The following is a 72,089-nucleotide window of genomic DNA, read 5'->3' as shown; positions in this document are numbered from 1 at the left end:
GAGTGAGGCTCGAATGGTTCAGAAGAATGTGCCATATGTTCAGTTGGCAGTTGATTTTCTAGATCTTGTTGATCCTCTAAACTAGTCTCAAGATTAAGTTCAGTTGAATTAACATCTTCCTGAGTGTATCCTTTATGTGTTGAACGCTTAGGAGCCATGGGAAAAACTTCCAAATTAACAAAGTTAAATGGATTTAGTTTAGTGTTGTCCTACTATGGTCGCCAAAAAACTTGTTGAGGCAAATATTGTTCTTTGCCAACAAGTTAAATACTCTATCTTATTCTAGAGTATTAGGGGGCTTACCCTCGAGTTACCGGTTTCAAAGATTGATAACCTTGCTAACGTAACAACACAAACAATAAGGGAGCTTTCCCAAATAAAGTAAAACACGTTAGATTACTTAAGGAAACGAGTAGATAAACATATGACAAAAGATACAAATGCATTCCATTAATTAAAGAATAAAGTCAGGTCTACAATTGTATAAGTTAAAAGAGAGGTTACCTCCATGTTCATACAATTGGAAAAGACGAACGATCTTCAATATAAATGCTAAGGAATAAACTAAACTACCGCTTGGCTACTAAGACAAGGGAAACTACAAAAGCTAAGAAGAAAGCTTAAATGAAATGAGCAACTTAATATTGGAAAAATTGTCAAGAATATAATGGCCTTTGGGCGATCTTCCAAAAATAAAACGATCTTTCGATTATTCCAAATAAAACAACCTTTGATAGACATCTGCTCAAAATAGAATAAAAAATTGGTAACCTTTTCAATAGGTTAAAACCGGACACATGTTGCATTGTGATAGGTTATATTTGTTTTTAATGAAAAAACATTTTTTTTAAAAAAAAAAACCTTTTTCTCTCTCCTCCCCTCCCCCTCCTCCCTCCACCATAACTTCCCCTTCTCTTCCCTTCCTGGCCTCCACCTTCCACACACAAACCACCACTGTTGTATTTGACGGAGGACATAAGTCCTACCCAAAATACCTCTAATAGGTTAAGGTATCAACCCCCATATAAAAAAGGATTTGTTTTCCTCAACTTTCGATGTGGGAGCGCCATAGACACCTTCTCCTCTCCTTTAAGGAGCATGTATCCCAAAGGCACAACAAGACATTGAAATGGGCTCAAGCTTTGATACCATCTGTAACACCCTAGGTCAATATGAGCCCATTAGTAGATAATGTTCTCTTTGGGCCTTAGCTTGTAAGGATCTGTTTTTAGCGCATGATAGAAATCTTACATTCCACCCAAAAAGCCTATACTAGGTTCTACTAGGTTGAGGTATCAATCCTCATATAAAGAAGGATTCGTTCTCCTTAACTTCCTAAACAGGAAAAGAGAAATTATACTATGTAACCTTGTGTTTAATATGATTTTTCTATATAACCCTATATTTTACCCTACTTCTCGAGGTAACCCTAAATTTCCAAAACATCATCAAATATTTAAATTGGATGGATAAGTTAACTCCATTAATCGTTTTCATTTTTTGTCTCTTCAATCTCATTAGTTGAAACACACTCTCTCCGCATTAATGGTTGATACAAGCAATATACTCTCTCACCACCTCCTCCTCCTCCTTCTTCTTTACAATTTTAAAACCCATCTTTAAACTTAACATTTACCCTAAAGAGTGAATTTTCTTGATTTCTTCTTTCCTTTTCATTTTAACCATTTTAATTTGAAAATTATTAACGGTGTTATCTTTTTCATCTAGTTTAATGAGTTTTTGCAAGTTTAGGGTTACCTAATGCAATAGTATAAAAGTTAGGGTTACATATGAAAAACATTTAAAACACAAGGTTATATGGTATAATGTCCCAAAGGAAAATGATACTCCCTCTGTCCCAGTTTATAGTTTCTGTTTATATTTTTTTCACGGTATTTAAGAAAAGGAAGGAGAAAGTGGATGAAGTACATTTTAAAAAGTAAAAAAATATATATATAGACAAATGTTAGAGAGAGAAAGTGGAAAAAGAATAAGATGTGGAAAATTCAAAAGTAATTTAGGAAATTTAATGAATAAAGTTAAAAAAAATGAGAATATAAAGATCATTACATACTATTCAAAAATAAAAATAGAAACAACATTTTAGTCTCTAATATAGGAAAACAAAAATTATAATGTGGGACGGAGAAAATATTACAAAAATATTTTATTTTATTTTTTGAAAAGAACAGGAATAAACAAGGGGTAAAAGATAAAAAAAAAAATGGTAAAGTTACCAAAATCTGGAGGGAATGTAACGTTACTTAAGACATATTTTCTGAGCAACGACGAATACGATAGCTGTCAAAAAAATATCGTGTTCATTCGTGCACTGGGACCCATTCCCCAAGAAGCCAAGAAGGTGAAACCCCGCAAGTAGGTCCCTATTCTGAAAACACGGAGACTCATATAAAATTTTACCTTTAAATATTATTATTCCACCGAAAAAATTATCCTCCTTCATCAACTTCGAAAGTGGGAACACTAATACCAACTTTTAACTTTTCCTTTGTTCATTCATTCATCAGCTCGAGAGTACCCCTAAAACAAAATCCTTTTTCAAACCCATTTTTAAATTATTCCCAAATAAATAAATAAAAATAAAAATGAAAAAGTTATTCTTAAACCCTTTAGTTAAAGTTAATTAATTAAACAATAATCATAATACTGGTCATTAAGCATGGAATCTTTGATAATATAAAAGGACACTCTTTTTGCCCCATTTTTTTCTCTCACTCTTCACACTCACTCCTCTCCTGCCGCTCACTACTCAAAATGGCACTTGCAACAGGTTATGCTGCTGCTGTATCTATTCTTCTTCTCTTGGTTGCTAATTTTGCTTCAGCTATTGAAGATGGTACGCCTTTTTAATCCTCTGTTTTTGCAATTTTGTGTTTTCAATTAGTTCTTGGCATTTTTAATGGTGAAGATCTACTCTTATTAGTCTTATATAAGTTGGATAACAATGTATGTATGCAATGTGTGCTCCGAAATAGTTGTCGCGTATACTATTTTAGAATGTCGGGAATACATGGTCACATTTCTTAATGGCTGTTGTTGGTTTTAATCTCCGAGCATACTGGCTCAATTGCTCAAATGGGGTAGTATGTTAGCTTTGAATTTCCCATTTTCTGTTTAAGTTTTAAGTTTAGCAAATGTGATAACATTTTAATTTAATTGATAAAGTGCTTATTTTTCTCTACTACTGTTTATAATGTAAGCAATTTTGTTGGAGTATCATATCATTTGACAATGGTTGGTGCTTCTTGTGGTCTTATTGCTGATAACCTGTGTTACCCCTGTTCTATTTTACAAATCCTTGGGTGATAATAGTCTGGCCTTTCTCTAAAGAGAAATTATTGCATAGTCCGAAACCAGTACTCCGTATGCTGTGTATATTGTGTCATTTTGGTTAATATCAATTTATCACGTCTAATTTACTCCGAATTACAAAGTTTTGGTACTTTTGGAGCACCACATTGTTTGTACGGAGTAGTTCGACTAATATCATACGTAGTATTAACTCAAGCTAGTACAAAAATGCCACCCTAAAATGTCCATCAGGCTACATAATAAGATTGTTTTGGTACATTTTTTACAAATTTCTATTTATTGATAAATATGAAAAAAATCATTTCGGAGGCCCTCCTCTGTAGGGGAACACCTAATTTATCATTATTTTTATATTTGTCTAGATTATTTAGGCATTGATAGTTTTGATATAGCTTGATAGTAGTGGATAGACCAACTTGTTTGTAGTAGTATGCTTAACTATAGAAAGAATGCCAAAACTTTTCACATCATAGTATAAGTCCAACAAAATATTACGAGCAATACTCTGTTGTGTGTCATGTGTGATGATCTTTCAGCAAATGGAAGTGATTTTGTCGTAAAGTTTCAAACTAAGTGGACCATGTATAAATTATCAATCTTGGATTATTAATGATACAGTTTAAAGTGTTCTGTCAAATTAGCTAATTTACTTGGGAGATCGGTTATTGTTATGAGTAATTGTCACCTCTCATTTTACTTTCCTTGATTAAGGTTACTCACTGAAACTTTGTTTGAAACACAATGAGTCGCGTACACATACTCGTAGAACAGTATAGTCGGACATAACTTGTTGGTAGTTGCCCCCAACTGTTCTTACTCGCTTCTTCAGCTGTCTTTTGAGTCTAATGTATTAATGTGCTCCTGTTAAGATCTGATTACTCGAAATTTGAGGATTGTACAGCGAAGAGAGTCTAGAGACTGATTCAAATGAAGGACATTTAGCAGAGTATGATAAGATTAATTGGGTGTCAAGTGGAAGATTAGTTGAGGCATTAACAAGAGACCGGTAGGCTTAAAAGTTTTTCCTGCATGATCAAGTTTGTTCGGGTAGTCTCCATCGCACCAACATCAATGCGTTTAAATTTAGAAAGTTGAAAACTCAAATTCTTAAAGATTGTAGGACCATAAAGATTCGTAGTATAGCTTGGAATCTCGTTTGGTGATTCTTTACATCCATTAATGGGAAGTTAGTGATGCATTATTGCAAAGTGATCATAAATGTTGATGTCAATTGCATTTCCATTTCAACCTCGTAGTACTCTGAAATGCTTAAGTTTCAATGTAGCTGTCAATTGCATTTCTTTCTATATAATAGTAGGTAAAGAATCTAAGTACTTCGTAATTGACTTTCACAACCTTCTTTGAAGGGAAACAGAGAGTGGTTGCATATCCTTCAATGTTTTTGTGGTCCAAAACTGAAATTTCCCAAGTGTTTGATACTTTGATTTACCTAATCATGAAGTTACATTCGATTCATAAATTTGATGTGTCGATAACCAAAGTTGCCTGTAGAGGACTTCAAAGTATGTACAAAGGCATAAAAGAATATGTAGATATGATATTTGGTTTCAGTCCAATGTACTTGCATTAAACATTTTGATATGATAGTACTAGCCCAACACTTTAATAATCTTCGTGTTGAATCAGCTGTTACATGCCATGTTAAGCACGGCCGTGTTGGTTGTTGGCTTGTTGCTCATATACTAGTAACTACAGAGTACATGCCATCAATAGTAGCTTGAAATTATTGTTACCAATCTAATGATGGTAAAGCTGTTGGTTTTCTTTTTTCTGAGACTCACTCCATATGTTTTTGATGATTGAGTTGGAAAAGTCAGATAATTGTGAGTCTGTATGCAAAAATTCATATGCAGTTTAATTTGTTTCTACTTTTCCTTATCCTTAAATTTTACCCTGGGCCTTGCCTATGTAACTAGACCAAGTTGTTGAAGTTGGTCTTTAAGGGGGTCTATCGTATATGCTCCTTAATACACTTAGGGGGCGTTTGGTTCGGAAAATGAAAACGGAGTGGAAAGGAAACAAATAAGAGGGGGGAAAGGAATCATTTAAATATTAGCTTTTCATTTGTTTAGTTTAATCATGAAAAGGGTATTTGTTAAGAGGAGGGTAAGAGTATTTGTTACCCCAAGTTTTTGAGAGGTAATAAATGAGGGGTAACCATTACCTAAGGGTAATGGTAATTGTTACCATGCCTTCAAACCAAACACACGGTAACGGTAACGGTTTAATTGAATCCGTTTCCAATTCAAAAAATATACTAACCAAACGCCCTCTTAATGAACAAAACATTAAGTGTTATGGATTTACGGATTAGAACTTTGGTACGAACAATATATAGAATAGGCTCCCTTTTTCGAGAAATGAGACCTTTTCGGCCTTAATTTCTTGCTCAATTTTGATTTTTTTCAGTGATATCGACTGGAAGTAGATTTGGGATCTCGACCACTAAGCCGTAGGCCCAAAAGTGCTTAAAAAAAGAAGGCAAACAGAAAATAGTAGAGTTTCCCGCCCAAATTATAGGTGATTATCTTTAACAATGATGAACAAGTGAGCAACACAGTAAAGGGCAAGTCTCTTTCCCTGAAGAGCCGATAAAAACAAAGGTTGTTATGGAGATTCGAGTACCTTTTAAGCGGAAATTAGATGATGAACTAGCTTTAGTTTGTCCAATAAAATCAAATAAAATAAAATGATGAAGTAAGTTAATGGTCAATGACAGGCAGGAAAACGGGGAATGATTTTACGGCTATGAGACAAACGCTGGTCCCATACGCCTTGCCTGTACGGCACTATCATATCACTTTTTTGTCTTGGATTCCATGACTCTAATACATTAGGCATTATACAGAGTGTATCATACAGTATTGGAGTACTCCATAACATATTATGGAGTAAGACACATTTAGCAGTATCCAATGTGAATATGAAGTACAATACATTTTGTGATAGTTGTAAAAATGTTTATTCTAACAGTAAAGAAATTTATAAAAGGTTATTTGACAAATTTTCCTTAATACTTATACAAAGTACTTATGTAAATTTATACTCCATAAAAGGTTATGTAAATATAACTTATGTAAATTAAGTATGATCAACATATACTTTAATTGAATTAACTCCTTAATTTAAATTTGATAGGTCTATTAGTAAATGGAGATTTTGAGACCCCACCAGCAGGAGGATTCCTAAGCACAAACGACGGCATAGTATACGGACCCACAACAATTCCAGGATGGCTATCAAACGGCACAGTAGAAGTAGTTTCATCAGGTCAAAAACAAGGTGCTATGATCCTAATAATCCCAGGAGGAACACACGCCGTCCGATTAGGCAACGAAGCTCAAATCACGCAAGATCTAAAGGTCGAAAAAGGCTCAGTCTACGCTGTTACATTTAGTGCTGCTCGTACTTGCGCACAACTTGAGTCACTTAATGTTTCTGTGGTTCCAACTCGTGCATCCTCAGCCGTTGATCTACAAACTGTGTATACTGATCAAGGGTGGGATTCGTATGCTTGGGCTTTTGAAGCTGATGAAGAGGATGTGAAGTTGGTGTTGATGAATACTGGTATGGAAGAGGACCCCACTTGTGGACCTATTATCGATGATGTTGCTATTAAGAAGATGTTTGTTCCTGATAAGCCCAAAGGTATATTTTTTTTTGCTTTTGCTTTTTTTTAACTTTTTTGCATGCACTTTACTCACTTGATTAGGCCCAAAGGTTTCTTTGTTATGGATATTTACTTGTATTGTTTTTTGGGAAAAACAAATAGTTCTTACTTGATTTTGAACATAAACTAGGAATTCCAATGCGCATATCGCGCGCGGTATAGTTAGCCCTTTGAGAAGAACTATTATCGATGTTTTTTATGTTTTATGCCTGTTTGTGTAATATTATATTAAAAAGTTATTTGCATATAGACGATAAATGTGTTGGATGTTGTGTAGTGGTGCAATGTTCTAAACTTTAGTTGAGCTACTTTGATTTAGTGATTAAATGGTAAAAAGATATTGAGTTCGATGTAGAAATATAAATGTCTAATAAATTCTAAATAGGAACATCAAAACAAAAAGAAATAGAGAGAGTAAAAGAAATAGGTGTTAGTATGGCATGTATAGAGAACTATTCTCTTTCAACTCAATCCTTTGTTCACAAGGGAAAGTTTTTTTATTTTTGGAAACAGAGGAAACATAAAATCATTTCTTATTTTTTTTTTTTTTTTCCTTACAGGTAACGTAGTGCTCAATGGTGACTTCGAAGAAGGGCCATGGCTGTTCAAGAACGAGTCCCTCGGCATCCTCATTCCAACCAATCTCGACGAGGAAACCACTCCATTACCAGGCTGGATTGTCGAATCAAACCGTGCAGTTCGATACGTGGATTCATACCACTTTGATGTTCCAGAGGGAAAGAGAGCTATTGAACTCTTGTCAGGCAAAGAAGGCATCATATCACAAATGGTTGAGACGACACCAAAGAAAGAGTACACCCTAAGCTTCTCAATGGGACAAGGCGGAGATAAGTGCAAAGAGCCCCTAGCTATCATGGCATTTGCCGGGGATCAAGCCCAAAACTTCCATTACACACCCGACTCTAACTCTACCTTCCGTCGAGAGGGCCTCAACTTCACTGCCAAGGCTGACAGGACCCGGATTGCCTTCTATAGTGTGTACTACAACACACAGACTGATCATATGAGCTCTCTTTGCGGTCCAATGTTGGACGATGTAAAGGTGTGGGGAGCTTCTGGTTCTTCCAAAATTGGTGTTGGGGTGTTTGGTCTAGCGTTTTGGATTGTTGTCCTCATTTTAGTCTAGATTTTAGTTAAGAGGTTAGTTATTAAGTGGGGTGTTATTTATAAATATATATGTATGGTTATGAGAAGGTTGTAACTTTTCGATCTATAGCGAAGGCTATTAGATAACAGCTGCTAGTTATAAATATATAAGCTTTGATTATATATATAGTTGTAGTGAGTCTTGTATTAATACATCAAATTGAAGTTAGATTAATGTACTAGTTACCCTTTCCACCACTAATTGAATGGTGCTGAGCTGATTAACACTCGCTACCACTTGTATCTATTTTATCGTCTTGACAGTATATCAGAGGCAACCAGGCAGCAAAGACTACTGGTATACCATAACAGCAAGTGCATGCAGCAAACGCAAACTTCTTCCTCACCTTATTCAGTCATTAGAGGTGAACCATGCATCGCAAACTTCTTCCTCACCTTAGTCAGTCATTAGAGGTGAACCATGCATCGCAAACTTCTTCCTCACCTTAGTCAGTCATTAGAGGTGAACCATGCATCTTCCCATCTCTTCCGTCGTCAAGCATGAATCCTGTCCTTGCAGTTATAATCTGATAATTTGACTATAAGTATTAGATCTATTCCGATAAAAGCATGCTTAGAAGTATTAAATCTATTCCGAACCCAGGTTTATAGTCTCTAATGCCCAGGCCTAAGACAATTTCGTTTTTGGTTGGAGCAACACCAAAAACAACTATAACAAGAAGAAGAATTCTCAAGCAACAAGAGGATAGTACTCGTTTCCCCTGATTTGTGGACTAAAATTATGCATCAATTATAAATTTACTATGGTTGGGGCAATGCTTTGGCATAAATCAACTATAATTTGCGTATTAAGGAGTATCTTATTGTAAAACAACCAAAATACCTGACTTTGTATATGACCAGGGCCGACCCTGAGGGTAGGCCTCGAGTGCAACCGCCTAGGGCCCACATCAGAAAGGGGCCCAAAAAAAAATCACTTTGGATACTTGTACCGTAGAATTTTACTCCGTACATTTTACTCGTTAAAAAAAATATTAATAAATAAATAAATAAAAAAAAATCTACTTTTAAAAAAGATAATTACTGCATTTATTTAGCAATTAACATTAACTGTCAATTAGGTGGAGATTACAATGCAATATAACCTCAACACTTCTTCTAATCTTTCGGTTTCATGAGTATCTACTCCAAAATATTAATCTTTTCAATTACACCTTTTTATATTTATTCAAATACCGAAATTCAAGCCTTTTAATTTTGGCTAATTAATATTATGGCAACGGTTAAGAATTGTCAATTGAGACGGATATGTTAGAAAACATTGATGTTGATTTAATTATAAATGATTTTGCATTAAAAAATACTAGAAGAAATCGCTGTTATGATTTTTTAGGAGGGAGAAATTTATTTTAATATTATGCAAAGTTATTATTGTGTATCGAGACTTACTATTTAAATGATATAAGTTATTTTTATTATCTTTTATTTAAATCTATTGCGTATAAAAAAAAAAATTGTTTACGTAAGGAGCCCTTTTCTTACATTATGCCTAGGGCCCATAAATTTCCAGTAACGGGGCTGACCATGACCCCCCTATGATTCAGTTAAAAATTAATTATGCATACATCAATAGCTTATACATTGCAGCTAAGTTGGTTTACCCTGAGGACATTGAAGGAAATTTTTTCCATGAGACTAGAGTTCGACTCCTAAGTGTGTGGGGGAATATTTTAGAAATGTGTATATATCAAATTAATACTCCAAAAAAAACACATTGTAACTCACTACTTGTAACTCCAAGCAATTGCAAGTTGCATGCAAGCTGTAACCCCAATCAAAACATTTACTTTGACATTGAAAATTTATCTATAAAATCTCCTCCCTCCTCATAATCGTAATTAAAACCAAATAAAAGGAAGACCATCAGTGCAACATTAAATCCATGATTATAGCAAATTAAAAGTTGTTAATTTTGATCCTTCAAAAAAAAAAAAAAAAAAAAGTTGTTCATTTTGAAAATTAAACCAATTATGATTAAGTAACCTTCAAATAAATATTAGCGGTTATAAATCTTATAATAATGATCTTAAAATATGATGAGCAGTGCAAATAAAAACAGTAATTTAAAATAAAAGATTTTATTAATATTTTAATATTAATTATTAGTTAAAATATCCAACATTCTCCTACTTATTTTAACAAAAAATAACTTACTTGGACAACCATCACAAGATACCATGCATAGTAGAGGTGACTCCGCCTTGAAACATCTAATTAGTGTTTTATTTTACCACAACTAGAATGATGCACAACAACTACAAGAATTATTTAAGTAATTTAAATAAAAAAAAATATAGTGGTAAGGAATAAGAATTGTTATGTAATATAAATTGCTATTTAGGATATTATCAAAAAGTGTTATTACTCCGTATTATTTTTTTGTTATCAACAAGAATAACAAGAATTGTACTTTTTAATTGAGAACAAAAATATGAATAATACTTCATATTACAAGTACTAAAATATTATTACTCCTTCCATCCCATATTACTTGTATTTTAAAATTAGACATTGAGATACATCTTATGGTATATCACATGAATATGTTTATTGTACTTTTTTTATGTTTTTTTTTTTTTTACTTACAATGGTTATGTTGCGTACATTTTCTAATAAACAGATAATGAAATACTACTATAAAACTATGCTTAGTACGGGTTCTGAACTAGTTACTTCATACTCACTTCGTCCCAGAATACTTGACATAGTTCCCATTTTCATCCGTCCCAAAATACTTGATACATCACTAAATATGGAATGGAATCACTAATAAATATTTTCATATACTCTCTTTGGGACCACGAACCCCAAAACCTAATTAAATCCTATATTTTGTGTCTCCTCACTAACCCCCATCTCCCCCACTTTTTGTTTTCTTACAATATAAAAATACAAAATAGAATCCTTTATACAATAAACAAATGTTTTAAATGGATCCACTTGTACTTTTCTTAAAATACGTGTCCACCACAACGTCCTAAGTATTATGGGACGAAGGGAGTAATATTCTTTCTCTTTGAAGCTTTTTCACGTTTGTGCTGGCCCCGTCTCTCTCTCCCCCATTAAACGTAGGTCCTGTTCACTTCACCTTATTTTTATTGAACTGAAATTATTTTTACTGAACTAAAATTATTTTTGCTGAACTTAAATTATTTTTACTGAACTGAAATTAATTTTACTGAACTAGAATTATATTTACAGATTCTTTATTATACTTCTTCTTTAAAGTTGTTTAGGGTAAAAATTACCCCATCGCGTAGTCCAATCCTATAGTGACATGTGGTCTAATAAAAGGGCGACACGTGGCAAAACAAAGGAACCCCTAAAAGAGAGAAGGCCTCCTTACATCAGGAGGCCCAAATCCCGAGAAAGGCGTCATGATAGCGCTTCCAAAGGACACGTGTCCTACTCTGATTGCGCCGCCAATCAAATCACTCCTTTTTAGGGCACCAACCCTAGAGTGCACACATTCCAACCCCTATAAATACCCCAATCATTTATGATGGGAGGGGTGGATAGAGACATATCATTTATTGCATAAGCAAATTGCTCTAACTTCTCTCTCTAAATTACTTTCGTTTTTCGATCACTAACTTGATTGTCGGAGGCAAATATTCAGTCAAACAAATTTTTTTTGTTTTGTAGGTGTCTGCGGCTGTCCGGCTATAGTCAAGACCTGTATCCCGAGGGATTTCAAAAAATCACGAAACATTTGCTTCGTCAGTGGGGATACACGTCTGAAATGGCTAAAGATGGTCAAACACTCGATCCTGGTCAGGACGGACATGTAGAGAATATTGAGGTTACTATCAACAACAACGATCCTCTGACCGCCTCATTCCATGAGGCCAAGGATCCTCCTGTGATGGCCGGCTCTTTGCAAGCTGCTTTGGCCAAGCTCCGTAAGGAGTTTAAGGGCAGGATACCCTTTTCCTCAAGGCAACCGCCCAGGAAAGAAGGAGAGGGTACCAAAAAGAAGCCCCACGCCAAGGCGGCCAATATTGAAGATGCAAGAGTTACTCCGTTCAGGAGGCAGCCGAGGTCCCCTAGGGTACCTCAGACGAATTGGTCGAGGCTTCTTGAGAAATCGAAGTCGACTGGGGGCAGATGAGGCTGCTTCTATGACAGCCAAACGAGCCATCCCAGCGCTTCAAGGATGCTAGAGACTACCTTCGGAACAAACGCCAGGAGTGGGCATAGTCCTACTACACAGACACTGCTTCCACTCCTACCATGCCGGATGAAATGTCAAACCATACCCTCTCCAAGCATACTAGCTCAGTCAGAACCAGCAGAAGTTAAGCTCATTGTACTTTAACTCCAGTTCCTTTATCTCAACTAGCTCAGTTTCAAATGCCCCATAATTATGGTGCAATTCTGCCACCTACTCCCCTAGTGTACGAGCAGTACGAGCAATATGTCCAACCGTACGACCAGGCAGCTTACCGGCCGCTCAACCTCAGCCTATTGATTAGCAAATGCGCTTGATGACTCTAGGTGACAAGTCGATTCCATTTTCTCAAGAAATTCTCAACTCTCCCCATCCAGCTAAAGTGAAGAGTGTACTTGTGGGTTCTTATGATGGTACGGGCAACCTAGAAGAACATATTTCCTCGTACAAGAATTTGATGTACTTGCAAAGTATGGATGATGTCACTTGGTGAAAATGCTTCTCGACCACCCTTAAGGGTGTGGCTCAAGACTGGTTCAACAGTCCGCCGGCCGGATGCATCAATTGTTTTACAACTCTCAGCTTGTTGTTCGTTAGAAACTTCTCCTACAATATACCACCCCTAAAGACTAGTCTTAACTTTGCGACCATCGTCCAAGGGAAGAAAGAGGGGTTGTGTTCGTACGTTCAAAGGTTTAGCATGGAGAAAGCACAAATTCAGAACCTGCTGGATGAAATGGACTACTCATAGTTTCTTCGAGGATTAAGGCATAATGGTTTCAAGTTTGACTTGATCAGAAAGAAGATTCGAACATACGCAGGTGTTCTGCGGGATGCCGAATCATATATAGAGGCAGTTGATTTCTATTCGCTTACAAAAGCAGAAGAGCCGACCAAGGGCGCCGAGAAGAAACCCTCTTCTCATCGAGACTCGGCCGGCAAAAAGAGGGAAGGAGGTAACAAAAGAAAAGAAGTCTGGGTCGCTGATTGCCAACAGACCAAGTTAAAGAAAGCCAAGACGTACGAACCACAGTATGAATACAATAAATATTGTTACTCAATTTTGATGGAAATCAAGAATAAGTTTGAATTTGATAATCCCCAACCTCTGAGGGGGCCAGCCCAGTATCGGAACAAGAACAAGTACTGCCATTACCTCAATTATGTGGGGCATGATACGAACGAATGCAATAACCTGAAAGGTTTGTTGGATAAGCTGGCCGAAAAGGGCATCCTCAACTCATACGTTCTGAAGTCAAAGTTCACCAACTCTCAGATGGAAACAAGTCCAAGAAGAAGGAAAAGAAAAAAGATAATGAAGATGGGAATAACACAGACTCAAGGTTTGTGGCCGTCATTTCAAGTGGCTTCGCTACTGGCGGCCCGACCATGAAGGGTATCAAGCAGGATGCTAGGCAATTGGGGAAGGTGATGCATACACTACAAGAAAACAGCCCATTTCAAACGGACTGGTTCCGACGGACACCTAATTCCGTCGGAAAATTCAAAATTTCCGACGGATTTTTTTTCCGTCGTATATTTCCGACGAATTCAAGCAATTCGTCGGGAATTTTCGACGGAATATAAATCTGTTGGAATATTTGTATTTCCCAACGGAATATTCAGTCGGAAAAGGTCATTTCCGACGGAAAAATATTCAGTCGGAAATTTCCGACGGATTTTCCGTCAGAATATAACTTAAAAAAAAAAAGAAGAAAAAATGAAATTTCTTTACCAAACCCTAACCCTAACCCTTTTCTCTTCCGCCCCTTTTCTTTTTTCCCTCTCTTCTCTTTCTCTCTCCCGCGCCCCTCCTTTCCTCTCTCCTCCTGGTCGCCTCTTTTCTTCTCCTTCTTCCTCTGTTTTCTTCTCCTTCTTTCCTCTCTTCTCTGTCCGCCTCTTTCTTCTCCTTCTTTCCTCTATTTTCTTCTCCTTTTTTCTTCTCTTCTTTGTCCGCCTCTTTCTTCTCTCCTCTTCTTTCCCCTCTTTCTTCTATCCATGACCAACACCATCGCCATCGCCATCACCAACACCATCACCAACAACCAACAACAACAACAACGGAGACCACAACAACAGTGCAACAACAACGACGACCACAACAACATTGACAAAGCGCAACAACATCAATTGCACAACCACCGTCGCTAGAATCGTCAACCGCACAAGTATTGTAGATCTAGTTTTATTTTTTTTATAAATTTCTGATTATGGTTAATTTTTGAAGTAATTGTAATATTAGGTTATAAATTGTATGAGATAATTGTATATTTATCTAATTCCTTAAATTTTTTGTGGTTGATTTTATTTTATTTTTACTGAAATTCGGAATGTTAGATCTTGTTTCGCTTTTTTTGGGATAATTGTCGTTATTTTCGTGGTTAATTTTCGATCTACATGTTTTTCATTATTAGATCTACCTGTTTTGGTGGTTAATTTTATTTTCAATTTTTTTTTTTTTTTTTTTTTTTTTTTTTTTTTTTTTTTGTGGTGAACGGTGGTCATGGGGTGGGGTTTGGGCTGGTGGTGGTCATTGTTTGGGGTTGGGGCTGGTGGAGTGGTAGCGCTTAAGGGGGAGGTGAGGCCGTGGGGGTGGTGATGGTGTGGGGTGGGGGGCTTTTTTTTTTTCTAGGTTTGATTTTCCGACGAACTTTTTCGGTGCCGGAACTCCTCTTCCGACGGAACAATTTTGACCGAAATTCCGTCGGAAAAGGTCGTTTTTCCTACAAAAGGTTTTCCGACAACCCCTTCTGACGGAAATTCCGTCGGAAACAGGTTTTCCGACGGAATTTTTTCGTCAAAAATGGCCTGTTTTCTAGTAGTGATACGGAGGAGTTCAAGGCTGAGCCATTCCCAGAGGTGACTGTCTGCGAGGCGGATAGAGGCAAAATCAAAGCCCCCTATAATGACCCTATGGTGTTCATCCTCAAGGTTGTCAATCTGAAGGTTGGACGAGTATTGATTGATACTGGCAGCTCGTCCGACATAATCAGCCTAGCTTGTTTGAAAATTTTGAAGTTTCCCGAAGATGCTATGAAGGATATCTCTCACCCGTTAGTTGGGTTTGGTGGGAGCATTATCCAGCCCGTTGGACGAATAGACTTGCCTGTCCGATTTAGACAAAAGGGAGAAGGAAGGAACATGGTCGTCCACTTCATGGTCGTTAAAGAGCTCACTGGCTATAATGTCATCATCGGTCGTCCAACCTTGAACTTAGCAAAGGTTGTAATTTTCCATCACTTAATGTTGATGAAGTTTAAGCGGTCGGAGGGGAAGATAGGTTCAATTCAGGGGAACCAAATAATGGCAAAAGAGTGTAATCAGCGGGCCATGAAGCCAACTTCACTCGAACATGGCAAGGCGTCTGAGCAAAACTCAGAAGGAGGGTCACTCCAAGCAATGCAGGTCAGCGAAAAGCTCAAGTCATTCAAGAAAGAGCAGGCATAGCAATCAATGACCGTCGGCCGGCCAGAAGAGCTAAGGCCGCAGCCAGCCGGCGATCATACGGACATAGTGTTGGACCCTAATCGTATGGTCAAGGTCGGCACTATGGCCATAGACATGCTTAGAGATGACTTAGTAAATCTGTTAAGAGAATTCAAAGATGTATTTGCGTTCGAAGTTCATGAGAAGCCGGTATAAGCCCAGATCTGGCCGTAGACAAGATAACAGTGAATTCGGCTATGAAGCCTATCCGGCAGAAGAAAAGAAACCATGGTGAAGAGAGGAATCAGGCGGCCGAGGCCGAAGTAAAGAATTTGTTAGACACAGGTTTTATTCGGCAATGTTATTATCCTGATTAGGTGACCAACGTAGTTTTGGTCAAAAAGCTGAATGGAACTTGGAGGATGTATGTTGATTACACTGATCTTAACAAGGCATGTCCCAAGTATAGCTTTTTCTTGCCTAAAATCGACCGCCTGGTTGATTCAATGGTTGGACATGCCTTGATGAGTTTTATGAATGCCTATTCTAGATTCACCAAATCCCTTTGTGGGAAGAAGATCAAGAGAAAACACCATTTGTGACCGAGCAAGGGTTGTATTGTTACAAAGTCATGTCGTTCGGCCTGAAGAATGCCCCAACCTCATTTCAGAGACTTATGAATATAGTCTTTAGAGAACAGATCGGCCGGAACATGGAGGCATATAAATCAAAGAAGTCGGTCGATCATCTGAGTGACCTCCGAGAAACAATTGTCGAACTTAGGCGGCATAAGATGATGTTAAATCCGAAGAAGTGTGTCTTTGGTGTTGAGTCCGGCAAATTTCTCGGATTTTTGATTGATCAGCGCGGTATTGAGGCCAACCCTAAGAAGATCCAAGTGGTGTTAGACATGAAATCACTGAGAACCATAAAAAAAAGTTCTGACCGGCTGCTTAGCCGCTCTAAGACGGTTTCTGTCAAGATCAGGGGATAAGTGTCGCAATTTTTTTCAAACCATCAAGAAAAAAACAATGTTCGAGTGGACCGAAGAGGCCGAGGAAGCCTTTATTCAACTGAAGAATCACTTGTATACACTCCCTCGGCTCGTCAGACCGCTTAAAGATGAGAAGCTATACATGTATCTTGCAATTTTTAATCACTCCTTAAGCGTCGTCCTACTTGCTAAACGAGACAGCCATCAGATCCATGTGTATTTCATCAGCCATGTGTTGCACAATGCCAAGATTAGGCATGAAATGAGTGATTTTGGCTTAAAACATTTTAGGAAAGGTTACAAATGGTCAAGGTTAAAGGGAGCTTCACGAGACTCTTCAACTCTTCACCTAACTCGATAATCAAAGACATGAAAGGTACTCATCACTAGGTTTGGTTTTTGGGGAGACACAATCAGGTGTCTACAGTAAGCCACCTCACAGATGGGAAACATCATGGAGAACGCTTCATAAAAACGGCACTTCAGCCTCTCCTAGGCCACATGCACAAGTTGGACCGCTTTCTGAGGGTCGATCGATCGTGGCGCTTTGAGCTGCTCGGTCAAGTCCGCAATAGACTTGAGGGAGTCCACTTGGTCCAGAGTCGCCTGAAGAGCGTGGAAGCTGGATCCAGCTCGGCCTTCAGCTTCTCAAAGGCTTTGAAGCCCTCCTTCCACTAAGAAGCGTTAGCGACCACCTCGTCCCTTTCCTTTTGAAGGGCCTCCTGAGCAAGTCGCTCCTGCCTAAGGGCATTGCCCATTATGACGATGTCCTCATTCTGTTTGCCTGACTTCTCGGATAGTGCGTTGAGGGCGGCTTTGTGCCGAATTTCCTGCATTGCCAGCAGGCCGGTGTTCTCACCCTGGACCTTCTTGATCATGTTCCAAGCAGCCTTGATCTTCTCCAGCTCCTTAGAGCGTTAATCCAGGAAGGCGATGATTCTAAGGAAGAGCTGCATTCGGACAGAAACAAGTTAGTAAAAGCGAAAACGTGAAAATAAACTAAGTGCCAAACCTTAGTAAAAGTATAGTTACCTCGGCACTGCAGTTAAGCATGGGACTAAGGAAGCCCTCGTCAATTCCGCGAAACTTTTCCCGCTACTCCTGAGGGACGGCCCGTAACATGGCCTCCCTAATTGCTTTTCGGTCAGCACTAGTAAGCGACTGGCCGGGTAGCCGCATGTTCATCTATTCAACAAAATCTGTACCAACCATGAAGAAAGTTAGATTACTGAAATCGAAGTACATGTACTAAACATGCAAATGCCATGTATACGTTCCGAAAAGGATGGAGAAGATGGTACACGAAACTCGGCCGAATGAGTATGCTGCGGTTGATCCCTAATTTCTTGGGGTTGACTTTGCTGCTCATCGGCCGCCTGAGAGGGTTGTTGTCCCAGCCACTCAGGCCTTGTGATGACCTCGACATGCAGAGTCGAGGCAATGTTGTCGGTCGTTTTGTGAGGGGACGACTTTCCTCCTTTGCCTATGCGGACGGTCTCATCATGGGCCACTTCAGCTTGCGGATCCATGGACTTGGAGCCCCCACTCGGTGTCAGTTGGGGTTGTTCTCCTTTAGACTGCTTAGAAGCAGTCTGCGGCTTCGTCTTGGCCGCCTGGGGGGGGAGACTTAGCCTTGGCGGCTACAGTCTTCCGAGACTTGGACGTCTGGCCATCCTTGGAAGCAGAGGCTGGCTGTTTCCACTTTGTCCTAGGAGTGGAAGCCTAAAAAATAGAGAAATTGGCCAAGTAAGAAATTATGTCCGAGTAAAATTAGGAAGGATACCTCTCCTAACAAGTTACAAAAATCTTTGAACGTGCAAGTCACAAGGTTCCACCTTGGGGATAGTTCCGGTACTAGCCGTAGGCCGACATGAACAGACACGGACTTCCCATCCCTGATCACTTTTTTTTATCTTGAAATAATTAAGTTAGAACTCATTGTTAGGATGGACGGGTGGCTTGGTGGGCTTATGATTCCCCCGTCCGAGCTGAATATGCTCGGCATTGAAGCGATTCCTTCGCAAGTTGAATTCCACATCTTTGGTTTTAATGCGGTAGAATCAGTGCTTCCAGCCACGCCACTTGGATGGCTTGTGCATAACTACCAAGTAATCTTTGTGGGTATTCAAAACTAGTCATTCGTCCGTCTCTGCATCCAGCTGCACCATAGAGTGCATCTCGCAGAAGACCGAGACGTCAGGGGTCATGCCTTGCCTAAGGCACGTCACCAAGTAGCCGAATATGTTTACCCAGCTGTTCGGCACCAGCTGAAAAATGGCAATATTATATTCGTCTAGTAGATTCTGGACAAACGGATGTGACGGGAAACGGAGTCCCACCTCCAAGGCCGCTAGGTAAACACTGAAACATTTCCTCCTTTGTGACTTGCCTTCCCAGGCAGCCACCAAGTATGAACGCCTTGGGGCCACTATGTGGTAACCCCTTTCAAGTTTGAGGAATTCCTTTAACTCCTTGAATTTATTGTTCAGAAAGCCTGGAACCACATTGCCGACAATACAGGCGTATGGGTCTTTGAAATTTATGGCATTGGGCTCCTCGGCCACTTGATCAGCGTCCAGATTCTCAGCTTCTTGCTCAGCCGCTTGAGGTTCCGGGGCCCTAACCGAACCAAACTCTGAAGACAGCACCGTGTCCAGAGTAGCGGCCTCGGCCGAACTCCCCCCTGGAGCCTTGGCCGACCTTAGTAACAACGGTGCCCCTCAGGCACCAAGGGTCTTTTTCCCTTATCTTTCTTCTCTCCTTCAGCGGCAGCCTGATTTCCAGAAGTAGGGGCGTTGCGAGGGGTCAAGTCAAACGGTTCAGAGATATGGATCCCAGTGCGTGGCCTGGCCGATCTAATATTTTGTGTTGAGGGTTGTTGGGGATTTTGGTCGGATGACCCCCCCTCGGCCAGACCTTGCGTCCGCTTGAGATGTGGAAGGATGCCTCTCAGAAGATAGCAGTTCGGACGGCATCAGGACCGAGCTGGTGTATTGTGAAAGGCATTGTAACGGATTTTGTCTGGAAGCCACAATTTCTCCTCCCCTAGTCCGTTTAGAAGAAGACTGGGAAGTTGTACTTTGCTGGACTTGTTGCCCGAATAAGGAGGTAGTTACCTCCACTACTGAACATGCACTACCACTGAATGTAGCGTTCGTATTCTCCCTGTCTGTATTATCGAGATTACAGGGGACTAGAGGGTCGACCATACTGTTGTCCAAGTTTCTTTCGGCATTACGCTCGTACGTTTGTCTCGTACGCGCCATGTTCGACTGTAGGGATATAGAACAATAGGTGGGGGTGAGTTGGTACGCACAAAAAAAGAACCCACTCCAAAGAGAGGAAGAGTCGGCTTCGTCCACTCTAGATTCCTCAAGCGAACGACCGACCTCATAAGGAGAAACAGACGAATTCGAGTGTTGTGTCAATTCGTGTTTAAAAATAAAAGCAAGAATGGAAAAGGAAAAAATAAAAAGAAGCAGATGGTTACCTCTGTACGAGTAGAAAACTTGAGGAACTTTGAAAATCTTGATAAAGTGACCGGCAAATTCAAGAAACTCAAACGGAAAACTTAAGTTCACGGCGGAGCTCTCGAAGATTTGGGAGGAAAAGTCACTTTCTCTCTCTAAAAACTCCAACTTCTCTCTAGAAAACACAAAATCCAAAGTGTTTTTATGAATTCAAACAAGTTCTATTTATAGGTAAAATTTATGGGGGCAAAATGGTAAAATTACCTTTCCGGCCTAGAAGCTCAAACAGCTCGTTTTGAAAAACCTAACCTAGAAGCTCAAACGGTTAATTAAACCGTTCCGTTAATAAATACGGGGAAGATGTATGGTTACTTAAACATCACGTCAAAATAGACGGCTAAATCAGCGAATCCGAACCGTTACTCTGGAAAATGCAAAGGACAGATTTCTCACCTGATTACAAGTGTAACACCCCGACCCCTAACAAATTAGGAGAGGCATATTGTCACGAAATGCGCATCAAGGGCTAACAATTATCCCCACAGACCAACATAAGCCCTTCCGGCGCATTTTGTCCTCACTCATGCGCACCTTGGGAAAACTTCCCAGGAGGTCACCCATCCCAAGACTACTCCCAGCCAAGCACGCTTAACTGAGAACTATCTTAGCATATGAGCTCCCTAAAGTGAAGATGCATCTTGTTAGTATGAATAGTATATTAAACCCCTTTAAAGCAATCATGAGGGGTATTACAACAGGTGGCACCCCTCGTCCGTCTAATTTCAAGACTTAAGATCAAAGGTGAAATCAGGCAGACGGCTCAAGGCAATTAGCCCAAATGATCTTTCCCAAAACCAGGCGGACAGTATAGTCTGCCCCTTTCAACAAACAGCCCAATACTTGAACATGCTTGGACAAGTGAAAATCAGATGAGGAGGCCCATATGGTACGAGCCACCCCCTCTGAGGGGCAAATGTTTAAGGTCGTCCCCAAAGGCGTCATGACGACGCCCCCAAAGGACACGTGTCCTACTCTAATTGAGCCGCCAATCAGATCACTCCTTTTTAGGGCACCAAAACTAGAGTGCACACATTCCAACCCCTATAAATACCCCATCATTTATGATAGAAGGGGTGGATAGAGACACATCATTTATTGCATAAGCAAATTGCTCTAACTTCTCTCTACTTTCTCTCTCTAAAATACTTTCGTTTTCCGATCACTAACTTGATCTTCAAAGGCGAATATTCCGTTAAACGGAATATTTGTTGTTTTACAGGTGTCTGCGGCTGTCCATGTAACACCCTAGAAATTCCTTTCCTTTAAAATACCTGTTTTGCCCTTTTAAAATACGAAATAGGAAAATCTAAGACATTACCGCCACCGTGAAAACTGCTAAGGCAAATATCAAAGACACACACACACAGCGGAAGACTATCTTTAAAACCATTCAAAACAAGTCAACTTAAAAAGTCAAACTACAACTTAGAACCATTGTAGGCCCTTAAAACCAAACAATACTGAAAACCTTTATGTTAGTCTCATGAGCATAATACAATAAATAATATTTAAAGCAGATAAAATACATCATATTCCTATGAGAACTAAGCATGAGTCGCTCTTCACTCAAGCCCATCATGAAAATGCTTCATCACCTGAAAATCTTCTCTTTACTTGTCCCCACTACTCGCCATTAAAAATGGGTCGTCGTAGGGCCAAGGTAAAGACAAGGCCAAACAAACATACAACACACAATCAGCAATGCTGAGTACATAAGCGTAATAAAAACACACTAACATGCTTTCATCTTATCATCACACAACTTATCTTGTTGCACCTGTTTACGGGCATACAACATACCAAACGACCAACCAATAAATAAATAAGTTGCTTATTTAATTTGATTACGCATCGAACGGGTCCGCCAAAAATCCTTGCCTCAAATAAATTGAGGTAAACTACACCGGGAGCTAATCGGGTAGGCAAATGTCACATAAAAGTGACTTGATGTCCTGCGCATAAAATAAATAAAAAGGAAAATACAGCGTCCTGTACTCCCAGTAGAAGACATGGTTAAATATAAAACCTCATAACTCCCCCCATATGTTCATACTCAAGCTATATACTTCCAAGAGTTTTGGTGCGTAATCTCTTTCAGTTTACGTTGTTTAAATATTATTATACTTGGATGACTCTCAAGCCATAACACAATCAAACATTAAACTTCATTCAAGCAATCAAACATACCAATTTTAATTCTTGAATAATTAGTGACCACATAAATTTATCCTATCCCTCAGTGTTAGAAACACCTTAAGTGCATATAGGCACCGCAATATAATTTATTCCTGTGCACTAAGACACTTAATAGCTCAATTCTCATGCTTAAAGTATCAATAAAAAATATATGAACCATAATAAAATTTCATTTTCATATTCCAAACCAAATTAAACATTTAGTTTAATTAAACATGCTATCTATCATGCCAACAATAAAAGTGTGGTTCATAATCAACATGTCAACATAATTAATTCCAATCACCAATTTATCATAAATAATTAATACATCGCAAATCATTACCAACATCAATCCAATCAACAAATTCCAACAAACACCTATCATGATACTACTTGGAATTAATTAAACAAAGCCTAGCATGCTTCTACATATTCAAATAATTACCATGTATGCGAATGTACCTTGAATATGATCTCAAAATCGCCATGACTAAATAAAATCACTCACTTGGAAGTCTCCTACAAACCAAAATTACAAAGAGGCATTAAAACCTATTCCACACAAATTTCAAGCATATATACACTCTTTAAATCACTCATAAACCCTCTAAAACAAGCTGAAATTTAATTTAAAACCCTTACTTTTATTCCCAATTAATGGGTAATTAAAAATCCTTTTGAGAAACATAATAATAACTTATATATAAAAATACTAGCTTTATTAAACCATCTAAAATTGCTGTAATTGTGTTTTAAAACACTTATTTCAATAATTTAAATCACCCATAAACAATTTCCATCAATAGACATAAACTTAGATACCTAAGGTTTATAATTTGGGGCTTTTTAATTCAAAACCAAATCTAAAAATTTATATACATTATACTTAAAATCAAACATCATAAAAATCATCACAAAACCCAAATACAATAATTAGATTAAGGGTGGATTGAATTAAAAATCAAAAGAAGGATTTTTTTTATATATACAAACACACACACGCACAAGGGGAAGAAAGGGGGGGTGGATGGCGCCACCTCCTACGGCTGCTGCTGCTGCCGGCCCTGTGCTGGCGGCGGCGGCCAACTATGGTGGTGGTGGCAGCCGGCCACCGTGAGGTGTGTATGGTGGTGGTGTGTGAAAAACATTAAAATTAAAATAAAAGGGGAAAGGGGAAAAATTAAGAGAAAAAGAGAAAAATAAGAGGAGAGAGAAAGCGGGTTACCTTTGGGTATTCTCCACCTTGGGCAAAGTTTAATTTGCCCATGTGATGGGTATTTATACTCTCTTTTCTAAAACCCTCCTAAACTTATATTCCCTTTTTACCCTTAATGATCGTTTTCCTAGTCAAACTAGTATTTTGGCTTTCTTTAAAACTCTTTAAAATTTACTTTCATAAAATAATATGCCCCAATATTTCCAAATCATGAAATAAAATATTTTCAAGATTATTAAATAATTAAAAATAAACTTTTAATTAAAATAATTCTTTTTAAATTAATGAAACATCATAAGTAATTCATTTCGAATTATTTAAATACTTTAAGAAATAGTTATTTAAATTAAAATGCGTATAAAAATACGGGGTATTACAATCTACCCCCCTTAAAAGAAGTTTCATCCCGAAACATGGGTAACAAAATTCAAACTTTTTTACTCACTTTGTATAATATTGTTGTACTCTTTTGTCATATTTTTCCCTTTGATGTCTCTTTGTAATCAAAATTACTCGAAATAACCTTCAAAAATGTGCAAAAAGCACAAAAATAATTTAAAATATAGGGAAAAAGCTCGAAATTCTACTGCATTCTACCCCCCTTAAAGAAAATGAGGTACGTCCCCGTAACTCACCATACCTTAAATAACTCAGGATATATCATCTCATCCTCGGCTTCCCAAGTTGCTTCTACATACTCTTGGTTAGACCATAGCACTTTAATAATCTTAACTTCCTTATTGCGTGTACTACGCACTTTACTGTCAAGGATCTTGACAGGTCTTTCCTCATAAGTTAAGCTTTGATCGAACTCCATGGTCTCGGGTTGTAGCACATGTGACTTATCAGGGATATACCTTCTTAACTGAGATACATGAAATACTTCATGCACTTTACTTAGCTCCATAGGTAAGGCCAACCTATAAGCCACTTTGCCTATCCTTTGCAATACTTCATATGAACCAATATACTTTGGGATAAGCTTTCCTTTATTTCCAAATCTCATTACACCTTTCATTGGTGACACCTTTAACAATACTTTGCCACCGACCTCAAATTCCTCCTCTCTACGCTTCAAGTCCGCGTAGCTCTTTTGGCGATCTTGCGGCGCTTGAATCTCCCTTACCTTCTTAGCTGTAACCTCGATCATTTGAGGCCCTAAAATCATTGTTTCACTTATGTCATTACAAGAGATCGGACTGCGACACTTCCTTCCATATAATGCCTTAAATGGAGCTATGCCAATACTTTCATGGTAGCTATTATTATAGGAAAATTCAATTAAGTCCAAGCTATCTTCCCATCCTCCTTGGAAATATATAACACAAGCCCTCAACATGTCTTCCAAGGTTTGAATGGTTCTCTCAGTTTGCGCATCTGTGAAAGGGTGAAACGTTGTACTCATCTTAAGTGTTGTACCAAAGTTTTCCTACACACTTCGAGAACCTTAAAAGAAAACTAGAATCTCTGTGCAGACACGATATCTTTTGGAACTCCATGTAATCTCACCACATTTTTTATGGAAGCTTTTGCAAGTTGCTCCATCTTCTAGGTCTCCTTCATTAGTATAAACACTGCAGATTTTGTAAGTCTATCCACCACTACCCAAATGGTGTCATTTCCACTCTTTGACTTTGGGAGGCAAGTCACAAAGTCCATTGAAATATAATCCCATTTCCATCCAGTAATTTCCAAGGATTGCACTGTTCCTTGCGGTCTTTTAAGTTCTATCTTCACTTTCTAACAAGTTAGACACTTTGCCACAAATTCCGCAACCTCATTCTTCATTCTGGGCCACCAATATATCTTTTTCAGGTCTTTATATATCTTGTCCCCTCTTGGGTCTATTGAATACGGTATATTGTGGCCTTCTTCCATGAACTTCCTCTTTACCTCTTCACATTTTTGTGGTACACACCAATGACCCTTGTACCTTAAACTCCCATCTTCGTGAATTTTGAAATCCGTAGCTTTTCCTTGCTTTATTTTCTCACGAATCCAATCCAACTTTACATCTCCTACTTGATTTTCCCTTATCTCATCAAATATTGTTGGTTGAATACTTAGGTTCGCAAGTATGCATGTTGGCACTCCCCATTCTACCACTTATAGATTCATTTTCCTCATTTCTCTACATAACTCATCAGCCACTATCAAAGTATTAAGTCCATGGCTGGTTTTACGACTTAGAGCATCTACGACTACATTTTCTTTCCCCTCATGATATTGTATGTCTAAGTCATAATCCGTCGTATATTCTAACCATCTCCTTTGGCGTGACTTTAAATCCCTTTGAGTGAAAATGTATTTTAAACTCTTATGGTCTGAATAAATCCTATATCTTACTCCATACAAGTACTGCCTCTAAATCTTTAGCGCAAAAATGATTGTAGCTAGTTCTAAGTCATGAGTAAGGTAATTTACTTCATAAGTCTTTAATTGTCTTGATGCATACGCAATCACCTTCCCATTTTGCATAAGTACACATCCTAAACTATTCTTGGATGCGTCACTATATACATTATAAATTCCACTATCGTCTGGTAGTGTAAGCATTAGCGCTGTGATTAGATTTTGTTTCAAGAGTTGGAATGCTTTCTCACACTTGTCATCCCACTCAAAGTTCCTGTCCTTCTTCATTAGAGAGGTCATAGGTTTAGCAACCTTCGAGAAATCTTTCACAAAACTCCTATAATACCCTGCTAAACCTAAGAAACTCCTAACGTCAGACACTGTTTTTTATGTAGGCCAACCTTTCACTGCCTCAATCTTTGCTGGATCTACTTCTACCCCATCTTTGGACACAAAATGACCTAGAAACGCCACTTTCTCTAACCAAAACTCACACTTAGAGAACTTTGCGTAAAGCTTGTTTTCCTTTAGTGTTTGCAGAATTGCCCTTAAATGTTCTACATGTTCTTCTTTACTCTTCGAATACACCAGTATATCATCTATGAACACTACCACAAACTTGTCCATAAATGGTTAAAACACCCTATTCATCAAGTCCATAAAGATTGCTGGAGCATTCGTCAATCCAAAAGGCATTACTGTGAACTCATAATGTCCATACCTTGTTCTAAATGCAATCTTGGGAATATCTTCATCAGCAATCCTAAGTTGATGGTAACCAGACCTTAAATCAATCTTAGAAAACACAGTTGCGCCTCTCAACTAGTCAAATAGGTCATCAATCCTTGGTAATGGGTACTTGTTCTTTATGGTGACCTTATTTAACTCCCTATAGTCAATACATAACCTCATACTTCTATCTTTCTTCTTCACAAACAATATTGTCCCTCCCCAAGGTGATGCACTTGGTCTTATGTATGCCTTTTGTAATAAATCCTGTAATTGCTCCTTTAACTCACTCATCTCTGCGGGTGCCATTTGATATGGTGCCTTAGAAATTGGTGTTGTTACTGGAACTAGCTCTATTGTGAAATCAATTGCTCTTTTGGGTGGCATTCCAGGAATCTCTTCTAGAAACACATCCAGAAACTCATTTACAACTTCTATATCTTCAGGCTTAGTTGTCTCTTCATTTTCCATATTCCTCACACTACAAAAATACACTGGATGCCCCTTCTTGATATACTTTGCCAATTTTAACACACATATGATCCTTGGGCACTTGGTTTCACCATGCATCCAATATGTCACTAACTCATTATTAGTTGTAGTCATTTTTACTTCCTGTGATCGACAACTAATCTCTACGCTGAACTTGCTCAACCAATCCATTCCCAAAATGATATCAAAGTCACTCAACCCAAACTCGATGAGTTCTGATAGGAACACTTTTCCTTTGATTTCTAAAGGTACATCTTTCAAGGTCTTGTTACACTTTACTACCCCACCCGTAGGAATAACTATAGGAAAATCTACTTCATCTACGGTTTTCAAACATTTTAATAGTTTTGAAACAATGGCCTTTGAAATGAAAGAAAAAGTTGCATTAGAATCAAACAAGACTTTAACAGGAATAGAGTTAATTAAAAAGGTACCAGTGATGACATATTTCATGGAATCAGCCTCATGCCTACTCATCACATTCAATTTCCTTGCAGCTTCACTCTTCACCTGATTTCCTTCATTATTATTGTTGTTGCCCTTCGCTCCATTATGTTGTACCCCCTTGTTTCTTGAATAGTTGTTGCTTCCCTGAAAGTTTCTCTAAGCACCTCCTTAATTATTTCCCTGCTTGTTTCAATTGGGATCCTTGGAGAAACATTCATACTACCTGTGTCCTAACTTGTTGCAAGCACGACAGGTAGCCAAATTTCCATCACAATCTTTACCAGGGTGATCATTCTTACACCTCTTGCAGTAGAAATGCCTTGCTCCCCTGTTATTTCCTTAGGTAAAGTTCTTAGCTCCACCATTAAAGTTTCGTCCTCCGTGACGATTGTTGCCTTGGAAATTATTGCTATTGTGGAAGTTGTTGTTATTATGGTGGTACTTTTGCTTTTTGAAGTTGTTTTGGTTACCTAGCGGGTTTCCAGAGTTCTGTCCCACCTCTTTTCTCTTTTCCTTTCCTTCCACATCAGCTATCTCTTTCCTCTTCTTTAATGCTAAGACATATAGGTGTGCAGCTCTCCCATACACTTCATCTAAGGTTTCAAATACTTGCCCACATAGCTTAAACTGCAAATTAGTAGTCAGTCCACTCTCAAACTTCCTAGCCTTAGACTTTTCTGTAGAGACAGACTCTTTAACAAATCATGACAGCTCAATAAACTTGGTGTAGTATTCAGTGACTGACATATTCCCCATTACAAGGTTAGAAAATTCTTCAGCTTTTTTGTTTCTGTAAGAAGCTAGGGTAAAACTTGTCCCTAACTTTCTCTTGAAACATAGTCCAGTTAAATCCAGGTAGTGACTTAATGGTAGCTTCATTTTGCTGCCACCAAAGGTTAGCTTCACCCTTGAGGTAATAGGTAGCACAGCCTACTTTTGAAGTTTCCGGACACCCTACTGCCCCAAACAGTTTCTCAAACTCCCTCAACCAGTTTTCCAGTACAGTTGGATCAGGCTCTCCTTGATAGGTTGGTGGCTTGCTCTACGCCACCTTCTTAAATATCTCTCCCTTAGCATCTACAGTATTGGTTGAGTTTCTTGCTAATTGTTGGGCAACAGCTGCCAACTGCCTCACAACTTCACTCAGCTCTCCTCCACCGTTGTTGTTACCACTCCCTCCTGCCATCTTTCTTCACCTGAATTAAAACAAAGGGGTCTTCATTCTCTCAACTTAGACACCCATCTAACTAGTTAATACCCTTGAAGCATACACATTAAATTTTAAGCTAATAAATTGGGATTACGAAAGTTAAAGTTCCCAAAATTTGCAGCTTTGTCTACCCAATATTGATTGCTAACCAACCACACATTTAATGAAGCATCACATTAATAAATAAAAATAATTCCCATGGATTCCCAGAGTTTAGAAATGCATTATTGGAATATTTGTGAGTAAGAAATGGCTTCTTGGAGTAGTGATACGAAATGAATGATTTGGGAATGAAATGAATGATTTGTCAATAAAATGAATTAATTGATAAGGAAATAAATGAAATTTTATTGCTGAGTAAGAAAATGAATGAAATACTGAGATAAAATGAGTTTAAATAACTTATGCAACTTCATAAGTTTACTAACTCACTGTGGACATGCCATTTATTGCTTCACTAAAACTGGAATAATTAAAATGCGGAAACGAATCTAAGAATCCTAAAAGAAATGATACTACAAAAATCTAGTCCTTTCGAACATCATCTTTCTTGTAGGTAGATTGTTTGTAGCTTCCAGGATCGAATTCAGGATCATCTTCTTCCTCCATTGGTTCAGGTGACTCTGGTTCTTGCTCTACTTAGACAAACTCTTCATTTTCCTCATCGTCAGATGAAACATCAATTATAATTGGAGTTGGAGGTGGATTTGGATTTGGAATCTCCATAATGGAACTATCAATAGTATGGTTACTCTCATCCATCATCTCTCCTTCTTCCTGCCCTCCATCTGACCCTGCTTGATTACCCTGAGTGGGAGAACTTCCTGACTTATGACTAGTGGAAGGGGAATTATTCCCTGACGGATTATCATAGTAGTAGTTGGGATATGGAATGTGTAAGTGCTGACAATGATCTTTCTAAACTCTAACGAGGTAAGAAATCAAGTATCTGTAGTCAGGGTACCACTGTCCATAGAAATTTTTATATTTAAAGTAGTTTGGGACGTCCCCTGGTAAATAGAAATCAGAGACCTTTGATTTAACAGCAAGATATGGGGGTTCTTCTGGAAGACAGTGAATAATCATAGCAGAAACACAATCAGGAAGATCATAGTGCTTGTCTCCTAAGACATCGCTCATGTGGGAATAATAGAATTGGATTTTCTTGACATAGTCAAACAGATGTTCATTGTTTTTCTTAACTAGAGTACCAATTTGGGAAAGTTGGCTAGGAAGAATCGGCATCTTCTAAAGGAAAAGGCTTAGAAAAGAATTTCCTTCCCAAAGAAAATAAAAACAATCCAATTCTTGCATGAGTTAGGTTCAATGTTCAATCAAACAATTTCACTATTTCTAATCATATAATCACATGCTTTCAATTAATCAATCCACATAATCAAACATCACAACCTAAAATATTAATGCATACAAGAACATGATTATTTCTAACTTATATGCCCAAATTCTTTCCTACCTAACTCACCAACATGCTTTTAAAAGCTTTTAACACATAATACTTACCCCAATCCTTTCTTTCCTGCAAAATGAACAAACTAAAAATACTTTTGACTCTTTTAAAATTAATTTTCGAAAATAAGCCCCGAAAAATGCCCAAATTTCGGCCAAATTAAAAAAATTCGGACACCCCAACTAAATAATAAAAAAAATATTCGGATGTCCTAAACTAAAAAGAAAAAAAAATCGGAGTTTTCAAAATAAAAAAAAAAAAAATCGGACCTTTTTTAAAAAAAAAAATTAATGAATAAATTTTCCGATTTCCAAAAATTAAAATAAGTGAAAATAACCCTCTTTTAAAATAACTTAATTAAATAAGCACTTGGCCAAGTTTAAAACACGTTTTTGGCTTTAATGGTAATAAAAATCTCAACCTAAGCTCCTAGATATCACTATGTAACACCCTAGAAATTCCTTTCCGTTAAAATACCTATTTTGCCCTTTTAAAATTCGAAATAGGAAAATCTAAGACATAACCGCCACCGTGAAAACGGCTAAGGCAAATATCAAAGACACACACACAACGGAAGACTAACTTTAAAACCATTCAAAACAAATCAACTTAAAAAGTCAAACCCAACGAAAGTAAAGTCAAACAAAGTCAAACTACAACTTGGAACCATTGTAGACCCTTAAAACCAAACAATAATGAAAACCTTTGCGTTAGTCTCATGAGCATCATAAAATAAATAATATTTAAAGCAGATAAAACACATCATATTCCAATGAGAACTAAGCATGAATCGCTATTCACTCAAGCCCATCATGAAAATGTTTTATCACCTGAAAAGCTTCTCTTACTTGTCCCCACTACTCGCCATTAGAAATAAGTCATCATAGGGCCAAGGTAAAGACAAGGCCAAACAAACATATAACACACAATCAACAATGTTGAGTACATAAGTGTAATAAAAACACACTAACATGCTTTCATCCTATCATCACACAACTTACCTTGTTGCACCTGTTTACGGGCATACAACATACCAAACGACCAACCAATAAATAAATAAATAAATTGCTTATTTAATTTGATTACACATCGAACAGGTTTTGCTTGTCCCAAAGCAAAGAGCTCAACAATGAACAAATAAAACATACTTCACCCCGAAAATCAATTAAAACCAAGCATAACTAATTCAAGGAAAATCCAACAAATATGCATCAAAGTCAACCAATCAAATCCATCCAACTACTCATCCTTCCTAACAATTGTCAGAGCAAACCACAAGCGTATATGGAATTCAAGACTAGTGCTCACGCACTCTTCACTTTTTATGTGACGAGTAAAAGATGTACTCGATCGCTCTCCATCCAACCCCTTTAATTTGAACAATGCCCTCCCAAACTCACAACACTCGTGTGTTTAAGAAAACAAGCACTCAACCTAGTAGTTGACTTGGAATATATCAAATCATTCTTTGCATTGATAAACAACTAATTTCACATCCATACAACTCTACGCACAAAGGTCAAAAGGTCTTCAAAGCTTGTAATGTAAAGATAGGGTAAAGGTAGAATAAATTTGGGAAAATGTGAGAGTAAAGCCATGCTTTAGGGAGCCAATCCTAATAAACCACGGGCAAATATAAATAATGACCAATCATCTCCAACACAACTCAACTCAACCAAATATTCACCAAACAACCAATTATATCAACAATTCCCAAGTCTTACAATCTCGCTCATAAAAATATAATAATTAAGAACTTGAGCGAATCAAACAAACTTTTGAACTCTTTAATCCTCGATTTCTTTTTCTCATTGAAACTCAAAAATTCTTGTTCTTTTGAACAACCTTCTCTTAGAATATTTTAACATTGAACAATTTTTTTCTTTTTTGCTCTTTTTTTTTCTTTTTTTTTTAAGTTTACTTACTTTTCTTTTCATTCTTTTTTTTTCCAACATGATGCTTTATTTTTCAAGAGAATTAATCTTTCAACAATCATCAAAATAAACCACAATCAAGAACAAACAACTTCTCAACACCACCCAACAAATAGTAAGCACACTACAAACACCCTCACCTCACTCACTAATAGCTCCCCCAAGCCAAGCCTGGGACTAGTAACTAATGGGGCAAAATTAGCTTGTAATGTGGCTAATAAACAATAAAAAGTCAAGGCAACATCATGGGTAGCAAGAAGGGAACAAATGTATCTAAAACCATCTGAAGGCCACCTAAGAGAACAAATGTCTTCGTCCTCCTCAATATGCATAATAGGGAGCCATAAAGACATTACTCAAAGTTGCAAGGGAACAAACCATTCATGTATGAGGCACAGGGAAGCATGATTTATCATTCATTGGATCGTATTTTTGTATTTTTTCAATATTCTCAAAGTAATAAACCTAACTAGAAAACAATAAATAATAAACACACCAAAAAAAATAAAAATAAAAGGGAAAGAAAGAGTACCTATATATACAAGGAATCCCCCCCAAGCTAAATCAGACAATGTCCTCATTGACTTAAAGGGAAGGTAGTAATCCAAGTGACTACCCCTCGTCATCAAACTCGTAGCCACCACATCCCAAGCATCACAATTCATCACTTTGGTACAATTCTGGACAAAAAAGAAATAAAGTGTTAGTAGGAAAAGAGGCAAAAACGAGTCAGGTTCACTATTTCGCTCATAACTTGTTTTATATAAATGATAATGCAGTGATTCCAATTGCATTGGAAAGCAGACTTGAAGAGCTTTCCAACGAAAGGTCACACGCAAATTTTCATTAAGAAACGCAAAAGATATGGCGTCTTGAAGTTTCCTAGTTTTGTTGTCCCGCTCCCGCGCCCGATCGGGTGCCATCTTGCCCGGTCGGGCGAAATTGACTCTTTTTTCGATCTTTGTTCTCACGCTCGATCTGGCGAATGTTCGCCCGGTTGGGCGAATTTTGGTCACATACGGACTTCCTCTCGCGCCCAGTCGGGCGGGTGCTCGCCCGGTCGGGCGCGCCTCCAAGTTACGAACATGTGGTTTCTTGCTACTCGTTGTTCGAGATTTCTCTTTGGCCTTGAATTTCTTCGTATTTTTGCTTGATTGAGCAAATGCCACCCGATTGGGTGAGACTTTCACTACGGGCTCGATTTTTGCAACTTGCTCATTTTTCTCCACTTGATCATCTTCAAACCCAAGCCCTGCACAATTTAAAGCTCTTTCTACAGCATCCACTTCATCTTTCCATGTAGTAGATTTTCCCGCGGAAGATGTAACACAAAATACCGCCTCCAAGGGATCTCTAATGAGAACTTGGGGCTTATTAGAAAAATTATTTACATCAACCACACCAATACTAAAGCACTTTTCCTCTAACATGGGGCTTTTAGGGATATTATTTAGATTAAAAGTAATGTTATCATCCCCTACACATAATGTAAGTTTACCACTTTTCACATCTATTATTGCCCCTGCAGTATGAAGGAATGGTCTACCCAAAATAATCGGAATTTGCAAATCTTCCTCCATATCAAGAACAACAAAATCAACAGGTATATAAAATTTACCTACTCTAACAGGAACATCCTCTAAAACACCTAAAGGGTATTTAACAGAACGATCGGCCATTTGCAGAGTAATATTGGTAGCTTTTAATTTACCCATATTTAAGTTAGAGCTCACATATAATGGCATAACACTTACATTAGCACCCAAATCACATAAAGCTTTATCAATTATCAGATTACCAATATGACATGGAATAGAAAAACTACCCGGATCTTTTAGTTTAGGCGGAGATTTATTCTGTAATATAGCACTACATTCTGCAGTAAAAGCAACTGTCTTTACCTCACTAATAGATTTTTTTCTGGTAAAAATTTCAAATTTAGAATATGCAGGAACTTGAGTAATTAATTATGTGAAAGGAACCGTTACCTACAAATTTTTGACAACCTCCAAAAACTTACCAAACTGCTTATCTAACTTACTCTTAAGATGTCTATTTGGGAATGAAAGTTTGATAGCAGGATTCTGCACATCTCTGATCTTCTCTTGAATTTTACCCTGCAATTTATTTTCAGAAGAGTTAGTTTTATTCAGGGGCCCTGCAGGGCTAGTAACAACAATATTTGGTAAAACAGAATCAGGATTAGCAATTTTTGTAATGATAGGTTCATCATCTTTGGGCATAGAAGGCCCATCGTATTTTGAACCACTTCTTAGAGTAATTGCATTCACGTGATCTGTAGGTTGCACTGGCTGGGATGGTAGGGCTCCCTGCTGGCGAGTTTGCAGAGTAGAGGAAAGTTGCGCAATTTGATTATCCATGATTTTATTATGTGCTAGGATCAAGTCAATTTGCGCATCTTTACTCTGCATCTGTTTCTGCATATTAACTAACATCGTTTTGATTTCTGATAAGCCAGAATCAGAAGTAGGAGTAACAATCTGTTGTGGTCTCTGATGTGGAGGTTGGTAGTACCTCTGTTGTGGTTGTTGTACCTGTGGTGGGGGGTTAAGCACATTCGTACCATTGTACGACATATTTTGGTTATTTTTCAACCCTGCATTGTAGGTGTTAGAGTATGGACTAATTTGCTTATAGGTCTGAAAAGCATTAATCTTCTCAAGCGAACTGGTACATTCCTGCGCCCAATGACCTACAAGACCACAATTTTCACAAATTATTGCAGAGTTAGTACCAATAGCAGAAACATTAGCAATGGAAGATGAATTAGAATTATTAATATTGTCTAGTTTTTGGCTAATAGAAGTCAATTGTGCTTGTAAAAAGGATATAGAATCGACTTGGTGTTTTTCCTTATTTGGAAATCCTCTGGGATTCCCATATTGGGAATTATGAATAGCCATCTCTTCAACAACATTGCTCGCTATATTCTCATCCAAATTCATAAATCTTCCGTTAGCTGCAGAGTCCAAAATCATTCTTGAATTATATCCAAGCCCGTTGTAGAAGGCTTGGATTATCTGCCACTGTTCTAGCCCGTGATGGGGGCATTCTCTCTGCAAATCTTTAAATCTTTCCCAAGCTTCATGTAAAGATTCATCCGCTTCTTGAGAAAAATTTTGGATCGAACTCCTTAACAAAGTTGTCCTCTCTGCAGGGTAGTATTTATTATAGAAATTCAACACAAGAGTTTCCCAGTCAGTAATACCAAGTGCAGTTCTATTCAATCCATTGTACCACAATTTATCTTTACCACATAAAGAAAAGGAAAAAAGAATCTCAGCTCCCTGATTTGATCCTGCGTGACCCCTGCTTGTCTAATAGTATTGCAATATTGACAAAAATCTAAAATATGAAGATTTGGATCTTCACCCTTAGCTCCGCTGAATTGCTTCCTTTCGATCATAGTAATAAACTGGGGTTTAATCTCGAATTGTACTCCCTCGAGATTAGGTGTAGGAGCAAGATGTGGAAAATCCGTCAGGGACGGCTGCGAATAATCGTTGAGCTTGCGAGGTGGTTGAGTCGTCATCTCTAATTCTGGTTCTGAAGAAACTTCTGTGTCACTAGAATAAGATGGGGGTTCCAAAGGTGTATTGCCCTCGAGGTAGCACGTACCTGTCTGAAAAGGTTCTTTTGTCTATGAAAAGAACGTTCGATTTTAGGATCGAATGGAATGTAACCTGATAGAGAACTCCTGGGCATAAACACAGAACTAAACAAACAAATATGAGAAATTGTACCAAAGAACTTGCGTTCTCTAAGACGAAAGAAAATAATCTAGACTACAGAAATAATCAGGAATAAAAATAAAATTGTTTTCCCCTGCAACGGCGCCAAAATTTTGACAGGCTAAAGTCGTATCACCTAATCAAAAGAATTACCTAAGTCCTCTAACTAAAGTAGATAAGAATGTAGGGTCGAATCCACAGGGAAACAAGTCTTCTATTCCTAAATAATTAATATAATTTAAACTATTAAGTAGCAAAATTATTTTTGTGAGAATTAAACTAAGGAAAATAAATAAACTAAAGCAATTTGAATAAGGAAGGAAATCAATGAATCAAAGCCTAGGGTATAGGTTCACCAATAAATAATATTACAGGGTAAAACACAACAATAAATTATCAATGCATCAATTAATCAGATCATAAAGCGCTTTTGCTACGTATTACAATCACAGAATTAATCTACCGGCATTAAATCGCATCTCTCAAATCTTGACTTAGCCATTTATAAATTAACCTGCCTATTGAAACTAAGCCTAAACATCAATTTTCATCTCTCGAATCTCGAATCAATATTGCATAACTCATACAACTAAACTAGGCCTAATCTAATTGCATAGCATTAAATCAATCAATAGGAAATCAACCAAAGCATTAACAATCAACAATAGTAAATTACCCCTTCATATTATTTATGGATCCCCACAGCCCTAGAAATAAAACTACTCACACATGTTTAAATCTAAACTAAGCAAAGCAAATAAACGAGACATAATTAATTAAGCAATTAATTACTGAAAATAAAAGGGGAAGAAATTGTTACCAAAATGAACGGAAATAATGAATTGCATAAAATTAAAAGTGTAGAGAGAGAAACAAGAGTATTAACCAAAAGCTTAAAACTAAAATCTGGAAATTAAGTAATGAAAGACGTCATCGTAACTAGCTTAACAAAACGTATTTATACTTAAGCACAAAAATCCTAAATAAAAACAAATAAAAATCGTCAAAATCCTCTTAAAAACATGCGCTCGGTCGGGCTGAGCTTCGCCCGGCCGGGCCCGCCTTTTTGGTGAGATGATCTTCACTCGCGCGCGATCGGGCGCGAGACAAGGAGAAGGGCTGTCTTTTTCTTCCTTCCTCGCCCGGCCGGGCGAGCCTTAGGGAGAGGCACCCACATGGTCGGGCGAGCACTCGGGCAAACATGGACTTTGATTGGGCCACTTTCTTGGCCCAATCCGGATTTTTTCGGGGCCTTGAAGCTCGGTCCATTGCCTCGAACTCTTCTTCTTTGCCGAGCCCTTATTCACCGGTTTGATGACTCTAACCGGTCTTGGGCTACGGAAAATGGTTATATGAATGCGCTCCTGCTCCGATCCTCGTAGTGGCTCAAATAAGTCCGGGAAAATGCTCCAAATCCGCAATTTCCTATAAAACAATACCAAAACTACGAAAACACTAGAAAACGTATATTAGTAATAAAAGTGGCTCTGTAGAGCCAAAAAATACTCCAAAATATGACCAACAGACGGGGGTAAATCACTATATAAAATAGATATATCAGGTTTCCCACCAAAAATCCTTGCCTCAAATAAATTGAGGTAAACTACACCGGGAGCTAACCGGGTAGGCAAATGTCACATAAAAATGACTGGACGTCCCGCACATAAAATAAATAAAAAAGGAAGATACAGCGTCCTGTACTCCCAGTAGAAATCATGGTTAAATATAAAACCCCATAACTCCTCCCAAATGTTCATACTCAAGGTATATACGTTCCAAGAGTTTTGGTGCGTAATCTCTTTCACTTTACATTGTTTACATATTATTATACTTGGTGATGACTCTCAAACCATAACACAATTAAACATTAAACTTCATTCAAGCAATCAAACATACCAATTTAATTCTTGAATAATTAGTGACCACATAAATTTAATTGTTGAACCCTCTTTTATCTACCTCGGTGTCAAAGACACCTTAAACGCATAATGCGCCGCAAATCTTATCCCTCGGTGTTAGAAACACCTTAAGTGCATATAGGCACCGCAATATAATTTATTCTTGTGCACTAAGACACTTAATAGCTCAATTCCCATGCTTAAAGCAACAATAAAAATTATATGAACCATAATAAAATTTCCTTTTCATATTCCAAACCAAATTAAACATTTAGTTTAATTAAACATGCTCTCTATTATGCCAACAATAAAAGTGTGGTTCATAATCAACATGCCAACATAATTAATTTCAATCACCAATTTATCATAAATAATTCATACATCGCAAATCATTTACCAACATTAATCCAATCAACAAATTCCAACCAACACCTATCATGATACAACTTGGAATTAACTAAACAAAGCCTAGCATGCTTCTACATATTCAAATAATTACCAAGTACGCGAACGTACCTTGAATATGATCTCAAAAAGGCCACGACTAAATAAAATCACTCACTTGGAAGTCTCCTACAAACCAAAATTACAAAGAGGCATTAATACCTATTCCACACAAATTTCCAGCAATATATACACTCTTTAAATCACTCATAAACCTTCTAAAACAAGCTGAAATTTAATTTAAAACCCTTACTTTTATTCTCAATTAATGGGTAATTAAAATCCCTTTCGAGAAACATAATTATAGCTTATATATAAAAATCCCATCTTTATTAAACCATCTAAAATTGCTGTAATTGTATTTTAAAACGTTTATTTCAATAATTTAAATCACCCATAAAAAAATTTCATCAATATACATAAACTTAGAAACCTAGGGTTTATAATTTAGGGCTTTTTAATTCAAAACCAAATCTGAAAATTTATATACATCATACTTAAAATCAAACATCATAAAAATCATCACAAAACCCAAAAACAATAATTAGATTAAGAGTGGATTGAATTAAAAATTAAAAGAAGAAACTTTTTTTTCATATACAAACACACGAACAAACAAGGGGAAGAAAGGGGGGTGGCTAGCGCCACCTCCCACGGCTGCTGCTGCTGCCCCTTGTGCTGGCGGCGGCGGCTGGCTGTCGTGGTGGTGGCAGCCGGCCACCGTGAGGTGTGTGTGGTGGTGGTGTGTGAAAAACATTAAAATTAAAATAAAAGGGGAAGGGGAAAAATTAAGAGAAAAAGAAAAAAAAAGGAGAGAGAAATAGAGTTACCTTTGGGTATTCTCCACCTTGGGCAAAGTTTAATTTGCCCATGTGATGGGTATTTATACTCTCTTTTCTAAAACCCTCCTAAACTTAAATTTCCTTTTTACCCTTAATGATCATTTTCCTAGTCAAACTAGTATTTTGACTTTCTTTAAAAACTCATTGACTTTAAAATTTCCTTTTATAAAATAATATGCCCCAATATTTCCAAATCATGAAATAAAATATTTTCAAGATTATTAAATAATTAAAAATAAACTTTTAATTAAAATAATTCTTTTTAAATTAATGAAACACCATAAATTATTCATTTCGAATTATTTAAATACTTTAAGAAATACTTATATAAATTAAAATACGTATTAAAATTCGGGGTCTTACAGTCCGGCTATATTTAAGACTTGTATCCTGAGGGATTCCAAAAAACCCCGAAACAAGAGTTACTGATTTTTAATGAACTGAAATTATTTTTATTAAACTGAAATTAATTTTACTGAGCTAATCTTATTTTTACTGAATTGAACTTATTTTTACTGAATATTATTATTTGTAAGGTGAACTGAACAGGGCAATACTCTGAATTCTAATTGGAAGCGGCTTATGGGATTTCTCTCTGTTAGAGATATGAGATCAAATCATATCAGAAAATATATGTGTGATATATTTTCAATGTTATATTATCATGAGAATATAATATATTTAGGATTATTTTGTTAAGATATTACTAAATAAATATATCTTTAGGATTTATAGTTATGGTATAATATCTTTTAGGAAGATTGTTTTTTATCTTATGAGTGTAGGTTTTGTATAAATACTCAATCTATTGATTAATAATAATCAAGTCATATTATTTACTCTTTACCCTTGTTTTGAGGTTTCATGATATGTCTTGCGAGAGAGTTACAACTCCAACACTGGATTTTCGGGCGCCTGTACATGCAACAAACGGAAGCTCCATTTATTCGGAGTTCCGTCTCCGACGATCAAGTTAGTAGATGTCGAAGTTAAGTGAAATGCAGAAAATAAAAGTTGTTCTTCTCGGATCCCGATATCTAGGAGATTTCACTGTTGTAAGTGAATAGTGTATTGAATGTATTGAATGATTGATGTAATAATCAGGTGTAAAAAGTGTCCTTCCCAAGGTAATAAATGTCCCTACTTATAGGGCATGGGAGTGCGTGCCCTGACCTTAGGTCATTTAACCTAAGTAATTGGGTTGCGCCGTTTTTTACGGCGCCTCAGGATTTGAGCCTATGAAGGTCGTCATTTCCCTCTTGAATAATGTGCCACATGTCTTATCCTGGTTGGCTCTTGAGCACCTCCTAGGATGACACGTGTCACGACCTGATTATTAGTTCACGTGTCTTGGTTATTTTTACCCTAAATAACCCTAAATTTGTCATGGTATCAAGAGCAGGTTAGATCTTAAGGTCGTTTACAAAAATTTCCCTCGTTGGTGGGTTGAAAAAAATTAAACCCACTGATGTGATAAACATTTAGCCAAAATTACATTAAGAAGAAATATTTTCGCTTAGCAAGTTTGTAATCTGTTTGTTAGTGAAGAGGTGGATGACTTGATGTATTTATATTATGAGTGGCTTTTGTCATTATCAATTGAGATAATTAAGTTGCTGGTGCGTGTGGATCCTTAAAATGAAGATTAGGGGTGGCATACATGTGTAAAAAAAAAAACGGCTCTCAAACAAGAAATATTGGTTCTCCTTGTACCGTGAGACAAAGTTTATATATTGGTTCTCCTTGTGCCGCCGTGAGACAAGGGTTTTAACTGATTTGAGTGTGATTTGCTCTAAAAAATCAATATTTGATTGGAGCTCAGTTTTGCTCAGGAAAACCCAATATTTGATTAGAGTTCGGTTTTGCTTAGAAAAAAACCAAAATACAACGAGTTCAAGAAGAATAGATGTTCTCGTTGTAATGTTATATTTGCAGGTTCGAAAAGAATGACGTTCCTATTTTGGTTGGTGATTGATGGGTTCGAAAAGCAGAACGTTCTCATCATATTTGTTTTGCTTAGGAAAAAACCAAAATACAACGAGTTCAAGAAGAATAGATGTTCTCATTGTAATGTTATATTTGCAGGTGCGAAAAGAATGACGTTCCTATTTTGGTTGATGATTGATGGGTTTGAAAAGCAGAACGTTCTCATCATTCAAAAAAAAAAAAAAAAGTGAAGGCGACATCACTAGAGTAGTGCATCTCGGCTTCAACAAAGTGAAGAATTTCCAATCGCAACACTTGTGTTACCGACGTTATGATTGTGGGAGGATGTTAGAGATATAAGATCAAATAATGTCGGAAAATATGTGTGTTATATTTTCCATGTTATATTATCATGAGAATAATATATTTAGGATTATGTATGTTAAGATATTGGAAATTTTGTAAAAAAAAAACAACCCAAAGGCACCATTTTTCTAATTAACTACCCCTATTTTTGCGAAATTAAAAAATATCACCCAAAAACGCAAAACTAGTAGGTATCACCACCCCCCTCCTCTATTTTGATCTGTTTTTCGACTAAGGTCCACGTGTCATCACCTTATTGGGCAAAATTAATAAAATTTTAAAAATTATAAAAAAAAATCCCCAACCAACCCACAACAGCCAACCCCTTCCCACATGTTACTTTCTGGTGTCGTTTTTTCCCTCCAAAAATCATTTTCCAAAATTAATTATTATTCTAACTTTATTTTTCTTTTTATATCTTTGTAATTGACAACTTATTTAAAACAATAAAATTATACATATTTAATTTAAATATTCTTATACTAATATTAATATTATTTGCTTAAAATGATATATATATTTTTTTTATCTATTATACTCAAATGGATTTATTTTATAGTATGAAATAATAAAAACATCTTTACGTTATATTACATCAAATTGACTTTAACATAAAAATCTATAAGTATAATTATATATTATATTAAAGGTGAAACCAAAAATGACATCTGCCATCTCCTTTATTTTTAAAAAATTTCCTGCCAAGACAATTTTTATTTTTGTTTTTGCCAAAGCTTCTTAAAGGAAATATTTAATACTATGCAATTATATTTCCTTTACAATTTGGTAATTATATTACATTTATACACATTCAACAAAAAATATTATTCTTTTTTTAATACTATGCAATAATATTTTGAAAAAATTGGTTTTAATAATCCCAATTTTCGCTCATTCGCTTTTAATAATATCAACTTTAGAGGGTTTTTGCTTTCTTTGGTCCCAACCGGTTATCAACCTGATATAACAGGTAACATAAGACACGTGACATTACATGATTGGTTGAAAAATAAAAAAATAATAAAAAAAAAAGTAAAACCTGCGAGAACCCCCATTATTGATTTCTTTTCACTTTTGGTTGTCTACCCAATTGACATTAATGCAAATTCGAATTAAAATTCATATAATCACTCCAAACTATATACTCCGTACATAAATTTACAGAAAATAGCCATAATAATCAAGAAAACATAAAAGATAACTGAACAAAAACAAAACAATCAACTGAAAAATTAAAGATAAAACAAGAATTTGATAATTGAGCAATGAAAGAACTAACAATTACAAACAACAAAGACCAGAAAAAACAAACCCAACTAAATTCTTCAAGAAAACCCAGAAAGACAGAGCAATTGAATTTGCGCAAAAATTGAAATCAAAACTTGAACATACGTGGGTTGGAGAACCACCAGAGGAAAAAACAGAGGAAAATCATAGCGGGAATTGAATGGAGGACCCAGGAAGTCCCAAAAAAACGACGAAAATGAAAACCCCAGAGACGGGGGTAGTTGCTGCGGTGATGGTGGTTGTTGAGGGTAGGAGGAAGAGTGGTGGGGTTGGGATCGAAATTGGAATTAGGAAGAACCCTTCGTCTCGGAGGAGTATGAGGCTGCTGCAAAATCTGAGACTGAGATCGGCAATTTCCAGGGTGGGAGAAAGTGACGGAGTGGGGATAGGGGCATTCCGGTGGCATGCCGGTAGTGGGGAAAAGGAGGGGGCTAATTTTTGGGCGGGGCGGCTGCCGGATATGGGTGACAAGGCAACTGAGAAAACCGAATTCGCCCCAACCAGCATAAACTAGGCTAGGCTTTCAGGGCGACTCGCTTAGCATGGTGAGTGAATCAGACCGCAGTGACACAGCCGTCCAAAGCTTTTGAACCCGGGCTGGGTTTTTTTTTTTTTTTTTTTTTTTTAATAAGTATTTGACCATTTAGAAGTGACACGTGTCTATTAAACCCAAAAAAAAAAAAATACTGTTTAACAGGTTACTGGTTACTTAGGATCAATGAAAGTGAATACCTCCAAAGTTGGGATTATTAAAAGAGAATGAGCGAAAATTAGGATTATTAAAACCAATTTTTCCTAATATTTTCCTACATATAACTTTGCGACGTAATCTATAATTATTTATATTAGTCGTGCATGTAATACTCCCACGATTTTTTGTAGTATGATATAATTTTATTTTTATTTTTGTAATTACAATTTTTACATCTTACTTTGCATGCATTTAGATAATTTTTATAATTAAATATAGTGTTAAACTAATAACAAATAGTAAAAATTATTGTACATGGTACGGAATCTAATCTAGTTGATTAATAATAATCAAGTCATACTATTTTACCAAAAATTTGTCATTCTCCTTCATTGAAGCAGCTTCTAGGTTAGATATTTTTTGAAAAATTGAATATCAATTTCATCGTCTACTGTTAATCGTTAATTTAATTTACTATTGTTTAATTTACAGTTTACCTAGGGTAGATTTTTGAACTATTGCATATACTCCATATTACTCAAGTTATCTATTAACTAATACTAAAATAAAACGTTGCTGAAATAATCTTTTATTCAAATTGTACACATGTCACTCTGACATAAATTTTTTTCCCGCCAATTTGCTATGATGATGTCATTAGTGTTTTTTTTTTAACTTTTACTTTTGTTTTTTTCATCTAATAAACTTTTCATATACTTTATCCTTTGTCGTTATCAAGTCCTTTTTTTACAGGTATATTTTATAAGTAATATTTCAATGTTCAAAAGTGCTCATTATAATTTTTTTTTTATATATATATTTTATAAGTAATATGCTTATAATAGAAATTACTTACCAAGTATACAAATAAAAATTACATAGTAGAAAACTTTCTTTCTCACTGTTATAAATAAACCTTACAATGTGTTTTGTTTAAAACCGTGCATCGCACGAGAACTAAACTAGTTAAAGATTATAAGGAGCAATTTTGTCGCTAGAATTTTGCAATTCAGTTGCAGAATTTTGTTTGTATAACCCTTTAATGTTGGGATGGGAATTTGAAAATGGAACTATTACATTAAAATTGTTCAATTGGGTCCAATTTTTTTGCATTATAAAGGTTACCTGCTTGGGGAAAAACTTCAACTTTGTACTGAATTTTTTTTTAAAAGTTTCTTATTATTCATGTTAGATTCTTCTTTGAGAATAGTTTGTAAAGCTACAATCTTTTCTTGGTTAAAGATTAAAATTTATTTATTGGTTAATATCATTAGTGATAGTTTTTCTGTTTGTTTAAGGTTGATAATTTGATGTTACTTTTAATCGATTGCTGATTGTGCTTTTAATCCTGCGGAATTAGAAATTTGATAAATTTGCTTTGCAATTTTTCTGGAGCTTAGCTTGCTTTCTTAACCCAGATAAAGATGATAAAGATTCATTTGTTGTCATTAGAGTGAAAAGGTCGAAACTCGAAACTTGATTGCTAATCCATACGTATGTATCAATGACAGCCATCACAGGTTCTAGTTCCAATCATTGGTTTTCAAGACTTAGCTTGCAATCCCTATGATACGGTTATTCAAACCGATAAGGTATACTCGAAAATTACTTCGTTTTATTTGGTTGGAACGGCCTGATATGTATTGTGAATAAATCCAGAAGATATTGAGTGGAGCATTTGGTTTAACTATATTTCAATTTCAGGTGGGGAGGCAATACTTCAGGGACATTTCTTGCAATGCCAATGATATGGTCATCCTTCCCTTAAAAATGAAGATAAAAATTTGATTATCGGTTGAAACATGATTGATTCATTGCGTTTTATTTGATTAGACTGACTTGGTTAAACTATAAGTTGCAATAAAATAAGCTAATGCCTGATGCTGTTGATGGGTGTAATTGGTTTCTTAAGCTTCATCTACTAGACTATATAAACGTTCATATTTGTTATTGCCCTTGTCTTGTCATATCTTGATCTTTCACCAACATTTACTTGTACTAAAACTACCATCTGTTCTATTAATGCCGTACAAATGTATCACCGTTTAGGGAGACTTAGAAAAGGATTTTCAGATTGACTGGGGAAGGAGGTGCAGCCTAATGTGATTGTGTGCGGCTTATTTTACTAACCTGAAGAACAGGATAGCTTAGACGGAATTTGTTGTGAACTTGTGATGATTTTAACTTGAACCTTATTCTTTATGTTGATCCAATTCAGGCATTATATATACTTTAATCAACGATGAATGCTCGTTCTACCTTCTAGGAAGCCCAATGATACTAATTTGTTATTTGGTTGATAATTGTCCTCTGTGTTTGATTTATCTAAATATATACTTTGTTTTATTTCTTATCCTATACCTTAGGACCATTACGAAGGAGAGAACGAGGACAAAATCAGCAAATTGCCAGAAGATATTATGTTGACACTCCTATCTCAACTAGAGATGAAAGAGCTAGCCAGAACCAGTGTTCTTTCAAAAGGATGGAGGCACCTGTGGACCAAAATGGCTGATCTTGACTTTGATCAATCAATAATACTCCCAGAATGTGGAGATCAGCAGCACCCATGCTGTTCATGCCGTCCAACACCAACCGAAGTAATTAAGTATCTTAATTGGGTTCATCAAGTGGTAAGGCTGTACAGTGGCCAGTCTATCAATAAGTTCAGGGTTCGATTTCACTATCATGTATGTACTGCACCTCATATCAAGAGATGGGTTTGATTTGCTTTTTCGAAAAGAGTTAAGAACTTGGAGTTGGTCTTGCCGCCTTTGTCTTGTTACTTATACACTCTAGGTTTTGACACCATAAAACCCTCAATGCTTGATAGTGGCATCATCTTTCTCACATCTTTGCATTTGAGTGATGTTCAAGTTAGTGGAGAGTTTCTTGAATTTCTTTTGTCAGTGTCCCCCCTTTTAGAGCAGCTCTATGTGAAGAATTCGATGATTCTTGTGAGATTGAAGGTCGCATTCTTCAAGCTGAAGCAACTAACAATAGATCGTTGTGCCCGGCTAGAAGAACTTGAAATTGATGCTGTGAATCTGAGCTATTTGTACTATGCTGGGTTTGGAAATATTGAGTTCAAGAGTGTCCCGGCACTTGTTGAAGCAAAGTTATTTGGGGATTGCTGTACTCCCTCAATTCTAATATGTCAGAAAATTGCTTCCTTTGCTATGCAGCTCTCAAGACTTTCCCTTGTCCTCGTCCTTGAGAGCTGTGATGAGGTTAGTGCACAACGGAGTAATGAGTTGTTTTATTCTCTGAATTTCTGAATCTAATTCAAACCTGAGCTCTTACCCCTTGATTTCTTTGCTTGAAGCTTCCGGGTGAAATTATTGATGTCAATATTCCTGCCATGTTTGTAACCTAAGATGCCTAGAGTTGACATGTTTGTGGTATAAGATGTTCGACTTTCCTAGTATTACAAGGTTATTAGGGGCATGCCCACTGCTACGTGAATTCAAGATGGAGGTAAAAATTTAGGTTCAGATTCAATTTCCTGTTGTGCTGTTCCATTTTTAACTAATATTTGTGCTTTTCTTTCTTTATCAAAAATGTTTGCAGAAAACAAATCAAGTGTAATAAACTAATAATGACTCTGGTGAACTGCAGGTTGATTGGGGTGGGTATATATTACTACAAGAGGAGGCTAGAGTGTTGCAGGGATTGGAGTCATTGCCGTGCATCATAAAATACAAGGCACTTCCAAGGCTGAAGGTGCTTGAATATGTTGGATATGATGGAAGTGACGACGATGTAGATTTATTACTATACCTTCTGGATATGGCTACCCAGCTTGATACCTTTATTTGTCGCCCTGTGACCTGCCCAATGGTGATTAAAGAGGATTTAGCTCAAGTTTTAATTAGTCGAGCGCATAAGCTTAAACAATATGTTGCACCCAGTGGCGGAGCCAGGATTTGTAATCCGGGGGGACAATTTTTAGATGTTTAATAATCGACAATAATTATAAGAAAAAAGAAATTGATTACATAAATTGTTTAATATATATTTGAAATCGCTTATGAGATATGACAATTATTCTTATATGGTGAAAGAGGAGTTGTTAAAAAATTAATTGCATATTAAGAAATTTATTAACCAAATTTTTTTTTTTTATGCTGGTAAACCCCAATTTTAAGGTATGTAATCCTTAATAATCGATAAATATGATTTATCAAATGATAAGCATTTACACAAATTGATAGTAGATGTAAAGGGATTTGGGTTACATTTTAAAAAAAAAAAAATAATAAATAAATAAACTTTCTTTGACTAAAAATAAAATTGGAAACTTAGTTCCAAACAAGCTATAAAAAAATAGAATTTAGGCACACATAATTAGAGAGATAAAAAAATACGGAGACATGTGTTCATTACAAATAGTTTAATAACACATTAGTAATCACTATCAACAAGGCGATACTTGATTAAACAGTTAAATGAGAGTAATTAGAGGTTTGAAGACTTATAATACTTTGTATATATAAATTACATACTATATAATGAAATTTAAAAACCAGTAAAAAAAAAATGGCAAAATCCAAAAACAAGAAAAAGAAGTTAAATAGGAGCACTTTGTATAAACTATAAAATGAAATAAAAATAAAGTCCAAAAATAGCAAAAAGAAACAAAAAAAATGATCGGGTAAAGAATCGAACCTAGGATCAAAGAGAAATACAAGCTTTACTCAAGCCCATCAACCACCAGACCAAATGTTGTCTTTGTTATATAAGGTATACATGTAAGGTATTTATTCTTATTTACAGCATTTATTTAAGCTAACATAAATTAAATTTTTTTTTGGAAAAATGGGGGGACAACCGTCCCCCCTTGTTCCTACATGGCTCCGCCCCTGGTTGCACCTCAAGTTAGGTATGTTACGTAGATAATGTGAGTCCAGTATTAATTGTATCATAAATTGATTTACTCAGAATTATTGACTATTTGTCAGTATTTTGCATTGACATACGTGCTTAGAACAAAAATTTCATTTAACAATAGGGCCAATTGACCAAATTGGTAAGAGAAAAAAAACCCATCACGACAATTTGGTAAAATAAAATCACTCCGGCAACATTTTGTAAAAAAATTAACATTATGCGACAATTTAGTAAAAAAAATAAACTCAAGCGACATTTAGACCAAAAAATCTGTTTTTTTATTCGGCAAACTCTTTAAAAGTCCTAATTAAATTGTTTTGTGTTTTTTTTAAAAAAAAATTTCATTTAAAATTTAAATTATTATGTCATCTCCTTTTTATTTTGTTAAATTTTGAATTACATAAATTTATTTTCAACATTTTTTAAAAAAAAAATTGTTAATAACGGGTTGGAAAATTAAGTGAAAATTAGTATTTAAACCTTTTTGTTCTTCAAATTTTTATTACCTTATAAAGGGTTGGAAATTTAGGTGGAAAAATATTTTTTTTAAAAAAACGTTACCACGAAAACGATAACAATCGCAAGTAGTTGGTTGGAAAATTTGTATTTTTGGGCTTAATTGTCAGTTGAGATTTTTTATTTATTTATTTTTTTAAATACCAAATTGTCGCTTGAGGTTAGGTTTTTTTTACCAATTTGTCGCGTAGGGTTTTTTTTTTACCAATTTGGTCAACTGGCCAAAAAAATAGAGAGAGTAATAGTTAAAAAATACAACCACATCTAATAAGTGTAACACTTTAAAATAGGAGAGAGAATAATTTTTAATATTAAAAAATAAAAATAAAAATTAAAAAAAAGCTGAGTATATAGGGTAGTTTTTTTGTTCACTTTCTAAAGTCATTACTTTCCCCTTCAACAACCAAACATTGTTTATGGGGGGGCGCCCATGTTTATCTTCATGATAATTCAATGTCGTTGCTCTAATGGCAATGTTGTAAATATTATGTCGCGGTTTTTGTGTTGATAAAATGTTTTTCCTCAAAATCTGTGGGCTAGCCCTTAACGTTGGGTGAACTTGACGAAGTAACAGTAGTATGTTAACTTCATCTTCCTCATCTCCTCCACCCAAATTCATCTTCTTCATCTCCTCCACCCGACTTCATTTCTTCATCTCCTCCACCATCTTCTTCTTCCTCCCTAGTGGTGCTAATCGAGCAAGTCGATCACGAGCTTTCCTACTAATCTATATCTATATCTATATCTATATCTATATCTATATCTATATTAAAAGGCATTCCTAAGAACGTCTATGTGCCACACAGATTCATCTTCATTACGCACATCACCTACTCAACATCTCACACCCAACCTCTTATAAGAAGTTGATTATTTAACCATCTAAACCAATCATCAACCTTGTTATAAACATGAAAAATAAATGTATATAATTGCAAATCTCTAATTTTTTTTTTTTTTTTTTTTTAAAAAAAGAGACCATAAATATCAAATACATATAATCACAAGGAATAATTAAAGTAGCAACCCGATGCAACGCCCGGGCTACACACTAGTTTAAATTTATTAAGTGTTAAGATAAATTTATGTTTTGAAGATAGAATAGAATAGATTTATTGAATTTCTTGTACACTTAACGAGTTTTGAGTTGATTCGAGCGAGCATGAGCCAACTCGAGTCGATTTTTGATCGAGGCGAGTCCGAGTTGCTCAGCTCAGTTAGCACCCCTATCCCCCCCTCAATCCACACCACCATTATGAAAATTAAGCAAGTGATTCCACCGACACCACTATCTCAGTGAAGCAGCTGGAGCTTTCCTCCACCTTCATCTTCTTCATCCTCGATTACCCACCTTCACCACTATTTACGGCAGCTTCACCGTCAATTAAAACGCAAACCCTAAAAAAAAGGAGTAATTAAGGGCAAGGTTGATCCCAAAGAGTAGGGTGACGTATTCCTCCATTGAATCTTCCCTTGAGCTTGAATTTCTCCATTGAAGCTTCTAAAATTTCCAATAAAGCTCTTGAATTCGAGTTCAAAAAAAAAAAAGAGCTTAACGGTGTTAACTTTTGTTACATCTAAAAATACGAATTTACCCGTACTTAATGCATGAATGAACAATTAAAACCTTAGATAAACGGTTCAAGCTTATGAAAATAATATTGTATTTTCTTCGATTTAATCCGAACGATCCATTTGCCAAACCTTAAACCCAAGTCCACTTCATTTCCTTCCCCTTTCATCTTCCCCCTCCCCCCGTCCCCCGGTGCAAAATTCCTTACTCCGCAGTTCAAAAGGTTGATTGGAGCAATCACTTCCAAAGACAATGGCTTCTTCAGCAGCGACCAGAGACTTGCAGCGCGACCTAGAATCCAAAGCCAACGATCTTCGCAAACTCCAAAAAGGCAAACTCCTACTCTCTAATTTTCTCGAATATTCATCTAATTTAATCTTAGTTTTCTCCTTAATTGTATTATTTTCTGGAAAATCAGATATTGCAAAGAATCATGAAATCCGAAAGAAATACACCGTTCAGCTTGGCGAAAATGAGCTCGTTCTCAAGGTTTTTCTCTCTATATACTAATGTTTTTTATACTTTTTTTATATGATTTTTGTTGTGAATTTGGGTTTTATGTATTAATTGGTGTATAAATTTGTTGATGAATTTGGTATAGGAGTTGGATTTGTTGAGTGAAGATGCGAATGTGTACAAATTGATAGGTCCAGTTTTAGTTAAGCAGGATTTGGCGGAGGCAAATGCTAATGTGCGCAAGAGGATTGAGTATATTTCTGCTGAATTGTATGTGCTCTTTTCTTTTATCACTGAAATTTTACGTTGTTTACGGCTTTTTGTTCTATAATTAATGAGTTGATGTATGATATAATTGAATAAAGAATGCTGTATTGCTACTTGCTAGTCGAGCTGTGCTTACAGCATTCTTAATGTATTTTTTGGCCAAATTCTTTAATTTAATTAGCATAGTAGCCATATAATTATTATAATGGTTTGGGTATTTAATTTCGAACTAATCTTGAAATGATTTGGTTTTTGGTTATGCCTTAGTTTTACTCTATGTTACATGGACTCTTCATTTCACCTCAAGTACCCAGGTCATTCCCTTGACACTCGGACATGGTTATGACACTTGGACACTTCACTTTTAGTTAGAAATCATGGATTTTTTTTTTTTTTTTCACAAAATAGTCGAGTCGGACGCTTGGACACATATCCATGTCGGACATAGGTATCCGAGTCCATGTAACATAGGTTTTACTATCTTAAAAGATATGACCTAGCTCTATGATATTATGGGACGTAATGCGTTTTCAATAAGGCATTAAATATAGGGGAATTTCTGTAATCATCTTTTAGACGTTGTGAGTTGTGACTTTAAAAAATAAAAAACAAATGGTTACTCCATATACCTTCTATTAAATATAGCGGAAGAATGTGCTATAGTTGTCATGTTCTATTTTGTGCCAGGTCGTGTAGTTTAGTTTTCCTAAATACAAGTCTGTGGTCTGTAAGCATTTTTAACAATTACAGTTTGTAGGTCTATTTGTAGTCGAACATGTGTTTATCCTAGTGTTCAAAGACAGTATAGTAATTATGTAGCATGTTTGCAATTATTTAATTGGGTAATATGAAATAACATTACACGTGTGTTAACATCATAACCATTAATCTAGCTATGCAGGGAGTTGTAGTTGTCTTTATTCTATAAAATTCAACAAATTTCAGGAATGCCTTTGCATGACATTTAACAGAAGTCTTGTTAATTTTTATCTTTAAAGGAAACTATTTGTTATTCATAAACATCCCAGTAAGTGTTTGATTGAAGAATTTTATTTCAAAACGAAGATTGAGGATTCGTTTCTCTTAGTAGTTATCATTATGTTTTGCAAGAATAACCATGGCCAGTGATTGAGGAATCTGTAGACTATAATTTTTTAGATAACAAAGGATATGCAAGTGTCATTTGTGGCAAATTTAAAAGCACCACAGACATGAGGGTGAGGGGGAATGAAAGTGTATAAAAAGGCACGCCCAAGGCGTGTCTAGGTGCTAGGCAATTAGGGTAGAGCGCCATTTTAGCTCTAAGCAAGGTGCATTCAAAGAGGCGCACGAGGCGCACATAGGCAAATTTCTTAATTGTTTTGTATTGTGCGCCTCACTTTAAAGAGGCGCACCAAGGCGCAGCAGGACTTTTATCGCCTCATTGTGCCTTGAGCCTTTTTATACATTGATATGCGGATGCCTTCTATTACTTTCATGCTATGTTACTTGGACTCGGGTACCCATGTCCGACACGGGTACGTGTCCAAGCGTCCGACTCGGCTATTTTGTGAAAAAATTCCATGATCTTGAACTAAAAATGAAGTGTCCGGGTGTCATACCCATGTCCGAATGTCGAGGGTCCAACACGGGTACGTGAGGTGAAATGAAGAGTCCGAGTAACATAGTTTCATGTGCAAACCATGCATGTAAATATGTTCCCCCATCACCCCCTTTTATCCGATTTGCATTTGCCACATTTGATTTTATTTCTAATTTTACTTGAATATTCTTCAGCATTTAGAAAGTGTATGTCTATGGAATATGGATTCTATTCTTTCAAAGCAAACCGAAGATTTACTGTTCAAAAAGACAGATAAACAGAAGACTGATATAAATTAACAAAGTGGATAAACTTAACCAATGCACATGCTCAAAATATGTTGATACACCCCTTATGCTATACTGTTTAACCCATTATTGCTGTAGTCTGAGAAAGGTAGGAGAAAATTTTCCTATCGAATACTATATATCTGTACTCTCTTATGTGGTGTCTTATCCATTTTCATTTTTATTTCAGGAAACGTCTTGATGCTACCTTACAAGATATGGAAGACAAGCAAAATAGCAAGAAGGAGGGGGTATGTACTTTAATCAGTCGATTTTCTCTTTTTAATACATTCAAAAGTCTTATATCTTGGTCATTGTAGTGCCTTTTTACAGCTGGCTTGCAATCACCATAATCTTAAGGCTTTATTCAAAACTCCGAGTTAACATTTTGGAGGCTTAGAGTCTTAGATGTACTAGAAGCTTTAGCTTCCTATCCATTGATGATTTGGAACATACTCAATGTCTCAGTAAAATTATTGAGTATACATCATGGATGTACCCTGGAAGGATATAATGAAACTGGTTGTAATTGGGTGAGTTGAAAACAGTTATAATGCTAGAAGCTTAAAGGATGGGCGATGGGCTGTCGTCCTCTCTTTGCTTGAAACAAGTTGAGGAGAAACTTTTTGAGAATCATTCATAAGGGCTAGTTTCTATCTGAGGGTACTTTTTAACCCGTTACTTGTAGCTATTTTGGAGTATTTGCAAGTTCTTGTATATTAATGACTATATATGGAGGAACTATGGAAACTACCAGGGGATCTAATGAAATATATCATGTTCTATTTTAATTAGGAAATGTGTAATGTATAGAGCATAAGGGAAGGGCATATTAGAAATTGTCTCTGCAGGTAGCTTGAGTAACAAGAAGAGGGGAATTAGCCTATAAATTAAGGGGTTTAGGGAAAAACGAAAGTATGATGTATATTGATGAGAAGTTTTATATTGTTAGCTTTTTCTTAGTGAATGTGTCTGGCCACTTGAGCTGGTATTGTGTGCTCTATTTAGTAATTACATTGTATACAAACTATTATCATTCCTTTTCCAAATCTCTTCTTCCTTATTTCTATTATTTCAGTTTATGATTCCCTAACAAGGTGAACGGAAAGTCTTAAGGTTTTATAGTCATGTCATCACTCATCATTATTGTCATTATGCATGATAGTATTTGAATGTCAATCGTGGCTGAAAGGCTTAAAAAAATCAGAATCTTGTGTGGACTCCACTGTATCTTTGTCATAAAGTATTGATTTAGGAGTTGGTGGATTTTCTTTTGGCATAGTTGGGACCTTGGGTCTGAGACTTAATTTGTTGCTTCGGTAAGTGTATCATAAGCATGAATTAACGTGGTATGTATGTGGCTCATGTGAATATGATGAGAGATTTTTTTCTCTGGAAGGATGTTTGCATGGTCCTCTTTGGAATTAGTCCTCTTTGGCTAGATACTGCATATGCACAAATATATACTGGTGGAACATTTCAATGACGACTTGGGTTCCGACCCCTCTAATTTCTTTTCCCAGTATACAGTGTATAATATTTAGTTATTTACCCATTAAAAGCATGAGAAGAAAGTTAGCAATTTGGTGTAGTGGTTTTTTCAGGTTGAAAAAGTGGGCATTATGGTAAAACTAACTTTAGTATAATTAATAGTCAAAGTGTTCAATTGTTGGCCCCTCTTCTCTGAGCTATATTTATGTCATTTCTTCTATTCTTAATTGGTTTTTTTTTTTGGAGCAGAAGGTTACAAATTTACAATTCAATTTATTTATTTTACTTTCTTTTGAGTTGGAAACAATAAAATATGTCGTCCTAATGGTTTTACTTATGAATAAACATTCATGATATTTATTATGTAGAGACTGAAGTTTACATTTTCAAGACCATTGTTCTGAGAGCGACTAAGGATTCTAGGGTAAGGATTTCACATTGACAAGGCTAGTATCTAACGTAGACTGGAGCTATTCCATTTTCAAGACCTTTGTTTAGAGAGGGATTTATGATTAGGATAGAATTTCATATTGATGAAGCTATAATCTAATGCCCAAGATTTAGCTAAAATCCATTTTTTATTGGCATATACGAGTCTTAGTAGAAGACAATATTTTACACCGAGTGTGGGTAGATGACAAGATCTTAACTATGAGCTGGTGAATGGTGCTGGGTGAAAAAGTAAGGAACGGGTTTGTCCTCATATGACTTTAGCAAAGCATATGATATGGTGGTTGATGGTATTAGTCAAAGGATGAGTAAGATGAGTGCTGGCATTTATTCAGAGACACTTGGGTTTGTGTCTAGCTTTAGTCTAAGACATCAGAATAGTGCAATTCATAGGATTGTAGGATATGAGATATCTATCTGTTTGGGGTTTGTAACAGTTTTATGCATTCATACTACCTTTCTAATCTACTTTAGTGTTTGATATCCTTACTAAGACATTTGCTAAAAAAGTTCAAAGGGGTATGGCAGGGAGTGTTTTAAATAATTTCAGTTCTCTCGGGTTCAACTCTTTGTAAAATGTCCTCAATGTCCTCACCATTCTACTTCTCCTAAATTTAGCTTTTCTTACATGCCATGATTTAGATGTCGTAATGCCACTTCTCTGGTTAGATTGGCATCCTATCTAAGAGTTGTACTGGAAGTGGTGATGATTGATTAGGGAAATGTCAAAGTAGTTGTTTATGCGTAAATCTGTTTCATCACCATTTTTTTTTGTGTGGACATATTTCTAAAAAACTTATAATCAACTTTTTCTCTCTTAATTTTCCTCTTTTATACTTTTATCATTATATAGGATATTTTTTGTTATAGCAAAGGGGTGAAAAATATCATGGACTTCCAAATATATATATTTGGTTGGGGTAGAGAGGGGTCTTGGAAGACTTATGATCTCTGTTACATGGACTCGCCAATAATCATCACATACCTGTGTCGACACGACACGATACCGACACGGGTATGAAATCCGGCTCCGACATGGCAGAATGCACTCGGACACTCCTAGTTGTATAAACCCTAGATTTATAAATTGGCTCATCTATTTATGAGGGCTTTTTGTCGCACATGTGAGGCGACTACCATAGCCATATGCTCATCCTTGCCAGGGACTCCAACTTGGGAGGTGATCGGAGAGAAACCAGAAAAAAGAAGAAAAAGAAAAGAAATAATGAAACGGATGTAAAAGGAAAGTGTTGCAATTATTACGAAACGGAGGGAGTACTAATTTTTGGTTCATTATATGATATATCTTATATGATATTGAAAAACAAAAAATCAAAAAACAGAAAACCACAGTGATGCCAAATGAACCCAAATCCTTTAGGCTCAAGTGATCTTCTCAGGGGCCAAATTGGAATCTGCCATGGTTTTGGGCTCTGTAGTTTTCACAACCCTTGACTTCATGAGCTATTGATCTGGATATCTATGGTATTTAGGGTATATCAATGTTTAATATACACTTATCAAATAAATGTGAGCAAGAGCTATAAGGGACATAGGATTTTATTTAAGTAGTACAGATTTTAGGGAAGTTGCATGGTTTTTCTTATTCCTCGAGAATAGGACTGTCATGTGTCTAAAAAGATCGTGTTTTATTGCAATTAGGAAACCTAGTAGGATTAATATACCCACATAAAAGGGCCTTAGGATGTTATTTTATGTGTGTGATTGTGATTAATAAAATTTTAAGTTTTGTGATAAAACTTATGAGAGTAGGTGAGATGCTTATTCGCTTAACCTAGCGATTTGTAGTTTGGTTTATTGCTTGAACGTGCGTTCAAATCCCTTTGTTTAGGTCAATTCGATTCAATATTAGTGCCGTAGATTTTGTGAAGTCCGTTTGACGTAGAATCACATCAGCTATGTTGGGTTCTGTTTTGCAACCTCCATTGTTGTCTTGGTTCAGCATTGCGGTACTCAATGAGTCAGCCTTCACAAAATGTTTTCGTACTACAGATTTCTGTAGACATTTGATGGGATTGGAAGGCTCTATTGGATTATGAGCAATGTTATTAGAATCGGGATTCTATAGGTTTTGCAAAATTATGAAATTATACTCAACTGTTTCACTTATTTACTTATTTTTTTTTATGTATATCATGATATAAAAGTCATTTTTTTGACATTTAACCCAATTAAATAGACAATATTGTCAAACTTACCAATCTAGAACTAAAGTTTTCATTGATAATATAATGATGTTCAAAAGAACACAAATTACACTCCATTCTTGCAATTTAAATTGTATTAGTAAATTAATAATCATCAAAACCAAAACTACCATTATCATTATCGACATGAGAACTACCATGCTCCCAACTTGGGCCTGATCTACTACCAAAAGCATTATTTTCTCTTTTTTGTGTACTAGAACCATAGCATGACATATCTACTAATGAAGAGAATATCAAATAATTAAACTTAAATACTACATAATCAAAATTAGCCTTAGGCATCTAAAAATTAGCTCGTGAAATTAAAATTAAACTAATTACACTCACTAAATCATGAAATTAAATAGTAAATCATGAAATTAAATAAAAAAAAAATAGGAACATTAGGCGACTAAAAATTCCCAGTTAAAAAAAAATCAATTATCAACCCAATAAAATTAAAATCGATGTCTCAAATTCTTAATTTTAATAGTTAGCCCAAGTTAAAATAGTCGATCATCAACCCAGTAAAATTGTAAATTCTTGTCTCAAAATTCTACAAATGCTGAATATAAGAAAAAAAAAACACAAACAAACAAACGTGAGACAATTTCAGGGTATGCAATGCGTGCTTTTTACATAGAAAAATTTAAGCAAATTGTGATAGCAGCAACAAGAAGGGATGAATTTATTAGCTCATGAACTGGTGATGGGTTAACAATGAGAAGAGAGAGAAAAAAATCTGAAAGAGGAAAGAGGGAAAGAGGAAAGAGAATCATTAAAATTATTTAAAAAAAAAAAAAGGTTTTTATAATTATATAGACTATGTACGGTGAGAAGAGAGAAATTTAGTCAGCCTTTTATATGGGCTATGGCCCAATATTAAGTTGGAAAAATTGACAAGAATAATTCTAACTTTGCCTCATTCGTCCAAAATAATCCCAACTTTAGATTATTTTTTAATAATCCGACCTTTGATATGAATTCGCTTTAAATGGTCCCAAGTGATCGGTAACCTGTTGAGTAGATAATTTTTTTTATAAAAAAAGTTTAATTTACACGTTGGTCAAAAATAAGATTTAATTTTAATTTTATTTAAAAAAAATTGAACAATTTCACCGATTCTATGGCCGATTCTATGACCGGTTGGGATCATTTGAACCAAATCCATATCAAAGTTCGGATTATTAAAAAATAATCCAAAGTTGGGATTATTTTGAGCGAATTAGGAAAAGTTGGGATTATTCTTGTCAATTTTTCCTATTAAGTTAGACTCATTTGAGAGTTCAATTTATGGGCTTTAGTTAGAATCGCTAAAATCGTACAATTATCGCGATTCTACCGATTTTGAACAATTTCACCGATTCTATGGCCGATTCTTCTTGCCAGCGATTTAACTACCGATTCAAGTGGTTTGCAAGATTTGAATTTCAAATCGCGATTTTAATAACATTGGTTATGAGTCTGAAATACCCTTCAGTTTCAATTTGAGGACCCTTATCGTTCTCGTTCATTTTTCATATTGATGACGATATCAGTCTTAAGGGGATTTACTAGATTCTTTCCCTTATAAAATCTTGCTTTATTGTCCAAAAAACTATTCTTTGCTAAGTTGAATGTAAAACACCTCTTTCAGAACTTTCCAAATTGTATACTAATACCTTTGTTTTTTTTTTTTTTTTTTTTAGTTAACTCATATATTCATTTTGACACAATTCACACACCCCTTTAACTGTTTTTTTTTTTTTACTTATCTTTTTAAGTTTAACTATTTATGTAAATGCAAGGAAAACTAGTCATGTCCGGGGTTCATCTTGATAAACACTTTCAAAGTATAATTTTTCATAAATTTTACTAGTAGATAATTATAGATTATTAATGTTCAAAGATGTGCATTGACAAATGTGATAGTCACACCGATTTAACAAAAAGAAAATAAAAAATTATTAATTAATTTAATTTAATTTTTTTGATTTCTATCTTTGGGATCCTTATGATGTTTTGTAAATTCTTCTATAATTATATTGTTGTGTGATGTGACAAATGGGAGAAAGGGGGGTTGAAGGAGGGAGATTATTCGTTGAAGTGTTATATTTTGTTAGTGCTAAGTTGATCATTTACTTTCATTTGCATAATTAATTTTGTATAAATTTCATCAACGCTTTTGTCATCAATATCAAAATATTATGGGTCTAATTACCCACTATTTTGTTTTCCTTTAAAGCCGAATTATAATGGTTTGATTGTCCATACAATATTACAACATTTTTTTTTTTGTTAAATAGAGATTTTATTACCAAAAGGAAAAGGTTACAACTTACAAAAATAGCTAAGTTGAAACCAACACAAACACCACAAGACCCAGAAGGGCCAAACAAACAACCTATAACCACCACAAGACCCAACCAGGGCCAAACACCAACAAGCAACTAGAGGGCAAAAGGCCACCTTCTAGGAAGGGTTCCTTAAACCCTAAAGCTGCAAACCCAAACTGAACTAGAAACTGCTGCAGCCACCTTCTAGGAAGGATGCAACAGCAGGAACCAAAACAGCAACTAACAACAGTACACTAATTATACAATCAGATACTTTCTGCTAGCCTTAAGACATCTACAAGCTGTTCTAAAGATAATATCCCTAAACAGATCATCAACAGCTCCTTGTAAACAAGACTGAGTTCCTTTGAATCCAAATACTGTGAACTGTTTCTGTAAAAGCTATATGATATAGCTTACTTTTGGTGCTGGTCTTCCTGCAGTTCTTCTTTATCCACTCAATTTCATCATCAAATTTCTGCATAGGCTTAGAAATCTGTAAAACATTCAAGAATTTGCCCCAAATCTGCCTTTAGTAATCACAACATTCTCATTTTTCTTCAAACAGAAGAAGCACCTCGGATCACAGGAAATATGCCACTGCAACAGTCTGTTCCAAAGAGCTAACCACAAAATGAACATACTCTTGGGAGTTGCCAAGTTATTGCAGACAACTCTCTTCTAGGAAACCTTAGGGGGGGACTTTGAGGTCTAAGAGCAGTGTAAAGCTTCTTGATTTTCATTTTACTGCCATGAGTAATGCATCCCCAGCCACCCAAATCATTCAGAATATCCCTGCAAAGCACTTGTTAGGAATAGAAGCAGTCCAGCAGTTTAGATGTGCACCCATTTCACCCAAAGATTATCAGCTTTATGAGCAATGTCCCAGAGTAATTTTGTGACAACGGCTTTATTCCATTAAGGGAGAGAGAGCATATTCCAGCCACCACAAACCTTAGGCAGGCAAACAGAATTCCAGGCTACAAGAGATTTCTTAGAAAGAGAAGAAGAACCAGTCCAAAGAAAGCATCTGAATCTAGCTTCTATCTCTCTAAGAATTTTCTTAGGCAAAATGAAAATCTGAGCCTAATATGTCTGAATACCAAATAACACACTTTTAACTAGTGAAAGATGTTTGGCAGTGTAGCCATTAATCCTAGCTGCAACCTTCTCAACTAAAGGCTTACATTGAGCCCAAGATATTTAAATGGAATAGATCCTTGAGCAACACCAAGCATATCCCTGAGAGCAGCTTGCTCTCTGCAGGAACCCCACCAAAGTAGACCTCACTTTTATCCAAGTTTGCAGAGAGAGACCAGAAGCATTAGAAAACTTGGTGAAAGCCTGAAAAAGAAGCTTGACAGAGATAGCATCAGCTCTAGCAAACATCAAAAGGTCATTAGCAAACATCATATGAGTTAGACAAAGCTTTTCACATCTGGGATGAAAGTTGAAATCAGGATTAAGGCTAAGCTCATATAGGCATCTAGACAGATATTCCATGCCAATAGCAAGAACTCCATTTATGAGACATAGGGTCACCTTGCCTCAAACCTTTCTTAGCATCAAATGGTGGAGCAGGAACTCCATTTATGAGAATAGAGTAAGAAACTGAAGTGAGACAGCTCCAAATCCAATTAATAAAGATATGAGGGAAGCAGAACAAAAATCAGAAAACTCCATTCCACTGAGTCATAGGCTTTCTTTAAGATAACTTTAACCATGCATCTTGGAGTAATGAATTTGTGATTATGCCCTTTAATAAGCTCTGTGGCAAGAAGGATATAATCACCAATATGCTTTCTGAACATCATCAACAACTTCTCCAATGACGAAGCAAGTCTAGCAGTAATGATCTTAGAGATTAGCTTGTAGACAACAACACAACAAGCTATAGGTCTTAAATCCTTAACATAAGAAGCATTGGGGACCTTAGGCACGAGAGTAATAGCAGTGCAGTTCCACTGTTTGTGCAAGGTACCATTAGTGAATAAATCAATAACAGTAGCATAGATAAAATCTTTCACAATATGCCAGGCTCTCTTAAAAAAGAAAGAATTAAGTGTTATCAATTCCTCTAAGAGCATCATCAATTTCTGTATGAGAAACAGGTTGAATAAGAGACTGTTGAGTAGCCAAACTGAGGTGCTTACCCCTTCTCATAGTAACAAGATCAATAGCAGGAAGCTAAGGAGCCTTATTCCCTAAAAGAGACTTGTAGAAAGAGATAATTTCACCTGATACAACACTAGGATCCTTGAGCAACACCTGGTTAGAATCTAAATGGAATCAATTCTATTGAGAAGAAATAATGAGAATTTCGATCACCAAGCTTAATCCAATCAATTCTGGATTTCTGCTTGAAAATGCTCTCTTTAATGTCAGTGATAGCATTAGCTTCCTTAGTGTATAGCAATCAGATTTTGAATGTCATGGTCATTATGAGCTTGGTCAATCTTCTCTGCAATATTACCAAAGTGTCTAGTGTTCAAAGATTTAATGCCCGCCTTAATAGCTTTAAGCTTACACCAGATTCCACTATTAAGATTACCAGAATTCTAGGTTGGGAGACAGTCTCAAGAAAATCAGGATGATCAGCAATACAGTTCAAGAACCTTAAAGGTCTTCCCTTCCCAGCACGAGCAGGATAGATATCAAGCAACATAGGGCTATGATCTGAAAGAGAAGGGGCTAGGTATACAGTTTCAACATGACCATGAATGTCTAGCCAACTCTAATACTAAAGCAAGAGTCCTAGGACCAGAACGAGCTTTATTAAACCAAGAGTAAAAAGCACCCTTACTCTTTATTTCAACAAGCTCCAAATCCTCAACAAAGCTTTGAAAATACTTAGTCTCATAGTCAGAAACAGGATTACCATGAATTCTATCTTGAGAGCTAAGAATGGAGTTAAAATCACCAACACACAACCAAGGAATCTATTGCATAGAAATTTTTTTAATTCCTTCCCACATAGGTAATCTGTCATGGATGGAATGAAGCCCATAGATGATAGTGAGTTGAATCTGAGAAGAAAGATCCTTATTACACACTATACAGTGAATAAACTGCTCATGAACTTGCAGAACATTGAGAGTAACTTTATCAGCATTCCAACCAACCCAGATCCTCCCTTTAGAAGAGCAACCATAGTTACAAATCCAAGACCAGGAAGGGCCAAATTTCCTCTGATTACTAGCACTCTTATGCTCCTTAACTTTAGTTTCAAGAATACCAAGAACATCAACTGAATGAGAATAAAGCAGCTTCTTTACAGAAGTTACCTTGCCAGGGGGACATTCCAGTAAAGGACAATCATGGCACCAGAGGGGGATACCCTCACCCCCAATAGGATTGATAATAAAACCACCAGCACTATCAGCCTCATCAGCAATAAGAGCCATATAAGCATTGGATGTAGTGGCTGGCTGGGTATCTCTTGTGCTCTGACTCTTAGTCTTTCTTCCTACTATTCTCCATCCATCATCTGAGTTGTTTTGAACAGTAGTAATAGCAGGTGTAACAATTGCTTGCCCATGGACAGTTTTGTCAGGAATAGAGACAGGAGCCTGGTTGGGCTTAGGAACCCAAACCTGATGCTGTTTTGCAGGGACTGCAGGAACAGTGGTTGCTTAGCCTGATTCTGCTTAGAACTAGCAGTATTAGGTTTGACAGCACTACAATCATGCCCAACCTTATTGCATTTAGCACAAAAGGTGGGGTCCACACCACCTTAAGCTCCAATAGTTCACTTTTCAACAAAAAATGACTTAGGAAGAGCCTTAGTGACATCTAGCTCAATGAGAACCCGGGTAAATGAGACCCTAAGTTGTCTTGAAGTACACTCGTCTGCACAAATAGGAACCCCAAGCAAGCTCCCTATTCTACTTAAAATCTAAGGCCCCCAACAGTTTAAAGGTAAGTTAGGGAATTTGACCCAGAGTGGAACAATTCTTAAGATTTCAGCATGAAAATCAAACTTAGAACTCCAGGGTTTAACAATTGCAGGTTTACCATAGAACATATGGGGTCCAGAACAAAGTATTGCATTTTTATCATCAATCGAATGTAGATTAATAATAAAATACCCATAATCATGCCAAAATATATCAGGTTTTTGCACATTGCTCCATTGTTGAGATATAAAGCGATGGATAGCAGTAATTGTAGGGTAAAACCCAACAACATAGAAAACTAGAGCATTAAGCCATTTCTGATTACCTGCATTAAGCTCAGAGTCATGCAATTGAGCAATCTGCTTCCCATCTTGCACCTTCGGGGCTACATAGGACAGAGGAGCTCCTTTTGCATTCAATTTACCCTTGAATAATCCAGTCCAATCCTCACCATTTTTGCTTGTTGGAGCTTGCTTAGTTGCAGGAATAGGCTGAGGATCAAGAACCGCAGCTGCAGGCCAACATGCATCAACTCCAGCATCCAATGGAACAGTATCCTCAGGAACCCTAGGTACTGTTCGATTGAGATCTGAAGCTTCTGGACTAATAGTGTTTCTATAATACAATGCTATAGTCTTAGCATCACTTCTGGTAATAGGACCACAAGGGGGATGAACAAGTCCCGGCGCCGGAGTTACTAGTTCATCAGCTTCCCTAATTGGACTAGGGTTGAAGGAAGTACCCGAGTTATTTGTTGTGCTTGTTGAGGTGTAGGAGTGTTCTGTTTTTTAGTTTTAGCCATTGGAGATCGATTTTGATGAAGAAAAACCGATCAAAATCGAAGAACCATGGAGAAGAGAGAGAACAGAGAAATTCCAATAATATTACAGCACTAGTTTGTGTTTTATATCCACTTCAGTGTTTTTTTTTTGTCTATCTGACTGCGGGTTGTAAATATTTTAAACTATCATTTGTTTGGGTGACTTGTTCAATTTGGAGCTTTGTTGTATTTGGCTAGTGATGTCACTAAACTTGATTTTCTTATGCCACTTTTGATTTATTTTCCAATTTTAAATCCTCTCAAGTCTTCCACCATAAATCTAGCTTATAATTCATTGATAGCTTTTTTTTTTTTTTTTTTTTTTTTTTTTTTTTTTCTCCACATATTTTATATGCAAATGGCACATGGAGTGGTAAGACTTTCTGACTGACTCTTCATGAAAGTTCTGCAAGAGATAAGTCAGAGTTGCCTCCTTAAGTTTCCTCGTTATCATTGTTCTATCATGCATATCTGATGCATAGCGCAAGAACTGAAAGTTATTGGACGTTCAAGATCAGTGGCAACAGTTTCTTAATCTAGGAAATTTAGAATATCAGTAGTCCTTAATTACTATTATTAAATCAGGTTCCAAGTAGCTTACTACTTTATATATTTTAAGAAGGGATTATCGATTTAACACTGACATTCTCTATGTTATGGACCGTATATTCCGTAATACAGCTACATCATAAACAATGATATTGTTGAATTGGAAACTTTAGGCAACACTGGGCTAATAGTATTTGTATGCATATCTATTCTTTTTATTCATCTCTTTTAAGATGCCTTTAAAAGATATAGGCTTTTGACAAAATTAGCGGTAGCTTGTAGCTGGTGAGCAGCAGAGTAGCATGTGTCAACTAGTAGCGGGTAAAGGTTAGCTGTTAGAGTAGCAGTGTTTGGTAAAAGTAGTAGTTTGAATATTAAAATACAATAAAAGCCATATACTATAGCTGTTATAAAGTAACTATAAATTTTCAAATGCTAATTGCTACCTTTGAAATGCTAATATATTTAACGTTTGAGAAACGCTACCTTTACCATTAACCACTACTTAAACTGCTACCTTATTCTTATTGTTTCTAATAAGTAGTGTTTTGACCTAGTCAAAACGCTAACTGAAATGCTACCGCCAGATAGGACCTTAATAGAATGCTTTCTTGCTATTGGGTGGTTATTTTTTTTGGCCCTTTACCACAATTGCTGGTTATCATCTATCCTGGACATTATCCTTTACTCCATGACCCTGGCCACATGTTTTTCAATGCCCTTGAATCCTGGACTACTTCAGTGACCAAAAATACAGAATTGCTGGATGTGATGAGTCTAGGCCCTCTCTGTGCCTTTTCCATAGGTTAGGTTTTTTAATCAGTGGCTGCAATGATGCTGCAGGATAGATGATTTAAACTCTGAAGCATGCCCGCATATTCAATATCTGTAAAGGTTTCATCAATATGTGGTCTCCTTCCACAAATTGGTGGGGACCTTCTGCAGTCAGTTTTGAGTCTTTGCCTTTCATATTACAATAGCAGTAATCAAGGACTAATATTTTGGGAAAGATTCCAGCATCAATGAAGAACGGATAAAAGAGGGAATATGGGGGAGGCCAGGAGGGGGGATATTAGGATGACTGGTGGCAGTCAGGCAGTGAGACACTTTCATAGGTGTGTGTGTGCACCAGGAGGCTTAACCTAGTGGACATCAGTGCTGAAAGCTAAAGGGCTTGACCCTGTGAAGCATGACCATATAATGTTTATAAATGAAATCCATTAGCATTGTTTCAATCACATAGTTGGTGGGAATCTTCTGCAAACCTTTTAGATTAATCGTCCTCCATAATAATATAGCAGTAATCAAAGAACTTTGGGGTCTTTCTTTATGGGAAGATAGCTCAAACAATGAGTCATCACCTATTTAATTGTTTGTCAAAGGTGGATTTTGTTAATCTTATTATGATTCTGGGTAGAAAAAGAATCGTAATTCTTGTTTTGTTATTATTCTCAACTACTTTGGAATTTTCTTTCTCTTCTCTCTTCGATACAGATTGTTAGATGTAGGCACTAGACCCTCAAAAGATGCTTGTCTAGGATCTCTATCTCTCTCTCCTTTGTGTCTCACTCAGTCAGTCATTTTTTTATTCTAACTCAGGGAAGTTGGGCTTTGTTTTCCAGCTGGTATCTTTGCTATTCTTGAAGTACTTCACAATTCATTCCACCTTTTTTTTTTTTGCTCGTTTTATCACCTATTCAAGGCTTTAGTTTTGCTTTTGTGTTGTTGACGTCAAATTACAGTCTTCTTTGTTTGCTTAAGTTGGAACTTTCTTCGTTCTGTTGCATACATTGTAGGTAATAATGTGCTAGAAAGCTAGAAGTCTGCTTCTTAAAGAAGGCTTGGGTCCCTCAGTTTGATTGGTTATGTGTAATAATTTGCATGTAAAGGAAGGGAATGGAAGAGAAGGGAAGAGATTGGAAGGGAATAGGATTGGCATTTTTGCCCTTTGGTTGAGTTATTAGAAAATGAGAGGAATAGGTTGTTTGTTTTGCTTGTTATGTATGAATTAAAGACAGGAACTTTCCTAGCAATATTTTGGCCCACTTCCCATGTGCATACATTTGCATTAACCTGAAAATATATCCCATGTGCATAAATTATCATCATCCATAAATTAATATCACCAATTCCTTTCAATTGAAGAAGCTATCAATCTATTTATTCCGAAATGAATGTCTAATTCCGTAGGCTCTATTATCCAAATGCTTTAATGTTGTTACCTTTAACATGTATATAGGGACAAGAAATCATATATTTGATTTTGTTCCCGGCTTCCCACTGAATGCGATGACAATAGTGTATGGAGTCTGTAGTGCTCATTGGTTTAGGGGTATCTGAAGCGACTCTCTCCTTATGGTTTGGGAGAAAACCTTAGATATTTAATTTTGTGTATAAATTGGCACATAAGCTGATTCAAACAGCAAATGAACATAGTTTTACTTTGTAATGATCTAAAAAACAGTTCTGCTAGGTAAGAAGCCCTTAAGTTAATCATCTTGGCTGAAGGTGATTAGATCAGGGTCAGTCTTTCTTGCTTTGAGCTGTTAATGGCTGCTCGCACAGATCCTCAGATTTTGACCTTTCTGCCGGAAAGTATGAAAAAGTGCTTTTGCTTGCCATAAGCTGCTTGCGCCAGATCTCCTGCTACTAATATATTTTGCTACTTATCCTATCCGAGGGTTTGCAGCTAATATTGGACTTAATGACGGGCTAAATCTGCATTTGAGACTGGAAAGAGAGGAAAAAGTAAAGATTATGTTATTAAGATTGGGATCAATGATTAGGTGTGCTTGTTTTTTCTGTCATTTTTTTTTTCATGCAGCGTCTAGGATGCTTGTTAGTTAGCTCTGCAGTCAGTCCATTTTGCTACTAATTTATGCACTGATGTAATTCAAACATGAGTTTGGTGATTCTCTTGGCACTTGTAGCTCATCAACCTAATATCAGATATTGTACCAAGGTTACATTTAGGAAGCTATTAACCCTCTCCTGGGGTAAATCATTACTTACTAGCATCTCTGACGTTCTATCTGGTTATTCTATTACTTGTAGATAATGAAGGTTCAGCAAAAAATTCAAGCTCTTCAAGCTGGGAAGGCCAAGGCATAATCACTCAGCAGGTTGAAGTCTTTATTCAGAGTAAACTATTTCCTAGTTACTTTTTTTTATTTGTTTTGTTTTTTTAAAAATTATCTTTTTATAGATAACAGTTTACATATTAGATTGTTGCTATTCAAATTTTGGTATTTTTGGGAGGTCTATAAAAAGCCTGTGTGAAACTGTAATTCCTAAATAAAGCAATGCAGTATGTGCATCTTTTAATAGGAGTCAGCGTCTGTATACTAGGCTACTAGCACTAAACTTACTTCTTAGAGGCTTACAAGTTACAAATCAATTTCTTACAGTGAGAAAGTGCTGCATCCACAGCCAAAGGATGCATAAACACAATCATGCCATTTGATATTGCGTGTTGAACTTATTGTCTGTTTCGAAATGAGCATTTCATTTGAATTGCTGGATTTAGCCTATGTCATTTGTTTGTAAATCCAAAGAATTTGGTATTGGGATTTGAGCCAGTTCCCTAGAAATTCATACAAGGCCAAAAAAGAGAATTTGAAATCCAATAATTCTGATAGTTACTTGTATTTTCTCGTCTTTCATATCTTCTATCATCCTTTCCAGTATATTGTTATTCACCAGTCACCTCCAGCTTGCTCTATCTCCTCTCATATATATATCCACCATTAACAGTCATTGTTAAACCTTTCCTACTTCTCTGTCTCCAACATTGCAGCAACATTATCTACAGATTAATCATTCTGGTCATCTTCAACGACAAACACTTCCTACTTGACCCAGAATCAATTTGTATAGGTCTCAGTCATTGTTGCAAGTACAATCAACTCCCTCAGGTTTCATTGTTTGATTATAAATTTATTAATATTATAATTCTATATACTCCGTATGATTGTATGTTACATTTCACTCATTTCCCAAACATGGTGATTGTATCTGAATCTCTGGTACTCAAAATCCTACTCTTTCACAAAGATTATGATTGGAATTAAATGTTTAGGATTTCAATTTTCAGGAATTGAAATCAAATCTGGATTTCCAAACCCTACCACAAGCCATTCGGTTTCCATCTTCGCGAAGTACCGTGTGGTAGATGTTCTGCTTACATCTAATGTAACTTGTAAAATGATTGGTAGTTTGAATACTTGAATTTTGATACCTTTGGTTTCCATTCATGATAATCTATGCAGCCAATGTGAATCATATGGTCATCCTGTTATTGTATGTAAAGCATATTCTTCATGGGGTTACATCATCTGTCAGTTCATTTGACATCCATTTACATGCTCCTTCCTTATCTCTCCTTATCCCAAAACACATCAAGAATGTTATTGTAAAATGCTGGCACGCGATTTGGCCGTGCAGTACAATTATCATGGACAAGCACTTGCTCAGTTGCTTCACTTCCAGACTAGGTAGCATTTGAATGGCTATTGTGGTCCATTTATGTAATCACCCCTGAAATTTTGAATATCTGATAAGTCGTTTTGGCTTAAGAGATAAGCAATGACACTCCTTTTGTCCCTAAATACTTGCAATAGTTGAATTTAGTGAGTAGCAGGGTGTACAAGGAAACGAATAAACAAACGTGCAACTACGTTATTGGAAATTGTTTATGAAAAAGAAAATTTAAAAATTGCAAGGGTAGTTAGTGGGAGTTAGAAACAACAAATTAATGCTTTGTTGTAAGTCATGTGATTAATTAAGTTGTAAAGCCTAGTATTTAGAAATTTAGGAAATAGGCAAGTTGTGATTATTGTACGGATACATATTCTATTTGCAGTCACAAATTTTCATAGCACGCAAATTGAAGTATATTTGTCATTTTTTGTCAATTTTGACATCAAATTTGTCCCTTGTAGACTAAAATGACTCAAAATCTTAACTAGGAGGATTTCTCGTTAAGAAATCGGGCATGCAAAGTGAGATACTAATACTACCGGAAAGTAAGATTAATTGGTCAGTTAAGGGTTAAAAATACTGGATTTAACGTTGGTTATTCATTAAGGGTATATAGAGAATTTACCTATTTGAAGAGGTGGGGAGGCTGGGAGGGACATTGAGTGATTTACCTATTAAGTCTATGGTTAGCATTTTAATAAAAATTAACCCAATTAGGTCTCATTAAGGTTATAAATTGAAATTAGAAAATTTTGGAGGGTTAAAAACACTCCCAAATATAAATGAATTTTTCAAGTATTTGGTACTATCTGTTCACAGTAGAGTGTAACTCGGGTGATATTTGGGGTTTTTACTTTTTTTTTTTTTTTTTTTTTTTTTTTTTTTTTTGAAGGAAAGTATAGCATATATAATTAATAATTATCCAATCCCGATACTTTGGGGAAAGGAGTTCAAACGTACATATTTCGAGTTCACACTCGTATCCCACCTTGCCACAAGATGGACAATAATATTAGATGCTCTTTTAACATGAGAAAATAAGCAAACATCAAACCATTTTCTATCAACTCTAATATCATCATAGATGACATAAATTGGGGAGAAGCCACAAACGTTCGAGGAGTATTCTTAATCGGGAAAACGGTATTACTTCCATTTGTAAGTTAAACTACTTTGATTTTGATGTACTTATTTGTAACCGCTTAGATTATTACTTGAGCTTTAGCTACGTCCTATTGATGGGTCTATTTCACTAACGCCTTTAATTCCCAAAGCTTTTGAAATGACTCTTACAACTGGGAGTAACATGCTAACAACCATAAAAATAATAAATATCACCAAAACTTAATTTTGTCCTAAATATGATTTTAAATTTTACTCCGTAATATGCAATAAATCAATTATTACAAAATTATAATTACTTTATATGCATATACGTCAATAAATAAACACAAAGTTTCATGTGACTGGCAACACCATGTGGCCGGGGTTAATTGGTTATGGTTACTCGGTCGGTCAGGGTTTACTCAGTTAGGGATACTCGGTCAATGGTTACCCAGTCAGTGTTTTGGTGTGTATTAGTCGGCCATACGGTGTGACTAGCCACACAAAAAATGCACTGATAGATAAAACATGTTGACACTATATAAAATTGTATATTGAAATAATTAGACTATAAAGTATATAATATAGATGAACTACTTTACTTAAATAATAAAGTTAATCATTATGATAAACAAGAGTTGTTTATCAAATGACAGTTTTGTAAATATTTGCCTAAGTATTAATTTGTGATTTATTGTTTTAATATTCAAGCGTGTCACATTCCTCCTCCATTAAAGCACCTCCATCGAAACTCCTCCAATGAAAGCGACCATTTCCACCACCATTTTTTGGCGACGAAGCTGCCAAATTTAAAGAAAGCCCTATACAGAATGGAGAAATAAATGCCATGATTAACCTCTGGGGAATGACATGACATCCTCCTTTATTGAAGGTGCTTGTGAGCTTTGATTCTTTCATTGAATCTCTTCAAATTACAGTGCCGGAGAAGAGAGAATGGAAGACTTCAACGACGGCATCGAACAATGACGAAAATTTTAAAAAGATAACCTACAAATTACACTTTTACCCCCCAAGCCCCAGCTTATAGCATGAAAAGACGAATATAACTCTTTGATAAGTTGATTTACTTGTATATCCTCTAAAGGACATTAAGAAAGGAAACACCAAATACAATTAAAAAAAAAAAAATACTATTGGCATGATAAATTTATGCGTAGTCCGACAGAAGTTAAAGAAAGTAATCAAATTTCTCAACCCATCATATTTAGTGGTAGTAGCGTAGAATAAAACAGGGACCATTAGATCCTGCTTGGCAGTGAGCATGACTGCTATAAAGTCTACACTCTTTTCTCCAAATCAATAGATTGGGAGTTGAGCATTTGAGATGACTAAGCACATCCACATGAATCTTAGTTTATATTCCTTCTCTTTCGAGTTAATCGTAATAATATTAAGCTTGACACATCTACATTATAGTTGTAGAGTCATTTTGAGAACACTTCTCCACATAATCCTCCAAAATTATAAGATATATATGAGATCAATGCTTAAGTTGTATTGATATTCTTGGTCAATACTTTTTTTTTTAAAAATAATTCATGGCCAATACTTATAACCTACAAAAGGTAACTCTAGACAATATAAAATTACCATAAATCTACCATAGAATATCACTAAA

General features: G+C 36.1%; 3 protein-coding genes across 5 annotated transcripts; all 3 read left to right on the top strand.

The window, feature by feature from the left end:
• Positions 1-2,478: 2,478 nt before the first annotated feature.
• Positions 2,479-8,316, top strand: LOC110728574. Its single transcript, XM_021908214.1, has 3 exons — positions 2,479-2,857; positions 6,493-7,002; positions 7,585-8,316. The coding sequence occupies exons 1-3, from the start codon at positions 2,776-2,778 to the stop codon at positions 8,169-8,171; spliced, it is 1,179 nt and encodes a 392-aa protein (XP_021763906.1). The 5' UTR covers positions 2,479-2,775; the 3' UTR covers positions 8,172-8,316.
• Positions 8,317-15,296: 6,980 nt separating this feature from the next.
• LOC110728651 lies at positions 15,297-15,830 on the top strand. Its single transcript, XM_021908295.1, has one exon. It carries the CDS (start codon positions 15,297-15,299, stop codon positions 15,828-15,830), a length of 534 nt encoding a protein of 177 aa, XP_021763987.1.
• A 34,429-nt stretch (positions 15,831-50,259) lies between these two features.
• On the top strand, positions 50,260-69,234 carry LOC110728572 (prefoldin subunit 6-like). 3 transcript variants are annotated; one of them, XM_021908213.1, is made up of 6 exons: positions 50,260-50,875; positions 50,963-51,033; positions 51,146-51,270; positions 53,327-53,387; positions 67,922-67,989; positions 68,961-69,234. In XM_021908213.1, exons 1-5 carry the CDS (start codon positions 50,797-50,799, stop codon positions 67,976-67,978), a joined length of 393 nt encoding a protein of 130 aa, XP_021763905.1. In that variant the 5' UTR covers positions 50,260-50,796; the 3' UTR covers positions 67,979-67,989; positions 68,961-69,234. The 3 variants fall into 3 exon arrangements, with proteins under 3 accessions (XP_021763905.1, XP_021763904.1, XP_021763903.1); XM_021908212.1 differs by having other exon boundaries at positions 67,922-68,008; XM_021908211.1 differs by lacking the exon at positions 68,961-69,234 and having other exon boundaries at positions 50,262-50,875; positions 67,922-68,348.
• Positions 69,235-72,089: the final 2,855 nt, after the last annotated feature.

This window comes from Chenopodium quinoa, unplaced genomic scaffold, assembly GCF_001683475.1.
Source record: "Chenopodium quinoa cultivar QQ74 unplaced genomic scaffold, ASM168347v1, whole genome shotgun sequence".
In the NCBI taxonomy this organism is placed as follows: domain Eukaryota; kingdom Viridiplantae; phylum Streptophyta; class Magnoliopsida; order Caryophyllales; family Amaranthaceae; genus Chenopodium; species Chenopodium quinoa.
This window is presented reverse-complemented; position numbering and strand designations above follow the sequence as displayed.

What these genes read in the sequence shown, in the direction of transcription:
- LOC110728574 (XM_021908214.1), top strand. Translation starts at nt 2,776, where the DNA reads ATGGCACTTGCAACAGGTTATGCTGCTGCTGTATCTATTCTTCTTCTC. An exon ending in TGCTTCAGCTATTGAAGATG is followed by an intron (nt 2,858 to 6,492) that starts GTACGCCTTTTT and finishes TAAATTTGATAG; the next exon opens with GTCTATTAGTAAATGGAGAT. An exon ending in TGTTCCTGATAAGCCCAAAG is followed by an intron (nt 7,003 to 7,584) that starts GTATATTTTTTT and finishes TTTTCCTTACAG; the next exon opens with GTAACGTAGTGCTCAATGGT.
- LOC110728651 (XM_021908295.1), top strand. Translation starts at nt 15,297, where the DNA reads ATGGTGTTCATCCTCAAGGTTGTCAATCTGAAGGTTGGACGAGTATTG.
- LOC110728572 (XM_021908213.1), top strand. Translation starts at nt 50,797, where the DNA reads ATGGCTTCTTCAGCAGCGACCAGAGACTTGCAGCGCGACCTAGAATCC. An exon ending in GAGTATATTTCTGCTGAATT is followed by an intron (nt 51,271 to 53,326) that starts GTATGTGCTCTT and finishes TTTTTATTTCAG; the next exon opens with GAAACGTCTTGATGCTACCT. An exon ending in AAAATAGCAAGAAGGAGGGG is followed by an intron (nt 53,388 to 67,921) that starts GTATGTACTTTA and finishes TATTACTTGTAG; the next exon opens with ATAATGAAGGTTCAGCAAAA.